Raw genomic sequence first — 71019 nt, forward strand, 5'->3', positions numbered from 1 at the left:
ATTGCCGACAGATCAGACAGAGAATCGGATGTATTATGCTAATTGTAGCCGTGATGAGCATGAGCTACAGAGGTCTGGTGAGATCACTTCTTTCTCCACACCACCAGACTTGATTCATTTTCAAACTTGCAGCCTTCAGGCCAAAATGACACTGACTCACTTAAGGCGACTTATAACTTAAAGCAACTCATCAGACGAAAGGCTTTCTATAACTTCTTTACCTATGCAGTATTACTCCCCAAGACCTGAAAACAAACCTCGATGTGCAAAATTGGTGGAAATCCTCTTAAAGTGGGCCAAAATATGGAGGGAAATACAGTACATCTCTGTGAAAAACACACATCCAATCACATTCATACATATACAAACCTGTGCCAAAATGCACATCCCAAATCTAATTTAACTCTCAGCAAAGAGGAAAATCACACGCTGTTTGGCTCGCAGCTTGAGTTCATTCAGGCTACAGTGGAAGCGACAGTTAGCCTATTTACTTTTATTCTGGACTTTTGCTAATTATCTTAACTACACAAGTAATTATCTTTCACATCAAAGGGCCTCGCTCTGAGCCCTGCTGGTCCCCCCAACCAACCAACCAACCACCCCCTGACACACACGCACACACACACACACACACACACACACACACACACACACACACACACACACACACACACACCACCACCACCACCACCACCACCACCACCACCACCACCATGTTTTCCGGAGCCAGCTGAATCATGACATTAAGAGATAATTAGACCAGCGCGTGGGTGCATTTGGGGGGGGGGGCACATGTGATGAGCAGCCGTCTACGAGTCGAGTTACTTGAGGAGAATCCACAGAGATATCACACACAGATTTAACTGTAGCTATTACATATCAGGTGATAAACTGCAGACTGAGTGAAAGCCTGTGTAGTTTGTCACAGATTAGCAGTAAACAAATGACACCCCAAGGGACCATTGATGAATTAACATTCTCTGACTCATCTGTGCTGAGCAGCTCTTTCATCTCATCCATCAGCGGCGCTCATTCTGATCACTCCCTTCAACAAGCGATGGAGATGACGGTTTGATTGCTGCCGAAAAGCTGCGACGTCATGGCTAGACCTCATGACTGCAAACGTACAGCACATACAGTATATGTGTGTATATGCTTTTGTTGCTTCATCTAATTCATTCAACAACACCTCCGGGCTCCTGTTTCTGTCGAAAGACAGTAATCAGGTCATCTGGCATCAGGCGTGAATCCTTCATTAACAATCTAACGATAATCTCTGCAGAAACATGTGACTGTAGGAGGAAATTTACATGTACTGCATTTAAATTCCTTTGAAGTTGTTTGTTTTGCTCACCTTGGAAACACACTATTTCTTCTTCTCCTCTGTGGTAAGAAGTAAACGCACCCCATAAATATGTATCTACCTAGGGCCCGTGCTATTCTGGCCCAGTGTTTTGAACATAGCCACTGGAGATTGGGCCTATCAGGGACCCGCCAAGAGAGAGAGAAGAGAGAGAGAGAGAGATAGGGAGGAAGAAGGTGGGAGGGCCAGAAGGATAATATTTTTGTGCATGTTCAAAAATGAAAAGTGGACGGCTTGTGTGATGTTTAATGCAGGAGGATCAGGGCAGGGTTCAGAGTGTTTCCTTTACGAGTCACCTCACACACCTCCGAACTTTCGGCTACAAATACGATGAGTCCCAGCTGCATTTTTAAGACTTTTTGTGCTTGTAGGCAACTTTTTTTGCCTTAACTTCAAGGTGAAAACATGTTTAACCTTTTCAACCCCGCTGATTCACAAGTAGGGCCGAACAAGCTCAATCTTTGCTTAAACTCGCAGAAGTTCATTTTATATTCTAGTCAACATCTCAGTTGTCTCAGTGTCTCCAAAGACACCAAATCTGTCAGGCTGCATTTGGAGGCACGCTGCATAAAATAACGCACAAGACATATAGAATATCACCAGCCAGAGAAAGCTCTTGGGTTTGAATATATTAGATTTGAACAACATATAGCTTCAATAAAGAGCTGAAAGAAGCTGATATTCAATATATATGTCAGAGAGATCAAATAAAATGATTTTTCCAACTTTAATGCTACTTGTGGAGAAACATAAAGGAAAACCGGATTTTAACTAACAAATATTCTCATTATTGATTCATCATCTACAAAATGTCCAAAAAATCATGAAAAATACTCAGCGTAGCTCCCCAGATTTCTAGGTGACATCTTAAAGTCTGACTGCAAGTCCCACAGCCGAGGATGTTCAGTTTACGATGATACTGCAAATCCTAAAGAAAGGCAGCAAATTCTCCCATTTCAGAACGTGTTTTTAATATTTTTCCTTCTTTGCTTCGGGTTTATTGCAAAGACTTTAAATAAAGATGGATGACGCACCTACGCTTCCTCCCACTGCACAAATATGAAGCCAAAATATCCCGTGCTGCCATCTGGCTCTGGTGACGCCATTTGTACTCGGAGTCTGCTCCGTAGTGATCAGGAGTCAGAGCTGCGGTATCGAGGTCCCGCCCATACACCCGCGCAACTCAATCGCAAGCACACACAAGCTGTCAATCATGTTACACTCCCTTTTTATAGCATCAAATTAAAAGCAAACTTATCAGAACACTTGAGCAAACATCAGCGTGAAAAGAAATACCTAAAATGTCATCTATGGGTCAAATGCATACTTTGATTTTTTTTTAGTTTGGCCCATGTCTCATCTGCTAACATGAAGGGTGCAGGGTTTATGACTTATACTGCGGCCAGCCACCAGGGGGCGATCAAGATGTTTTAGCTTTACTTTTGAAGAGCTGCCGCATCGTCCATCTTTGTATAGAGTCAAGGGTTTGTTGTCAGAAAACCAACTACGGCTCAGGCACAAAATATAAACAGCCTCATGACTCGAATTAATCTGGTGGGGAAAGTCAAAAATGCCAAGAAAATGCAAGAAAAGGAACATTTTTCCCCCCCTTCTTATCGCCAAAATCTCGCAGGCGGAGGAAAAGCTATGAGGAATTAGTTGCCAGGTCTGACACTCGTGTGCAACCCAGGCAATGCTCGCTGTCACCTCCCGACGTGGGAGCCGCCGAACCGCTGGTGGCTCAAGTTCTTAATAATCAGATGCATGAATATGGAACACGCGTGCACTTTAAAGCCGTGAACTTGTGTCGTTCCGTGTGCCTGCTGGTGAATACATGCAGGGGAGTGGATCTGTGTGGGAACGTGACATTTACTCCCCCGAACCCCAGTGACACCTCTGCGCAGGGCCGGGGAGGGGGTGGAGGATTATACATCCCATCTCTCTGTCTCGCACACACACACACACACACACACACACACACACACACACACACACACACACACACCTGTTAACTGGTGAGCTCTGCAGGCTTCCACAACTTCAGAGGCCTCCACCTGGATGTTATTGCAGCCCCCGGTGCCCCGCGCCACTACTCTAATGAGCCCGCCTCAACTCCGTCAAAGTCATCTGCTGACACTGATGTGGGGAGATTGATATTCACGCTTGACTCGCCGTCCTCTCCACTTGACTGCCGTGTTTACCTCCCCACACAATTAGTATCTGGAGAAGACAGACAGACAATGAGAGGAGAGAGGGATGGCGTCTGCGCTGTACATTAGCTCCAATTGTTTATAAAGATGGGAGATGTCTTTCAGCGTGGCTTGAAGGTGGCTTTCTATATCACAGGGCCATTACCAGCTCATTTAATCCCCATAACGCTGCCTCTACCTCTCTGAATGTCGGTAGCTTGAAATAACAGGAGCTGGATTGGCTTAAGTAAAATGCATATTTCAACAGCTTCCGTCCGCATTTGCATCTGAGACGTGCCCCGCGCTGGCCCGCGAAGATGCGCTCGTGAATGAGCCGGCGGGGGCAAACGCCACAAGTGTGACGGCGCAGGTTCAGCTCCCGCCCACACAGCGCCGTTCACATGGCTACCCTTCCATCTCCGTTAGCTAACTTTCATCTGAAGATTAGCATACAAACAAATAAAACACTTGGGAGACTTGTCTGCCCACTCTGTGAGAAGAAGAAGAAGAAAAAAGACAGACGCCAGAGGGGAAAGGAGGCGGTCAGTGTTTGGCGTTAGCACTGCTAGCTGGAGCTCGTGAAGGGACGAAAAGGGGGGGAAAGGCGCGAAAACCAGCCGCCATGTCTTCAAACTGATTCGGCTTTAATTGACGTTCTCTCTAATCGGCGCATTCACCATTTGAACGCGGTGATGAAAAGCGGTTTATATGCTGAATGTTGATGCCTACCTGAGGGGAGGGGGCGGCGAGTGGAGCCGAGCACAGCAGGTGGGCGCTCAGGTATGCTGTGTTTGTAAACGGCTTCCTGGTGAGGCGGAGGGAGGTTTTGTGTGGAGCCACAGCGCCTCTCTGTGGACAGACCGAGGACGACAGCCTCATAACAAACCTGTATCTCTGTGCTGCCTCTGTTTATTGAACTTTATACTTGTTTTCCACAGCATTTTAGGGGGAAATATTGTAAATACATTTTTTCTACTCCTTACTTCTCGATTTAGATTGTACATATTTACAGGTAGTAGTGGAAGAAGCACGCAAAACTTTTGCTTGAGTTAAAGTAAGAATACCACACTGTGCAAAATGTTTTCAAATTTTACTGGAGTAAGAGCACAAAAGCAAAAGCATCAAAGCAAAACTACTCATTATCCAGAATGACCCATTTAGGATTATATTTTATATTGCTGAATTATATATATAGATATATGTACCAAAAGTAAAAGTACTCATTGTGCAGTAAGTGTTTTACTATTATATCTGATGTTTTTGGATTAATTTTGCTGCTGCATTCATGTGTGTGTTCCTGCTGCAGATGTCGAATGTTGAGGTCATTCCAGCTACTTTATATGATGTTGGTTAGTTTAATCTACAGCAGTGCATCATTTTCTCTAAGATCAACATATGTTTGTAGCGTCAGCCTGTCCAGTGAGAACCCTGTATCTCTAAAAAAAAGTTTGACGAGCTTAGAAAAACAGCCTGTTTTCAGCTTTGTGACGGTGCATTTACTGTCTATTCCAGGAGGGTTTGACAGAGTTTATTTAGCTTGAGGAGGAGAATTTTCTGAGTCCACAAAAGCGCACTCACTCCTTCAGTTTATTTTTAAAGTTGGAGATACTGGGTTTTCACTGGATGGGAGGGGTACAAAAATTGTAATCTGAAAAGTATCAAGTAACCAAAGCAGTCAGACAAATGTAGTGGAGTAAAAAGTGCAGTATCTTCATGTGAAATATAGTGGACTACAAAGTATAAAGTTGCATGAAATGGAAATACTCAAGCACAGTACAAGCACCATGAATTTGTACTTGAGTAAATGTACTTAGTTACATATCACCACTGTTTTTAGATGTTTCTGGTTTTTCTGTATAATGACTGCTTTCACTTCTGATACTTTCACTACCTTTTCCTGATAATACTTGTGTACTCTAATGATAGGGGTTTGAATACAGGACTTCTATTTGTAATAGAGCATTTTCAGATAGTTGCAATTGTAGTTTTACTTTAGACCAGCGTCAGGTGGTCCTGATCTGCACAAGCTACAGGTTTATACAGTCAGTACTGAAAAGCACTAAAAGTCTGGCCTGGTAGCTGGAGAGGGGGAACTGTAATGGCTTCATTAATACAACTCCTGGGGCTGTATGAACCTCCCGACTCTAAAATCCTACCTTGTATGTTTACTGGTGCGCATTCATTTTTCATCTAGAGCCTAATTTGGAAATTCAGAATATTCTAAACAGAGGGAGCATCAAAAGTAACCAGAGAAGGCGTTCCTGAAGAAAATGTGAGCGCTGGTAGGCTGCGGCTGCCTGTGTCACTTTGAGAATATATCGCACGCGGCATCCACATTGTTAAGATGAAGAGAAGATCTATAAGTTTAGAACAAGGAGTTTATACAGCATAGTGATTGAGAGCTTGACATTGCTCTACCTATTGATTAAGGTATAGATCTCAAGAAGTGTAACTCCTGTGGGTTAGGTGTTTGCATGCTGAGAGAGGTGGAGCTTGTGTCTGTATTTGAAGGTATCATACATGCTTGTAGAGTTAAAACTGTGGGGTCTAGAAAAACCACTACTCCACACCCATTTTGACTTAAATTCCTCCTGTAGTGGTAATCAAGACGATTACAACTTCTTACAACTTACAAAGTTCAAAGTTGTCTACAGCTCTACTCACGTCAGATTCATTCCTGCATTATAGACTTCTATGATCTTCAAAGAGTCATATAAAATCGCTGAAATATGCTTGACATACCAAAAGTAGTAATAGCCCACATCTGGTCAATGAGCTGCACAATTTGATTTGTTGTTGTTGCACAAATGGTTTGGGAGTAATTAGAAGAAGTGATGGAACAAAGATAATAAACGAAAACGTTGGAAAATCCTGTTTTAAGACTTTTACTGTCCTGATCATTAATCAACAAAACGCACAGCAGCCTGTTTAGATCATGTCTGGTCCACGCCATGTACAGCAGCAACGTGTCCTGCCACAGTTCATGAGCTGACCCTCCTCTGCAGCCTGGACCATGTGCTGTAGCAGCCAAACTATAGGACCCAGCGTGCAATGCAGGTGGACAAACATCAGCTGAGTAGCCATATGGCAGGTGGGAGGTTGAATTAGTGTATGCAGTCTGCCAACCATGAAGGACATACAGTCCTTTTAAGAGACCTTTGGGAGAATTTCTGTTCCTCTTAAGCCCCAGATAAAGCTCAAAATGTGAATTTAAACAGCTGTTTTTGTGTTTGCTTGAAACACTTCAACATCATTGAATTAATACGTCACCATGTCACTGAGAGACACTACATAAGAAAACAACTCCTAAAAAAAAGGAGAGGGCTATGTGTTGATATTTGTATCTTTTATTTTTCCTTTGCTACAAAAAAAACAGTCCCAGCAATATTTCAGATGACCTGATTAAAAAAACTACTACAGTTAAGTACAAAATGAAATATACCAAAACTACCCAACGCTACCCAGAAAAAATAGGCAAGAGTATATAATGAAATGTCCCGAAGTCTACTACTACAAAACAAGTTAGAAAAGGTTACTTAAAAAGAAGGCAAGTATCCACCACAAAATGTGCCACTTTACCACAATCAGTTTGCATGTCTTTCCTCGAATATAAAGTAATGCAGATACTTTACAATAAGTTAACGCAGGCACGGCTCCCTACGACTACAGCGAAACCAAGTAACAGTCAAATGTTATCACATAAAAATACACTTTACTTTTTTTCTCTTTTTTTTTGGCAACAATTTCACACGTCACACGGAAAATGAATCAGCAAAAAACTTCTGGGTAGCGACATTTTTGGTTTCTTGAGAACAATATACGTTCCATGTCCACAACATCAGACTGCCAGTATCAGCTTCACAGACTTACATACTGTATCACCGTGTATTCAAATCATATAAATATATATGAACAAAAATATATGAAAACTATTTTTAATACAAAAAGGATTAATGCCAAATGGAAGCTTACGATTATAAACTTCAATAACTTAAAAAATGAGAGAGGGAATACTTTCATACTTTTAAGAAACATGATATTTTAGCCCTAATCTCCTCAATACTAAGGCTGTTGCACCTTTTTTTTTAGCCTTCTTGATCATACAGCACTGGCAAAATAGCACTCCCTCCTTTGCGCCAAGAATGCATCAAGTATAAATACTAAGAAAACTCCTGTACAGTACCCATTTATGTCAAAACTACAAAATAAGTTAGTGTCAGGCAGCTGTACAGATTATTTACAGTTTAAATACAAAGAAAGGTACTTGATGGAGATGACCGGTATGTAAATGTGACCTTGACATAAAACATAGGCTTTGGCTACTAAACATTTGACAGGAAATGTACGTTTTTGTCCACTTTAGCGAATTCATCAGCTACTACATCCTCCTTGTTTTAATAACTTGTGAGAGAAATGATGATTGGCTACCTGCCAAATAACGGAGCGAGTTGAGAAACGTCGCAGCCAAAATTTAAAATCTTGTCTTAACACGAAGTCCTGATTGGACGCAGTCAGACAGGTGACCAAACTGTATCAACGCTTTTGTATTTGTGTGTCTTGAAATGTTGAATGAAAATGATGGGGAGGGTGGGTACACAAAAAAAAAAGAGCAGTCTCTAAGCACAATAACAAGCCTGGAGGTGGAGAGGAGAAGATAGACACATTCAGTTCAGCAGCAGCCGTATCCCATCGGCACATGGTAGGAGTGTGTGTGAGTAGGAATGGACGAGGGAGAGACACCACCTGTTACAGCAGGTGCACAGTAAACATTTGAGTCTCCTGCAGAGACAAGAGAGGAGGGAGGAGGGTATTTGGTACAGGAGAGGTACACGTTTGTGTGTGTGTGTGTGTGTGTGTGTGAGGGGGGAGAAAGGCAGCGAGCGCCATCAGTCCACGTCACTGAGGTCGCTGACTGGCTCGTCCTGCACTATGCTCAGGTGGTTCATGGCGCGGCTGAAGGCGACCTGGACAGCCTTGCGAATGCTGGACGTGCGTCCTTCCATCATTTTGATTTTGTCTATGGTCTTGTCCATCCCCAGAGGGACCATCTTGGACCTAGGAAGCCACTGCCTGAGGGGGAAAAGACACCATCGATATTACAACACCTGCACAGCAGCTCGAGCTGATTTGAAAACTTGCACTTCCCAGGAATATATCAGTCTTCTCACAAGGGATAAATTAAGTTTGATTAAAAAAAAGAAGAAGAAAAAAGAGCTGCAGGTAATTAAAAAGGTGTGTATTCTCATGGGTTTTACACTCAGCCTTGTTTTTGCCACACAACCATTTTAGCACGAAACTGCAGCTGAAAAGTTGGTCCACTTATAAAATCACATTGGTTGAATCAACAAAATGTAAGAAAATAGTGAAAAACAGCCACCACAGAGCCCAAGGTGATGTCTTCCAATCACTTGTTCTATTTGAGCGACAGCTCAAAACCCAAATATATTCAATTTACAATAATATAAACCAGAGAAAAGCCCTAAATCCTCATATGAGAGGAGCTGGAACCAACAAATGAGTTTTTCCTAGACAAATGACTAACAGTTGCTCCATTTTTAATTACGCGATTAGTTGTTCCAACACTTATTTGGAGAAAGTCTTTGTGTTTGTACGTGAACACGCACAAGCATCCTAAAAGTCGCAGGTTTTCTGAAGGTATTTTTGCAGGAGAGTAGGAGAAAATTGCAGCACAGCTCTCATTAAATGCCACAACCTCAACCCTGACAGCAGCAGGAGCAGCAAAAGTAACAGCAGTCCTAAAACACGACTGTTGCTGCAGTGAAATGCAGTTACATTTGAGCCATCTGCAGTGTGCAGTGGTCTGTGGGATGGAAACTGTTTCTCAGGGAAAAGAGGGGAGATTAAATGTGAGTCAAGACAAAAAATACAATACAGGTGTATTTAACCCTTGAGCCTTATAATTCTTTTCACCCTATTTTAATTATTTACCTCACATCATTATTTATTGGTGTGTCCAGTTAAGTTTTTGACTTGTCTGAGCACATTTTGTTAGTTTCAGGTCCATCACTCTAAGATCTGGAACAGGCTTTCCAGGTAGCAAATAAAAAGCAGTTACCATCGTGACACAAAGCCTGCAGTACCATCATTACCATCAAAGAGAGCTATTTGTTTCGTCTTGACAATTAATGTCACGCAGGCACAAGAGAATGATGACCAGCTGACGGACATGTCCACAGGTTTACCCCTGCAGGAACCTGCAGCAGTTCGAATCATTCCCACAGATGGCGGCACTCACCAGCTGCGCTTGTTGTCGAAGAAGAGGACGAGGTAGAGTTTCTCTTCGGCTTTGTACTGCATCTGTTCTCCAATGCGGAGCACGTCCATGGGGGGCATGGGGATGGACACCCCGTTGTGCTGGCAGCCCACGCGCGGCATGTGGGGGTCGATGATCTACGCACAGCGGGAGAGGAGAGTTAAGACGTTCATGAATGCAAACGCAAGGTAAACATGCATTCATCCACGGAATCAATCGAGCATGTAGCAAAGATGTCTCGCTGTATACAAACACACATACAAATGCATGCACAAGAGACTCTTTTCCTCATTTGTCCTTTCAAGCAAAGGTCAAATTAAATTGGTTGACAGTGAAAGGCTGCCACCTAGAGGAAAAACAGGACATTTTAAAAAGTGGGCTTTTTTTCCCCACAAACGTCCACTGGACACCAAAAAGAACAGCTGCAGTAAAACTATTGCTTCGTCCTGTGGGACAAGAGTGTCACAGTTAGGTTCCAATGTGTTCCAATGTGAAGAGGTGACAAGGAAAACGACAGAATAAAAAGACTTTAGTCAGTGATTGTCATGCTTTCTCTCCCACAACACTCACCAAGGCAGGGTAGGAAGGGTATCCACTACATTTGGCCCAAACTAGCTTTAGGGGTTCCAATGCAACTGTTGCAGCACTAGCGGGCATCCAAATATTGCTGTTGCCAACCTCTATGGAAGCGGGAACAACACCAAACAAGTTACGTGTGGGTTTAAACACAGACAGAAACACATTTCCAAAGCCGTGCTGTAAGTGCAGGAGAACACAGCAAATCAGGACGGGAAATTAACTTTTCCCCTTCAGGAGCCGCAAGTGAACGACAGATATTAAAATGCACTGGCCGCTTTCAGCATTTCATCAGCCAAAGATGAATTTTAGACGGGAAGGGTCTCCAGATGCTGACTGGTTACACGCCACAATGGCAGGTAGAGTATAAAGACCCACCGGTCACTGCCAAAAGGCACAAGGAGTTGGCTGGCAGCTGCTGCTTTTTTCAAGTGTGTATGAACACCAGGTGTCTGCATGTTCTATCAAGTTCACCATTTAAACACCAAACTGATGCTGAAGCTAGAATGAAATGAGGCCAGTTCTCCCGTTCAAGGGGAAGGTTAAAGATCTCTGCACCCTCGATAGTTTTCATGACGTAATTTAAGACAAATATTTCAAGATGTGCTCCCGATGGCTCTGTTATCAGCGTATGAATGGGTGAATGTGACATGTGTTGTAAAGCGCTAAATGAATTTACCATCTGTGAGCTGTCATATCTCCTGCCAGGGTAAAAATCTTTGTCACAAGTTCTTGCAAAACATGACAAGTTGTCAAAATGCGTATTTAAATGTAGTATTTTGTATTTTAACTGGAGCCATTGCTGTGTATTTATATGAAACAGAAGAAAATGTCTGCATACATAGGATTCATACATGCATGCAGATTCTTTCCACAAGTAATGCAGCAAACTTACCAGCGGCGATTCGTGCAGCTTTTGCAAAATTTCCGGTTTCGATGCAGGCGATTAATTCGCTCTTATCATCCACAGTGTTTCTCCGGACCAAGGCAGGTTTCCCCTTCCCACATTTTGGAAGACTGAGAATAGTGCTGAAAAAAAAACAAAAAAACACAGACTCAGTAGAGTCAGCTTTAGAAACAAAACATCTGGTGCCAGTGTTGGTTTGCTCTGGACCAAAGTGTTTGGAGTCCAAACTAATAGAAGAAATCTAAATGTGCAGATAGCTCTTCAATCAGTCAAGTCAAATCAAACTAAAATCAGAAGATTCTCTTCTGTGTGGTGGACTACCTGGTGCTTCCTTGCAGACTGCTACATGAGGAGATGGAGGACTCAGAGGCGCAGCGTCTTCGTGGCTCCACCGGTCTACTGGATCTACTCGATTCTTGTAGCTCCTTCTCCTCTTCCACCTCCAGAAAACCATCGGACAGGCCTGAGAGGAGACACAACACCGAAGAAGGCAGAAAGACTTACAACCAATCACAAAACTAGATACAGCATTTTAAGCCTGAATCTGAACCCAAGCCACTCCTGTCAAATATGAATGTATCTGCATTGGATACAGGTTGTTCAATTTAAACTCGAAGCTTGTAAGTTGATACCGATCTTACTTTTTGTTTTGCTATATGGTTAAGCAGCACTATAGGTCAGCTTGACTGCTTTGTTACGTATTGGATCTCCAACAGGCAGCAGCGTAACCTTGGCTATAAGTGCTGTGTGATTTGTGCAGCGTGAAGTAAAGAACCAAAAAAAGTCAATGTTGTTGGCTTTTAACTCTGTCAACAACATGCTTTTAGTCCATTCAGTCAACAGAGCAGGACAAAGAACTCCCAAGGAGCAATGCAACAAGTAGCCTACAGCAAGTCTAGAAGGACAACTGAAGTACGCCATGTAATCTCTCTCCACCTCTTCTATGCCTGGCGCAGGCTGTCAGGAGGTCGCCGCTCGCCGCAGGAGTGGGAGCTCTGATGTAGTGAGGTATGAGCAAAACAAGAGGACCCACGGAGCACCTAAAGGCCCGATCAGTCTGGGCGTCCCTAGTAAACAGGTGTCGGCTGTGATAGCTTGTAAGCTGTGTAACAGCTCATTGCGATGTTTGCACTGCCGGTTTCAGGAGTTGGCAGCGGAGCTAAATATTACTTTGCTAATTTAATCAGAGCTTTGAAGAAATGTTGTGTTGTATATTGTAACATACGGTAACTCAAAGAAACATTCAGTCGTGCAGGGAAATATTGATGGCACATTAAAATGTTTTTTAAATCAGAGTCGGTGAGACACAGCTGTTGTATTTTTCTCTGTACGCTTCTTACCGGTGTCCCGTCGTTTAACAGGGGACTCTCCCTCCTCTTCATGCTCTCCTTCCTCCTCCTCGCTGTCTCTGCTGCTGCTGTGCTTCCTCTTCTTGCTGTGAAGTAGCGTCTCCAGCCTGGGTATGACCACAGACAGGAAGGATTTGGAGCCCAGCTGCGCGCCGTCTTCATCTTCCTCCTCCTCCCCACCCTTCTCACGTCCGTCCGCTCTCTCGGCCCCCTCGTCTCCGCCCCTCGGGGGCTTGTGTGGACTGGCGGCCTTCGACTTGCGGAAGAGCACGGCGGTGCGGCGGTTGACGGTGCCCGTGGGCTCGGCGAGCGTCGACGTGGCAACCACGCTCACGTCTCCGTCCAGCAGAGAGTTCTGGAGGCTGTCGTGGGAGTAGCCGTTGAGGCGCGGCGCAGCGGACAGCAGGTCTGGTATTTCTCCGTCAAACTTGACGCACTTGCTGTGAGCCTTGTCTTCACAGTCTGGGGCGGCATCGATTGGTTTGAGGGTGGGGGGCCCAGGGTCTGTGTCTGAGTGGATGAGGGGAGGGATGGAGTCTGAAAGCTCCAGTTTAGGAGGAAGAGACTTGTCTCCTGCAGAGGAGAAGACAGCAATTTTGACAATAAAGCCAACAATCATTCCAACTGTTTGTACAGTTATTGATAAGTTTTGTTACTGTGGTAAAGGATTAGCTATGCAAACGAACATAATGAAATCTTTGGCATGCTCCTTGGAGGAACCACAAAAACAAGCTATTCATAAAAAGTACAAACAGAAACAATAAAACTAAGTGACAGAGGCAAGAAGTATTACCTACAGTATAACACTATTACCAACAGCAATGTGCTGCAAAGCCTATGCTAGTTTGCAGAAATGCTGACACGGCACATTTTCATATGGCTTTTGGGTTTATCATAAAAGCAAAACAAGGCGCTGTTTGGCCCTTTTGTGAATAAAAAAGGAGAGCAAAATTACTTTTCCCTCTCTTTTCCCTCCCACCAGCTCATTATGACGCCATCTATTCAAGGATCAGCTCCACAGAGAGGCGTGAGAACGCTGTCTGGAGTCACCAGTAACACAGTTTTCTCTGCTGCTAGCAATCACAGCCATGTGATCCGAAACTTATTCCTGTCTGGCTCTGTCATCGCTGGAATGTAGAGTTCATGAAAGGTTTTGTGTGTCAGTCTTGTCGAAAAGAGACTGTGGAAATAATCTGGGGGGAGTTATGATTGTTCTTGTTAAAATCTGTCATATTTTTAGCACATTTCTCCTAAACAGGAGACAGGTGCTCACTTCAACACAAACAGGGCAAGGTTAATAATGATGACGTGTTAAAGTGGCCTGATAATTGGACTCAGTGGCAGTCTCGTTCTCCTCGAAATGCTTAAAACATCTGACATGTGGGAGGCAATTCAGAGGTCTGAAACCGGGTTAGTGGAGTAGTACTGAAAAGACACACAAGGCATGAGGCACAGCATGTGACTTTGCTCTGTGAGGCTGTGTTTTGCGTCGGGGGCTAATCTCTGGCCTCTGACCTGCGCTTCAGGATATTAAGGACATGTGATTCTCTTGACAGTGACAGAGGCAGTTTGCCGAGCATGGCGTCAAACAGAAAGCTTTCTACTAAAGCCAAAACAGATCCATACGTACCCTCATCATCTGGAAAATGCCCATTGGGCTTCAATCTCTCTTCTTTAGGTTTAGCGAGCTCTGGGTGGGAGGCAGCGGATGAAGATGACGCTGATGTGGAGGGAGCTGTGGAGGAAGAACTGTGGTGGTGGGAGGGTAGGACTCTCTTCAGGCTAATTTCATTGCGCACATCGTTGATGGTCTTTTTGAGCAGTTTCAGGCGCTTGCTGCGGGAGGGGCTGGACTTCATGGCACAGGTCAGGTCAAACTTCTCCAGGAGCTGCTGCAGCTGCTCGTCCTGGGAAAGACGGTCCCGATTGGCCGGCACCAGTAGGCGGTCCACTGAGGAGAGAATAAGTAGGAGTCTGAAACACGTTTTTTTGCTCAACACATTATTTCTCATTTGAATGATGTGAACACATCACAGAAGCATGTGTTTCTTTACTGCTGCCCTTACCGTCCTCCCAAGAAAAGGATGGTGGTGCTTTGATTTCAGGAGCTTCGGACAGGTGCATGCCGCTTTCCGCGTCAAAGCCAATTTTCTCCACGTCTCGCCGGGCCTTTCTAAGCAGGACCCCGCCCTGGTCTCGGAGCCGAACGGCAGCCCGGTAGAAATAAGTGTCCTTCGAGTTATATTTCATGCAATTATCAACAATGAGGTTGAAGTCATTCTCAAACTGCGCGAAGTTGTTGTAGCTCTGCGCATCGATGCGCTGCCGCATTGTGGAGAAGTCCATTGGGTGCTTGATGTGGTCGAGGTAGTCAGGCACCTACAGGAAACAGAAAACATGAGGAATTATTTTAAGTAAACCACTTTCAAAAATTAGCAGCACATGTCATTGTATGTTCTGTGTTAACCCAACATGCTTGAACAGATATGATTATTTTGGATATAGCATGTAAAGTCATCAATGCCACCATTGGCCAGGCAACATGACTTTAAAGTAGACCACATTACTCAGCGCAACAAAAACAACATTATTCCAGAGTATAATGTCTTAGACCTTAGAAGTGTAAATGCCAACACAATAGGCCTCGGCTACAAATGGTCTACTACTAATATTGGACTCCAGTCCTCCCAAGAAAAAGAAGCAATAATAACGCCCAATGTGGGGCTCGAACCCACAACCCTGAGATTAAGAGTCTCATGCTCTGCCGACTGAATTAGCCAGGCAAGCTAACCTTAGCACCCATGGCCGTTTACACGCGTCTGCCCGTGATCCTTACTCTCAGGTTGCACATTCATCCTACCAGGAAGTCACATTGCTCAACACTGTCTACACGGGGAGGGGGATGGGGGTGAGCTCCAACCTGAGTCACTATGATCAGAATGTGTCACATGGAGTCAGCAGTTTTGTGCTGGCTGTATTCTCTGTGGTGTGTTGGAGTGCAGCTTTTTAACAGGTGTGATACAAGTGAAAGCAGAGGCTGTGATTATTCTCCCTTTGCAAGTGTTCGTGCCATTATTTCACCATTTCTGAAACTGGCAATCAGGCAGAAAAGCAGGTTAAACAGACCTGCTGTGTTGCTGTTAGTGGGCTTTCACCCTGACAAGAGCGCAACAGCAAAAAACAAAGGGCTGTGTTGGAATACGAACCAGCAAGTCCAGTTTGAAGACTTATGAAACAAGAAGTGTCCATCAGTGTTTCTTTGGTGCAGCTTCCTGCTACACCACTACAATTTTCAACTGTTGTGCACAATGAAGAACAATACCATACACTGAAATAAAGTACATCCTCTTGGCAACAACAAAACAAAATCATCCCTTAAGAAATTCAACATTTGTTCCCAACAAATAAGGTCGATTTGAGCAAATTGTACATGGCATCCGAAGGAAAAGACAATACAAGATTCTGTGTGGATGAAGGCAACAACAGAACTTTAAAAAGTGTCTACTGAAGTTCACCTCGTTGACATCAACCGGCTGGGTGAAGATCCTGGCCTGATCTTTTGTCTGGAGCTGGTCCAAAAGGACTCTGAGCAAAATACTGAAGGGAGTCAGCTGCATCTCTAGGAGGGCCTCCTGCTGTTTAATCTTAGAACACAGCACAGATGGAAACCATTACAAGATCACATTGTTGTATTTATTATCAGAATTTCTCTGAACACAGGTTAAGACAGACGTTTGCCCATGTGCCCACTGATTCCTGCACTCCTACCTCTTCCCTCTTGAGCTTCTCCCTCTTGCGGATTAGCTCCAGCAGCAGTCGGGCCCTCTCCAGGTCGTGTCGGAGACGGTGCCACTCCTTCAGCTGGTCCTTCAGTGCCCTGCTCTCCTCCTCATTCTGCCTCTGGAAGAAATTTCAATAAAACCCGCACATTAAAGAACAGAAAAGATTTGAAAATGATCCAGCTTTCAGAGTTTTCTCTAGCGACTCTCTTTTTTCATACATCTTCAATAACAGCTACTATTTATGGCACACACATCCACATTTAGCAGTAAACTGCTACCTATACACACAGTATCGTCAAAAACCTTGTTCACAGCAGTAATAAAGTATTGAAAAGAATACTCTGCAAAACATTACATGGTTGAAAAATGACAAACACATATTTTATGTTCTAAAAGCTAGTGGTACTTTGGTAAAAGGCAAAATGAAGACTGAGAGCCTTCTGTGGTTGACTGACAGATGAACAAACCGGCTGTGCATTCTTCTGAGACTGCAGGCTTGTCTGAAGGCGTCTGATGAGCGGAAGCCCATTCCTCGATTGCCTCTTTAGTGTCCAGTAATTTAGGACCAGCTCCACAAATGCTTTCTTCTTCTGGACTGACACCTGGTTCAGAATGGTTTGTAACCTGAAGGAGGCGGGAAGACGGGTGTAAGAAGAGAAGAAGAGAACAACAACTAGCACATGTCAAAAGTCACTTGCTTCTTGCAGGATGACACAAGTCAACAGTGGCTGGTCACGTGCGGTTGTGACTTTCAGAGTACTATTAAAATTAACAGCAACAAACTTTAACCAGCACCTGGCAAGCAGATCACCTGAGCTTCTATTTGTGACACATTTGCCAATGTCCCATGCTCAAATCCTGCAGCAGAAAATGCTTGTATATCAACAACTGTGTGTCCCATCAGCGTCTTTGAGGAAGACAGAAAAGCCCTCCCCTTTACCACCACTCAGCACCAGGCATCAATGCAATAAAAGTAAATATAACTGAATTACCACCCTAACTAACCAAATACTACAACTCCCATTGTTAATACAACAAGTTTACCTGTGAGCAGGAAAAGTAGGCACAGTAGCGGGAGTTGCTTCTTCACTTTCAGGTTCAGGCTCAGGCTTCTTACTCTTGCTCTTCTTCTTCTGCTTCCCTTTGGACTGTCCTTTACCAGCGCCTCTCCCTTTGTCCACTTTCTTACACAGTCCGTTTTTGGGTTTGGCATCATCATAGATGGTAAGAGGCCTCCTTATGCAACCATTAGGTGTGTGAGCGCCACAGTAGGCCGTCTTTTTCACAGAGAATGTGGGCTCCCCTGTTTCCGTCACCTCTTTGATTGGCTCCATCTTCATAAAGAGGCCAGCCTTTTGGGCACAGCTAACATGGAAAGCGGTGTAACAGTTGGCTTTGTGGCACTGGATGCATGCTCCGACACCTTTCTGCTTGCAGAGGTAGCAGGTGAGCTTCCAGCGAGCTGGAGGAATGTGGCTGACACCGTCAATGGGTTCAATAAAGGTGGTGTTGGAGAAGCCGACCTCAGGCACCCAGAGGGCGCACACCACATGGCCCCAGCGGCCGTCGTCTGTCTTTTTCACGGCTCCACCCTTGTTAGGACAAAGTATGCAGTCTGCAGGCTGAGTGGATGACTGGATGCAGTGTCTGCAGAGCCACTGGCCCTCAGGAATGTAGGGCACACCGTAACATTCCTGGTGCACAGCCACATTGCACATGTCACAAAACAGGATAGCGTTGCTGTTGTGACACTCTCCATCCATGCAGATGCAGCAGACGGCATCCTCATCAATGGGAGCTTGTTTTTCACTGCTTTGATCCAGACTCTCTAGATACAACTCTTTCTCAAAGCGGTCGACGAGGAACTCAAAAACATTGTGAGAGACTTGACTGACCCCTTCACTTCTACGTTTTTCATTGACCAAGTCCAGCCAGGAATAATCTTCCTCATCCATGTCATACTCTGTTTCCTCATCCAGCTCCTCCTCTGTCTTCTCTGTGTATTTATAAAAGGCAGCTGTCCGCTTAGGAACCGCTGGAAGATTATACTCCACTGTACGAAATTTAGGCTCTGGAAGCTTTGGTCCAGCATTGACACCGGCGTGCTGTCCGCCTCCCTCTCCATGTCCAGTGATGCCCAGTGCTGCATTTCTCTTCTCCTGGTTGTTTTTTAGTCTCACTGACCTCAGGAGGACCTGCTGCTGGGGTTTCTCAGCATTCTCCTTATTACTGGTGCACTCCATCATCTCCTGCACCATGGGGTCATCATCCGAGATCACGTCCAGCTTGTCATATATGCTGATCCGATGGATGCGGCCATCGATATCGAACTCCACCATGCGCTGCGCCTGGGCGTAAGTCAAGATCTGCTTGTTGGGGGAGGGCTTGATGGGAGACGGCGGCCTCTGCGGCACCGCAGCCCGGTGCTGCCGAGCTTTCTTCTTCATCTTGACGCTCCGTGTTGCTGTGGAGACACGGAGTGGAGCAGTTAGAGATCTACATGCATTTCAGGCACGTTAAACCAAGAGGACAGAGGTAGGTGCATTTCAGGGGTCAAAAAACACGCCATGATAATTCTGTGTTATAATCCACAGTTATTTCTGACTGACATAGCATAAAACCTTAATTGCAATGTAAATGACAAAGCCTAAACTGTTTTCTTCAAAAGAATGAGATAAAGCTATAAAATTAATATGTACCCTGTAATGTGTATGTAATGTGCAACTAAGTGAGATAGACACATAGAAAAGATAAGTAATAACATGCCTTATGAAAGATTGCGATGCTAATCTACCTGTGTAACACAGAGAAATAAGGTATTCTAATGTATTCAAATATCCTCTGGAACAGAACACATATGAGGTTTAACGTTGTGTGATTTGAATGCATAACATTTAACATAACGCTGAAGTTAACCAACTCATTAAGAGGGCAAGAGGATGGTGCAACGTCCATTGCTGTTACTGCCTCAAACTACAGGAGTAACTTATCTATGTTGTGACCTGTGATGTAACGTTAGTAGCCAGCTGTACGTTACAGCTTTGTCAATGAGCGGAGACATTTAAATGCGGTGGGAGGCGGCCACACATTGCCCCTTTCAATATGACTGCACAGGACTTAGCAGTTGCCCATTTGGTGCAAGATGCAATTGCCTTCTCGCTAACGACAAACTGTCCAACTGGCCAAGTGGCTAACAATAACATTAGCCCCTGCCAGCTAACTAGCAAGAGGAGCTAGCCACCCCCTAAGCGGAGCAAATGGCGTCAAACAAAACATGAGCTCTTTAAAACAGCGTTTATTAATTCACGACCAGTGTGTAATATTAAACGTACATTTTGCACATGCACTGTACAGCTTCTCTTCGTCGTCGCATAAAACACGTAAAAGCATATAAAACCAAAGCACATACCTCCGATTCACGAACAGTTTTGCTAGTAGAAGGAGACGGTAGCTAGCCAGCAGCCTTACAAAGCAATGGCGATACGGCCTGCTAAGTGGCTCTAATTCCGCACACAATGTTCTCATCCAACGGGCGATACTGGGGTCTTTTCAGTAACTGATAAAAAGAGAAAGAGGCCTGCTTGGTGCCTGTGAAGTTTCGCTTTTCAGTTCCACAGAGAACACACAACTATTTGCTTTGTGGACCATTCATGGGCTACAGTCACTCGCTAGCCACAGTCGAGCAGGAGCAAAAAGCAGCAACAGCGGCAGCACTGCGAACGGCTCATCCCCCAACACAACAATGCGTTTCAGCAGACAACTCCCACCCGTACGCACTACTCTACGTGTGACGCTGGAGGTCATGTTGGTGGTGAGTCGTGCATTTCACACAAAAGCCCATCTGTCACACAATCAATGCATTGCCTTTTGTCAACCCTTACTAGCCAAAGACAGACAAAGCTCCGAACAAAGCGTGAATCGGGGCAGTAGCAGTGTCTGAGTGGGGCTGGGGACCTGTCTCTGTTACTGGCTCTCCGGACCGCTGTTATAAGTCACAACCATCGGATATGACTTTCAAACTGGTGTGTCTATCTGTCACGGTCTGGCCAATTGATTCAGCATTTCTCCTCCAGTCACAGAGGACAGTCAGGACACAGGCAGAACAACAAACCACTGCTAAATGCCCCACCCTGGTGACCACTTCGCCCCGGGCTCTGTCCCTAAGTTCAAGAAACCCCACCGGTTTAAAGCAGCAACGTGTTGTGGTGATAAAACCGCAGACATTGTTCTTATTCAAATATTCACGCTGTACAGCCCGAGACCGTGAATGCAACACACAGCAGAGGCCATGATTTCATTGGGCAGTAATTATTCCGTAGTTACAAGCTGCTTTATGTGTTATGTGCGATTTTATCCGTTTAATTAAACAAACAGTCGCTATTTGGGTTTTTACAAGTTACATTTCGAGCCGAAGTCAATTTAGTTCGGCCAATATGTGAAGATAATCCACCACTAACTATAATTTAGCGACCGTTTAAAAAATATGTATGTGGTTTTGAGTAAGAATAACCGCGTATTAGTGTTGTTGTTGTTGGTCAAAGTTACTTAAAGAGTGAAAATGTTCCCCAAGTTAACCGTTACTGTTAATATAACATGTTCTTCCTTGTAATATATAAAGCAACATATCTCAAAAGGCCACTCAACTGTCATTCTAATAGTTAGTCGCGCTTAACTGTTCTGAACAAGTGAAAAATCAAGGTAAAGCAGTGTTATGTGACATATACCCCCATCGCCATACTGAAGACCCTGCGCCCGGTGACATCATTAAAACATGTTCCTTCCGTCCGACGCTGTGTGGAGCTGCTTCGGCCGAACGCGAACTGCTAGCAAGCCAGGAGACAAAAGCAACAAAGTGAATCCCCCCTCCGGATCAATCAAATGTGTCATTTTTAACTGTTTAGGAGCCGAAACCCACTGATCACAACGCCGTACTTCACAGTAAGTATCCTGAGCACATGTACGCGTCTGAAGAGGGTTTAATGTGGTTAGGACGTCGTGGTGACTGCTGGTCTGATTCGGATCCCGTGTGGTTCGTGTGTTGCCACGGCTGGGTTCTGCCTCGCCAGGTTAGCTAGTAAGTCCTGTGTGTGGCCTAGCTGGCAGCTAACCAGCTAACAGTCGTGGTGTGGTCCGAAATTTACTTAACGCATTTCCCAGGCCAGTGCGACCTTAATGGGGTAGTTGTAGAAGTTACATTGTCTGCAATATTTGTGCTACAACCCCATGTGACGGAAGTGTTGTACCTGTGTGTTGTTTTTGTGTGTTCATTAGCCTTGCGGCTAACCCAGTTAGCACCAGGATAGCCACCGTGGTGTTTACTGATGATGTAGCGTAACTGCCAAGAATATTTCTTTCTAACGTTGAATATTTATTGGTATGTGGATCGCACGGGTTTCGGGATTTGTGGTAGCTGTTGTTCAGCGAGGATGAGCCGAAAGCCGGTGTAAATAACCTTTTACAAATTGGCGTGTTATGTGAAGATGAAAGCTAGTCAGCGTTGGCAATTTTCTACTGTCCTCTCACATCTTCCTGACTAGCACTTAAGCCAAACCCGGAAAAACTGTTTGACACTGCTCTCCTAGGAAATGGCTCAGCCTGTTGTTTTTTTTGTTTGTTTTTTTGGATGCCTGCTTAAATCAAACCATGCATTAATCTTCAGTGATACAGTTGGTTAAGCCGGTAACATTCATGCGGTTAGATTAAAATGAATGATCGACTCGTTTTTGAACGTTTATTAGAAACTGCTACCAGCTCGGCTACGTTTGGACACTTCTGTATTTAAGCGAATATTGTCAGAGCTTGAGGTTATGTGTCTTACATGTACACGGACTCTATCCGTGTTAACCCTCTTCAAGGTCTCATCTGGATTGTTTGCTCAAGTATTATAAAGATAAGATAAAAATACATTTTATTGTCAAGGAGTGTTGTCTCCATATTCTTCCCTGTTTGTTTTATGATGTATGTGCAACATTCCTGTTTTTTTTTTTTGTTTGTTTGTTTGTTTTTCTAGTATGTGTCCATAGTCACATAGTATTTAGTAACATAAGGAAAAAAATGGTACTTAGCACCCAGGGCAAAGCGAGGCAGGAGCTGTTCTTCACAGACCACATTTGACCTGACCCCTCAGCTGGGGGTTTTGAGAGGTTTAACAAAATGCACACTATATTCACCCATTTAACAGTTTATTATGTATTAGTCCAGTGCAACAACCCTGCTCTAAACACTAATTGCACAAAGATAATATAAAGTTCAGTTTTTTGTTAAAATTGTTTTTAAAAAAAGCTGTTTATTCAACTCAGCGGTCAGTTTGAGGGCTGGAGATCGTGTTACTGTTTAACTATTGCGTTATATTGAAATATAATTACATTGCAAATATTTTGTTGGATTAAATCTTTGAAGCACTTTTTTAAAACAGTTTTCTCAAAAACCGAATTAAGCTTCATTAAGGCAGTGTGCGTTGCCGGGCTCTTGTAGCTGAATGTACTGTATATTTTCACCATGTGTATTGATCAGTGTCACACTCATACATATAGACCTATCTGCATCATGACAATTTATGAGAGACTGCTGCTAGTTAGACTGCATTTGGGTGACACTTGTTTACTTAGGCAAATATTGTCAGAGCTTAACGTTTTGTGTCTTGCATGCACACATACTGTATCTGTTAATCCTCTTCTAGGTCTCGTCTGTATTGTTTGCTCATGTACTGTAAAGATAAAACTACAAGAGTTGAGTGTTGTCCTAGTATTTTACCATACCTATTTCATGTTGGATGTGCAACATGTTTTTTTTTTCCCTTTCTTTTGTATTGGTCAATAGTCACATACTATTTAATGACATGACATGTGTATTGATAAATGACATACTCATACATGTAGACCTGCCTTTATTATGACTGGATTATTTTGTCTCTGTGGTGCTGATAATGCATTGTTGTAGCAAAAATGGCTGACTGGGTCGACTGTTGGCTGTACACACATGAGTCACTTTTGGTTCATTTTCAACCAGAAACTACCCCTGAGCTGATCTGTGAAAAGAAATGTTTTAATCAGTGCTTACAGCTGCTGAAGTGTTGCACTATAATGAAAACATCTTTATACAAGGATCCACACTCACTATATTAAATATTTAAGCACAGTGTTTGTAGAGTTGTGCACATTTTCAGCAGTGCATTGATCTACTGTAACATGAGGCAGTTATAGGTAATCACATGTGATAAGAAAAAAGTTACTGGTGTTTCAAAGCATACCTTTGTCCCAAAACTGAAAATTCTAAATTGTGAATATTTCTTTGGTAAGCTTTATTATTTCAATAAATAGAAAAAAAATGTTTTAATGCAGACTTAAAAGGTGACAAAAAAGAGTATGTTGGGATGAGAACAGGGCCTAGTAATTCAGAAAAGTCACCGGATTGCGCAACAGATCAGCGGAAGAAGCTTGCAGAGGTGTTCCTGCCCTTGATGGATGATTACCATTTCCCAGGTGGCTGCTTGCATATGTAAACTGTGGGCCATGAATGCAGGTCCTCTAGAGGACCTGAAGGTCCAGCTGAACCTGCACATGTAAATGAGACAGTGTTGCCTCACAGAGAGCAAAATTGAGGGTGTTCAGGCAGTGCCTGTGAAGTTGCAAATCCTAACATTTCCATATTTATTACCGTGAAGTTGCTTTCAAATGAAAATCAAAGTACTGAATGTGCGCATAGTTTTGTATAATTTGATTTTACAACAGGAGTTGTGGCTTTTCAAGTCAACACACTATTGCTGTTGGTTAGTCAGTTTTAGAAAATCCAAATTAAATGAAAATGTCATGTACAAGACTTCTGTGTTATTGCAGAAAACCTGTATTACCTGTTGTTTTGGAGTCTTGTCATTTCTTAAGGATACACTTTGATCTACTTTCTCTCTCCCTCTCTAGGTTGTGTGCACAGAGGTGGAAATACTTTGGTCATAAATGGAGAGGGACAAGCAGGCACCCTGTGTCCCAGACAGCCACACTCTCATTACAACTCCTGCCTGAGAACTACAGTATCGATGACTACACCCGAAAAAACTGATCACATTTGACAACACAGACCTGACTATTCTACAGAAACCCTTGGGCTGCTGCCATGGATGGGGAGGAAGAGGTCTCTCACATGAGTGAGGATATGGTCAGTGAACCTAATGGCTCCACAGAGAGTAAAAAAAGAGAAGCAAAAGGGAGCTGCTTGAAAATTGAGGGCCAGGATGGCTATGTCTTCAAATCCTACAGCATTAACCCTCATGAGACTGCGGATGCAAAGTCACCTGCTTGCTCCTCAATAACACTGGATAAAGACTCTCCCCCTCCTTTTCATTTATCTCAGGATGACAAACAGTTGGAGTCAGACCAAGCAAGTGAGATTGACCCAGCTTCTCCTACCCTTTCAAACAAATGCCTAAACACTAATGCTGAGGGAAATACAGAGAGTGGAAAGTATGAAAATGGTAGTGAAGAAAGTCAACATATCAAAGAGGAGACTGGGGATGCAAATGGAATGGAGGAGGAAACCCAGGATGATGAAAGGCTAGCATTTGGTAGCTCATTTGGCCCCTTTGTAACTAGAGACGGTGATGAGTATAGTAATTTACTTAGTGGATACACTAGCACCCTTTATGATGTTGCCATGGATGCTGTCACTCAGAGCCTTTTGTCATCTATGAGGAGTAATACCAACCCGAGGAAAAAATCTCCTGCATGGAACCATTTCTGCATATCGCCACGAGACAGTACCAAAGCAATCTGTTTATACTGCATGAAAGAGTTCAGTCGGGGTAAGAATGAGAAAGACCTCAGCACAAGTTGTTTAATGAGGCACGTACGAAGGGCTCACCCCACTGTGCTTTTACAAGACGGAGCAGACGCATCCTCACATAATCTGAATAGCTCTCTTGCCTCACCTTTGATACCTCCCTCCCCAAACTCACCAAAAAATGGAGACTTGACAAATAGCATTACTTCTTCTGCCTCAAAGAACACTTCACCGTCCACTTCCTCAGCTGAAAATTCAGATCTGTCATCCAAAGAAGTGTTGCCCAAAGTTGAACCAAAACAAGAACAGCATGCCAACACTGACACTGTTTGCAGCACGCTCTCCTCACATTCCAATGAAAGCAACCTTGAAGATATGTTAGATGGAGGGGCCGAGCGCCTTCCTGGGACCCCTAAAAGCTCGAGTTCCCGTCGGAGATCAGCTGTATGGAAACACTTCTACCTGTCGCCTGCTGACAATTCCAAAGCAGTATGTATCCATTGCATGAATGAATTCAGTCGGGGTAAAAATGGGAAAGATCTAGGGACAAGTTGTCTTATTCGTCATATGTGGAGGGCCCACAAAGAGGTTGTCATTGAGGAGAATGGACAGGGCAATCACATTCCCCCACCCTACACAAACCCGCCCTCCCTTTTGTCCCGCACACAACTGCAGGATCCACTGGAATTAAAAAAAGAATCACCCCTTCCTCCATCCTCACCAGAAACCATATCAGATGAATTACCCCAAAGCATGGAGGAAAGCATGGATATTAAAGAGGAATCTGATGAGGTGATGCATCTCTCAGCGCAGGAATCCTCTCTCAATCTCTCCTTCAAAACTCAGGGGGAGGATACACCCTTAACTTCCTCACCATGTGACCTCTCTGAGGGCCCCAGCCTCAATCAGGAACATTCAGTTTTCCAGCAAAACAAGAAGATCATGAAACGGGTGAAATCTGAAGTCTGGCACCACTTCATAGTGTCACCAGTTGACCAGTTAAAAGCACTGTGCCGTTACTGTCCATGTGTCATCAGTCGGGGGAAACGGGGCGACTTTGGTACAAGCTGTCTGATGAGGCATCTCATGAGACGCCACCCAGACGTCCTCAAAAACCAAAAAAGCACAGATGAGAAGGAATCCTCCCCTCATCCTTACATCAATCTCACCGCAACAGATGCAGTTTCAACCAAAGAAACTGAGAGCCCTGTCCGTGAGAAAAAGCCACAAACCCTGCCTGTTTTCAGCAAAAAGACGTCAAAACTGTGGAACCATTTCTCCATTTCACCTGCTGACCCCACAAAGGTGGTTTGTTTGCACTGTAGCCGCACAATTAGCAGAGGCAAAAAGACTACAAACCTTGGCACAAGCTGCCTCTTCAGGCACATGCAGAGGTTTCATGGACATGTTCTTGAAAGTAACAATACTATCTCAGGTGATGTGCCGTCTGCTGAAATTCATGTTAAACAAGAGCTCATGGACACTTCTGTTTATGAAACGGAACAGAACCGTGAGAAGTTTGATGAACACCACCCGGTTGCCAAAAAAATCACCAAACTCATCGCAGAAATGCTCGCACTGGATCTTCAGCCATCAGCTATGGTGGAGAATGCTGGACTGAACAGACTACTAGAGTACCTCCAGCCTCAGTATTCTCTACCACCTTCTTCTTACTTTACCAGCACTGCCATACCAGATATGTACGAAAGGGTGAAGGATGTTGTGCTGACCCACCTGAAAGAGGCTGAAGGTGGTGTTGTCCACTTCACAACAAGCATTTGGGTGAGTAGCCAGACAAGGGAGTACCTGACCCTTAGTGCCCACTGGGCGACATACGAGTCAAGTGTCAGACCCCAGGGTCAGGACTTTCACTGCTCCGCTCTCCTAAGTGTCTCACAAATAGACTGTGATCACGATATGCATGACATCCCAAAGCAGCTTGAATATCTGTGGGATTCTTGGATCACCTCGTCAGGGCTGAAAAAGGGGTTCACTGTAACTGATAACAACACCATCAGAAACACCTTGGAGGACCATGGCCATGTCACCATGCAGTGTTTTGGACACACTATAGACCTCATTGTTAGCGAAGCCATAAAGAGCCAGAGAATGGTTCAGAACCTTCTGAGTATTGCACGAAAGATCTGTGAACGTGTGCATCGCTCAGCAAAGGCCAAGGAGAAGCTGGCTGAGCTCCAGAGGGCCCACCAGCTGCCAGAGAACCAGCTGATTCAGGATGTTCCTTCCAAATGGAGGACCTCCTTTTTCATGCTCGAGCGGCTGGTAGAACAGAAGAAAGCCATCGATGAGATGTCGATTGAGTGCAATTTCAGGGAAATGATCAGCTGCGACCAGTGGGAGGTGATGTTGTCGGTCTGCAATGCACTGAAACCTTTCGAAGTCGCCTACAGGGAGATGAGCAACCGCACTGCCACTCTGGGACAAGTCATACCACTCATTCACATTCTCAACAGAAAGATAGACCTGCTGTTCGATGAAACTGTGGGCATAGACAACATGCTCAAGTCTCTAAAGGAAGCCATGGTGAGCAGAATGTCCGCAACTCTGCACGACCCAAGGTACACCTGGGCGACCATGCTGGACCCACGATACAAGACTTCATTGTTCACGGAGGAAGAAGCAGAGCAATGTAAACAAGATCTAATCCGGGAGCTTGACTTGTCCTCTTCTACCTCAGTGGCAGTTAAGCCTCCGCTGCCCAATGGCTGCAGCGAGGCCCCCGTTTCATCCAACACCTCCAACTCCAACAAGGACAATCTCTGGTCCTTAATGGCTGACATCCGACAAAAAATAAAACACGAGGAGAAGCCAAAGTCCTCAGAGCTGGCAGTGCTGGAGTACCTTGAGGAGGACATACTTGATCAAAGCTGTGATCCCCTCGATTATTGGAACCTGAAAAAATTCCTGTGGCCCAATCTTGCCAAAGTAGCTGCCCGTTATGTGGGCTGCCCTCCCAGCATCGTCCCAGCAGAGACACTGTTCAGCACAGCTAGTGTCAACTGTACCCTTAATCAGCCCAGACCTTTACTGGAAAACATGGAGGGTCTGCTGTTCCTCAAGGTCAACCTCCCTTTGATTTATTTTCAGTACTGATTATTGTCGATCATTAACTTGAAAACCCTTTATTAAGGACCAAGTTGAATAGCTGTGAAATGGGGATTTTCTGTTGGGCAAAATGTAAAATATCGATTTATATACTGATTGATTCTCAATGCAAAGGCCAGATTTGGAGGTTTTATTGTATTCTGTGTACTACTGTTAAACACTTTGGAGCTGTTGTGATGAAAAGTCTCAGTCAGAAGTGTATCAGGGAGGGAGGGTTTTTCTAGCTGTAGGGGTTGGTGATAATGTGTTTGCTTGTAAATCGATGTTTTTGTTTTCCGTGTCTACTCTCTCCTTGTGCCTTATCCAAAACTACTTCAGGTCAAAATGCTGTAAATATTTTGTTAAATTGCGCAGATCACATCAGGATGCTTTCCGATTATGTATTAAAGATAGATGCAGAGTTGTTTTCTGAATGAAAACATGGCCCAAAAATAAATGCTGTGACTGAAAGATGTTTTAAGTTAATGTTATTTAATTTTCATTGTGAATTTGTGGCTCATGGTACTGTCATTTAGAAATAGACTTTTTTTTTTTTTTTACTTGCTGAAATGTTTTTAATAAGATCATGTATAATATTGCTGTATTTTCAGAATAAGCAGTTTGTTTGGAATATACAATTTGTCTCTTAAGCACAATTTAAGTTTATGTCCAGGGGATTAAATTATGGTTTTATTATTGAGTAAAACAATGTACTGTACATTTTTATATTAAATAACTTCTGAACCTAATTTGATAAATGTTTTAGCATTGAGACTGGAATCATGCAAATTTTGTGGTCATTTGTAAATAAAGGTTTTCCTTATGCAATATTGAAGAGGGTTATTTTTTGGGGGGGGCTGGGTGCTATCAATTAGTCAGTGTTTCAGTGATCAGACCATGGAGTTTACGGAGTTATTAGTCATGTGCAGGCTTGAAACATTAAAAGTCCAGTTTAGGAATGTTGTTGCTTCCACTCAGTTTCAGCTTTATTCATCTAGAAAATCAATCCACAGAACATAAAAATGCAGAGGTGCAGAATACAAAGCATTCTGTGGAAGAGAAAAACCGTCTCCTGGGCTGCCAGAAGACATTTCATTTTTCCTCACTCTTCATGGTAAACACAATGCATTACACATTAGCATGAGAATGCTGAACCATTTGAACTGGTATCATGTTTTAAACAGATGTATGACAGGTCAATGCAACATTTTTATGTGGTAGCACATGTCAGCAGTTGAATTGTGGTCAAATGTGACAGATGACAAGACATGTTATTCTTTTCACACCTGGAAAAATGCTTGTTACATTCCAATCTAACCTTTGAGAACACTTGTTTTGGTCACCCTTGGTCTTTTTTTGGTCACGCAGGTAACATGACCTATTCCAACACATCATTCCTATATTATAGTTTGTTGTCTGGTTGCTGTCTTTCTCTCCATCAGCACAGTTTTTCTCTCTAGTCGCACACTGACAGGAGGGAAGTGAGACATGTTGAAGGAAATATTGTTGTAACCTTCTATGAAGGCTAGAGGCTGATGAGTGTCCTGGAGAAGCTGTATCTTGGTGACATTTGCCTCCATCAGTAGGTGTGAATACATTTTGATATCAGGACTCGTGAGGCTCAGGTCCTCACGTTTGTCATATCTGTTAAAAAATGTAAGTGATAGCATTACAAAAATGACAATATTGGGTACATTGTTTTTGATGATTTAGTTCAAAACAATATGAAATGCACAAACCTCCAGTTTCTGTTCTCCTCCAAGAATCGAGAAACTCCGGTTTCAGCAGCGTAGGTGTCAATATGAACAAAGACATCTGAGAGGACAAAGGTATGCATCACAATGTGAGACGAGTGTCCTCAGAACAAACCTTTTATGCATGTTTTCAATGACTGATTATATTAGGTCACAGTGTTTTGTATGATTCCTGAAAAAGTAAAGATGATTTTTACAATTAATATAATCATACTAATATGGTTTGTGTACACGTGCAAATACAATTTTGATTAGTACCCCCAAATTTGCATACTACAAGCACATCTGATGACGTTTTTCCACATTTTCAATTATTAAATCTATTTCTCAATTCTTGTATAAGAAACAAAATGTGTTGAAATTGATTCCAACCTGCTGTGACTGGCAACAGCCTGTGTAGTTCCTGCAGCCCTCTGCCCCCTGGGTAGTTGTGGTGGGAAACGTAGAGACAAATACTAGAGTACGCTGCATTGGTCAACAGCTGGCCAACCACGACCACAGAGCCCAGTTTATACATCCAGGATTTCTGGTAGTTGCACAAACTAAAAGCACAAAGGAAAAACAAAGGGAGCAATAGCTTCTGCAGTGTCTCACACAAAAGAGCAGCTGAGCTTACATGCTTATGATGGCACTGATGTCAACATCTGGAAAATAGCTGCATTGCATCTATTTTAAGAGCAAGAAATCAGTATCCACCAGCCAAGTCCAATACACAGTATGTTGCTGCTGAATGAATGTCCAAACTGCCACTTTAGCAGGTCATCATGTCTGTACTCCATATGTCGTTCTTGGCTTATATAGCAATGAGAGTGTCTGGTTTGGGGTTACATGTTTCGACTTACATGAAAGAACAGCCTCGGGCAGCCACCAAGCTGAGCACAGGGAACGTGTAAATGATGAAGCGCATCTCCTTGTGGGGCAGCAACGAGTAGATAAGGATGAAGCCCACGGTGGGCAGCAGCAGCATCCTCGTCCGCTTGTCAAGGAGGCCGAGCGGGATGAAGAGCAGCGTGCAGCCGAGGGCACGGGGCACAGCCGAGTAAAAGTACCACAGAAAGGGAGAGGTTTACTGGGGAGATGAGAGTCAAGGAGAACTTGGAGGATTCTGGGGGGATGATAAGTGACAAGTGACAGCTAAACATAAGTGGCTATGTGTATTCAAGTAAACGAAAGGATATTCCCCAGTTGGAACTTTTGTTGAGAATAGTGTTGTACCACAAAACCTGACCTTCAGGCCACAACAGCTTCCTCCAAAAGACTGTGTCGATGGCCACCGTCAGAGCTGTACAAGAGGACGGAAATTAAACCTTGTTTGGACAATTAATTTTTTTTTTTTTTGAGTCTGCACAATTCAAACAGTGCGCATTCACTACTCACCCAATGAAAAGATCCCAGCAGGAACTGCATAGTAAAGCAGCTGCAGCAGTCCCAGCCTCCTGCTCAACAGCGACATCAGTAACATGAGACCCAAGAAGATGCAGAGCTCCGACCGGAACACAATGATGACTAAAGCAGAGAGGCCAATGAAGCGCCCGTGTTTCTGAGCCATCCAAGACGTGAATGCTACCAGAACTGGGGAGAAAAATGTGCTGCCATCATGTCACTGGTACATTCACTTGTGTGATGAATGAAAGCATAGTTGAGTCTCTGGATTATGATGATTGCTACCAATGTATCTTACCTATTGGAAGTGCAAGTACATTAGGGAGCGTCCTCGTGCTGTAGAACATTAGATGAAACTGAGAGGCACACGTCAGACAGAAGAGACCCGCAACTGTGGAGCCGAACTGCCTCCTCACCTCCCTCTGCATGTGCCACAGTGCACCGATAACACACACTCCGAGGGAAGCTCGGACTGCCCAGAACACATCAAGATTTGTTTAAAATGCTTAAAAACAAAGAGGCAACACTGTTTTTACACAACAGTGGATTGGAAAGTACCAAGTAGTGAGATACTAGTGCTTTACCTGTCAGCTGCGCGTAGAATTTTGGTGCATCCAGCAGAGAGGACAGCAACACAACAGGGGAGCAGAGCATGGAGAGAAACAGGGGGCCAAGGAAAGTCCGTGGCACCACACCAGGGAACTCATGATGGTCATACTGCAAGACATGACAGGTTGTGTTATCAACAACTCCAATACAGCCACAGCTTGATAAAGAAAATGCATTTTGGTTGCAAACTCCATCTTCTGATGATGATGATCATCATCATCAAAAGCTCCAAAACAGCTACTAAATTAATGAAATATGTATACAGAATGACAAAATAGTGCATACTGCATGTATGATTATATGTCTTACTATTAATGGTTCTGTAAAACCACTGAAGTGTACGATTTGGGCAATACAAATAATAGTAATACTATTCTTTTGTTTCTAATAGTAAATGTACCTAGTTTAGATAATGCAGTAATGACAAAGCATACTTCTTGAAAGCAACCAAGTTAAACAGGAATAATTCTGCATTAATTTCCCATGCTTCTAAAAACATTACAAGTTTCAACTCAATTTCACATTCAAACGCTTTCTTCTTTCGACAAATGATAAGCTGCTAACCTCTGAAGCTCTGAAATACATACTAACTGCGTTGAACTAAGTGTTGTCTTTAGGGTTTGTGTAACGTGTTCACAAATGTTCGATTGGAAAAATGCTAATTATTTCATTTACTTGTGCTGTTAGCTTGTTAGCACATCTATGACACCTGCTTACCTTGTCAAAGTTAAGTCTGTGATACAGAATGTCGTGCGTCGCTTGTAAATTAAAGCTCTCCTCAACTTTAGTGAACGGACAAATTAATAAATGCAGGAGAGCAACAGCTATTAGCAAAAACAGCAGTGGCAGCCCCAAAACATTCTTCTTTTCAGCCATGACAGCTGAAAGATTGTTATCACTTCCGGTCAAGACAGGAAGCGAACGAGACAGGATGTTTTCATATCGCTAAAAATTAACATTCGTTTTTCTTGTAGCGGGATTAAGATTTTGTTTAGAACTTGTATCAAATGCGTCGCCCCAAAAGGAAAAAACAAGGTATTTTAAATACTACTACTAGAAATCCTGAATTTTCCACGTGGGGAAGGACCTTTTTGTCCCGCGCGTGGCGGCTTGTGATTGGTTTTACACTTGAGTGACAAGCAATCCGAACAAATAAGCGCAAGCCACAATTCGATCCAAGAGGCTGACGCGGAAATCTAAAACTGTATCGTTTTTTTCTCTACCCGGCATGTAAATATTACTATGTTGCGCTTTGCATAGATAACGCTAACTTAGATTTAATGTTCAGAACAGCTCATTTAGATGTGGCCGAACCGTGCAGCACTTTAATATTAGCTGAAAGCTTGCTTTCGAGTGGCTAAAGCGTGTGTCCTGGTATGAAACTGTCTGGATTGATCGGCTGAGATGCTGTCCACCGGTCCAGACCTGCGGCTACTGCTGCTATTGTCTTGTGTAACTCTTGTTTTACTTTTTCAAGTCACCAACGCCAAAAGGGATTTAAAAAGCGCCTGTTCTACTTGTCAGCAAATAACTGATAACTTCAACAAGGTAAAAGGACATTTCTAGACCTCTCCTTTGTGATTGTTTTTTATTTTATTGATATCTTGCTATCATGTATTTGCAAGTGTTTCCTGCTATTTTAAATGCCACCAAAATGTCTTTAGCTTCCATCAGACCCTTGCCTGCTTCTTTCTGCATAAACAGTGACCGAATTGTGTTTTGTGTTTTTTTTCAGGGCTTTGACAGAACAGTGAAGCAGAACTTTGGCGGAGGCAACACAGCCTGGGAGGAGAGAAAACTGTCTAAGTATGAGACAAGGTGAGACGGTGCAGCCTGTCCTGACCAAGCTACAGGTCACCCTGACACAGGAGCCGGCCATCAGAGCTGTGTTTGCTTTGCACCAGAGCTACAGGCTGTTAAAAGCGTGTTACAGATGATTTAGATAAGCAGAATGCATTTGAATCTATAGTTGACTGTGTGCCCAAAACTGCAGCATTTTGCATGCGTAGGATGTAAATTTCCCGCAACTGTTTGTTTTCCGGCATTTACTCAAACACTTGCCATCTTGAACTAACTTCCCTGCAACACTTCCTTTTTTGTCATGCAGTTTGCGTGAGGACATACGCTCATTTCTACCTCCACCCCTTTAAAACTTCAGTCCATGCATCTCGTTTTTCCTTTACAGCGAGATCCGTCTGATGGAGATCGTGGAGGGGCTGTGTGACAGCAGCAGCTTTGAGTGCAACCGCATGGTAGAGGAGCACGAGGAGCATTTTGAAACTTGGTGGTTCAAGAGGTGGGTGTTGGCTAATGCAAATATTGTCAAAGTTGGTTGGATTTCACCTGTGGATTTAACAACACTAGGCTGTAACACAACTGGTGTAAAAGACGGGCAAACTGCATGATTGGGCACACTGACGGAGGAGGTGTCACCTGCAGTGATGTTTGCATATTAGAAGATAGTTTCAGTTTGTAAAATGTGGTAAACCTCATCTTTTCCTGTTTTGTTTCCTGTTGCAATGCAGGAAAACAAAACATCCTGATCTGCACAAATGGTTCTGCATTGAAACAATCAAAGTGTGCTGTCCAAAGGGAACATTTGGAAAGGATTGCAATGGTAAGAAAATAAACCACAGGACAGCACATTGGCTCTGTTTCTGCTATACTGTAGCTTAAAAAAAAAACAGAACCTGTGGCAGTGGCACTGACGTCAAGTATTATTAACAGTAATATTTCTGATTGTCTTCTTTGAAGCCTGTGTTGGGGGCTCTGACAGACCTTGTCATGGAAACGGAATGTGCGATGGCGACGGGACTCGCGGAGGGAACGGAAAGTGCAGCTGTAACCACGCTTATAAGGGGGAGTTCTGCCTAGACTGCACTGACGGCTACTTTAGCGAAGTGAGGAACGACACCTTCTCCCTGTGCACAGGTACGCCTCAACACACACAGACTGAACAAGCAGCGGCTGTTGCATCACTTACTATCATACTCACACGAGGACAGCAGCGACTAGATAACTATTGAATTCAACCTTCACCTCTTCCAACAGAATGCCACTCGTCCTGCAAAACCTGTGATGGAGCAACCAATCAGGACTGTGATGAGTGCAAAGAAGGATGGGAGGAGGATGACCAGGAGGCCTGTGTTGGTAAGAAGACCACTTAAAAGTCTCCATGTAGATTATGTGAACTTTCAAAAACCTAAAAATCAAACTGTCAATGAATTTAAGTAACACTAACTTCATGTTGTTTTGAGAAGCGTGCAGCAAATGCACAAAGCAAACTAATGAGAACTGATGTTTAAGCTGAAATAAACATTTCTGGAAGTGATAATAGATAATAGATCACCAGACAGCCACATTGGCATTTGTATGACAGAGCATACTGATACTGACTCATGTGTTACAGATGTAAATGAGTGCTCCAAAGACTCTTCTCCATGTAAAGAAGATCAATACTGCCTTAACACGGACGGCTCCTACTCCTGCAACGGTAATTGCTCTCCCTGGTTTGCACAACATTTTGATCTGTAAGAAGTGGACACAACAGTAGCTCCTGTCTAGTTAAAAGAATGCTAGTGTGATGTGTATTTCACAGCCTGTGACAGCGTGTGCTCCGGCTGCACTGGAGCCGGTGCCGACAAGTGCCAGGCTTGTGCCAGCGGGTACCAGGACGCAGAGGGCACCTGCACAGGTTTGATTTATTTACTATGTGGGTAAAAGGTTTCACTCCATTATGCTGTATATGAATTGTGGAAGAATTGTGAGCTAAAGGTCAGTATTTCAAAAACCAGCATACTGTCAATTCCTGTAAAACTTTTTTGTTTTTTTGTGGCTGGAGGACAGAAGATTCTTTCTTGCACTGGTGCACAGAATTCCTTGATCACAATTTAGAAAAATTCGATAGTAATTTAACTTTTGAAGAATGTACAGTCCAAAAGAGTAGCTGAAATCAGTCTTGTGTTTTTCAGATGTCGATGAGTGTTCCCAGGCAGAGGCCGTATGCACTGAGGAGCACCAGGAGTGCATCAACACTAAAGGAAGCTATGAGTGTATCTGCTCGAGTGGCTATGAGGAGCAAGACGGCAAGTGTGTCCAAATGCTGCAGCCAGGTGAGGATCAGTGCTGGTTCAAAGACTGGTTTCATATGATTTGTGCTCTACATACTCTAAATACAGGTTTCCGTTTATAGTGCGAGTAATATTGACTAATCACGTTTGAGTGGGCTTTGGCTGCATGCAGGTAAATCGTCTGTGTTGAGAGCAAAAGAGGCAGAAAGCATTGGCTGAAGTGCAATCTCAGAACCCGTCGGCTATCGCCTGATGACGATTTTGCTTTTTATTATCTTTTCTCTGCATTCGTATGCAGATATCTGTTCATAGAGATTAGGCAAAATGATGTGTTTGCATCTGAAGTTGCTAATCAGAATGTAAACAATGACCAACGCATGAAAGAGGAAGTCTGGGCTCTGAAGACGATGGACTCACATTATTCGTAGAGCTCGTTTGCTAACACAGGTGATCTTTTCAGAGCTATGTTACCTCACAGCAGAATAGTGGCCAAATTTAGTAACGGGGAAAGCAAATGTGCAGCCAACTTCAAATCAGGTGTCAGAGAGGCGTCCGGGCAGGCTGGTTAAGTAACGATGTTCGACAAAAGCCTGAAGCTCTCCAACTCAAATAGATGGACCTGCATGTCCAGATTTGGGATGGGAGGCAGGTGAAAACCCGGGATGCAGGCACAAAGAAAGACCCTTATTATTGTGCCCCATAAACTACTTGAATAAAGATATAGTGATGGGGTTAAATATTCTGGAATATTTTGAAAATTAACTGGTGAAAATGTGTGGGGTTGCCACAGTCATGGAAAACCTGGAAAAGTCATTGCATTTAAAAATCAAATTAATGGAATTAATGGAACTTTATTGGTTGCAATTGGTTGTAAGTGTTCCAGTAATCCTCTAAATGGCCTTTCACATTTTTCAATTAATGGGCAATGCCACAGTTCAGCTGACATCAACTTTTCAATCAATATTAAAAATCAATGTATTAAATTATTATTATTTTGAATTTTCTGCTTCTATTCTCATCAGAAAAAGAGGAGGAGTCAGAAGCATCTGAGACGACCACAAGTCCACACAAAGAGCTTTGATGTAAAAACTGTGGCCGAACTCTGGAAGATCAGTTTGAATTTCTGCACATCTGAAGCCGCTCATTTTAAAATTGTCAACAACATGCACTTAATGTACCAGCTGCCCTTAGGACAACAAAAGCTGCCCCAGCAGTGGATCATGGACTGAAGGACTAAGAAGAGAGATATTGTATGCTCTCAGTATGCTGAACATTGTTGCTTTTCTCTGGTGTGCTCAAGCTACCACTTGATGTCTTTATTTGTTGTATGGTTTTAAAAATCTGGTGTTTCAATAAAGATGAATCATGTTAAATTTAAGATAAGTCCACATTAACAAAGTGTGTATATTTCCTCTCAGAGGTTTTGTGTTTTTGGATTCTTGAGGAGCAAATGTCGTACAGTGGATTAAATCTGAGGTAGGAAGTTAGATCACAGGCTGCGTTCTGTTGCAGTGATCCCTGATGGCCACACGGTGGCAGTCTAATCATATCAAATATGGACTCACTCCTGTGTAAAGCTGAACACCTTACCTAAATTGATCTGGAAAGGACTAGTGTGTCTCACTGTCTGTAACTCATCTCTTGTCCTCATGTCTCATAGCCATTTTGATGTACGACCAGATTTGAGTGTGTTTTACCACAGGAAATCATACTGTATGTTCTATATCTTCAGATCTACATGTTCTATATCCTAAGTCTTTCCACACACAACATTAACCCACAGTTTTCCTATGTGCCCGGACTTCACAAAAGCCCTTCTATCACCGGCATCTTCTTTTGGTCCTTTGAAAGTCGGCAGCACCGTCGCCACTCAGGTGTTAGGATACATTTTGGGAGGACCTTTCTGTGGCCCCGTTCGGATCAAAGCATATTTTTCTAACCCAAGTCTCACCTCGCAATGAGGCTTCCCGGCTTCCTGCGGGATGATGTCAGCTGTTTTGACTCGACGGGCTTGCCAAGGTGGAGGAGCAGCCAGTTGAGACCTGTCTGAGCTGGGGGTGAGGCAGCAGAGATGCAACCATACCACAGATCCCACCCCCCTGCAGCTGCCCCTCCACCTTTCACTGGTGGACGGTAACTGCACTGCATGGAGGGACTCTTGTGCAGATTTATCAGTGTAAAACTGGGAGCAAATAGTAATCTTGACATATTCTTCCCCAACAAATCACATTTGCTCACAACCCCCATGTTTTGTATGAAATCTTTCATACAAAAGTCACTTTTTCATCACATAAACTCTTAGGTAATACTTATCCAGAATGGTAAATATGAAGCCAGCAGGTGCTTAGCCTATCTTAGCTTAGCAGAAAAAACTGGACAAGGCTAGCCTGGCTCTGTCCAAGGCCAACAAATCTGCATGCCAGCACCTCTAAAACTCACTAATGAACAACTCTTGTTTTTGTACAAATTAAACAAATCCAAGATATGCATGTTAATTTGTGAGCTCCGGAGATGCTGGTTAGTTTTCTTTGGAAAGAGCCAGTCTAGCGGTTTCCAGTCATTATGCTACGCTAACTGTCTGCCAGCATTAAGAGATAGACATGAGAGTGGTATCAATCTATATCTCAGCAAAATAGCAAAGTACTCCTTCAAAGCAATAAGGGAAAGAGACAGAACAGTAGTGTAAAGCAGCACAATAAACAAAAAAAGCTCTTAGGTCACCTGTAAAAGTCATGTATGATCAATAGCTAAAGGGAGAAAGTGTTTGTTTTTATGAGCCTGGTTATGATGGATGAGAACCAAGAGAGGGCATTAGCATGAGTCAGCGTTCTAACACATGACTCAATCTACCTACAACTGATGCTCCAACACCCATCGAGGTGAATCTGATCCTCTGTTAGAGCAGCGGCAGCGAGAAGAAACATTAAATATGATGCCTCATCGCTTGGAAACTAGAATCTCCACTTTCGCCACCTCAGCGATGGATGCAATCATGTCGCGGCAGGCTGATGCTGAGCGACCGGGCACCATGAGTAATCGCTTCGCATTCACCTGGCTTTTCCTTCGCTCAAGGGCTTTTCTCATTTGCCGCACACACACACACAACCAAGCGGCGCAGCAGAAGAGATTTGGTGATTCAAGCCGGAGTAAGATAACGTACTCCACCCGTCTTATCAGCCTAATCCACAAAGTGGGGCCGCTGTGGAGTGGTCTGTTTCGTCTGGAGATGCCCAGTTTAGGGACTTTCAGGGAGTTTAGCACCTTTGTGTGTATAATATATGTATTTAGTATATTTCTGCAGCCACAGACATGCTGCCTAGTGCCAGAGGATTTTAAACTTGATTCTGGGCAAACCAAACATTCTAAGCACTTACGAAATGAAGAAAGGTGAGGTGAGAGGTGCTCAGTGAGCGGGCAGGTAGATCCTCAGGATCTTGCTTGAATCCCTCAGCACTCTGAACTTGTGACCTTCCTGGGACAGCTCCTCTAACCGCTGGGCTCGCCTGCAGTTGAAATTAGAGCATTGTTTATTCCACATGCTGGCCTCCCCTTTAGTGCGGTATCGTGAATCCCTGGTCGGATTCCACAAAACGCGCACCGGGGAGCGGATGGCGCTCTTGTGTCTGCACATGCACGCCGTCGCCCGTGCATGTGTTTACGCACACTGGAGCAGCATGTGCACCAGTACTCTGCGGTCGGAGGGGCACCCTGCTCTTTTCTCTTGACTTTGTGGTGGTTTTCTCTGCCAGTAAACCTCAGCTGTGGAGCACATGGTCCAGCTGCAGCGGGGTGACTACGAGGACACTGACAAGGTTACCGAGGAAACCTGCAGAGCAAGAAAATGCATTGACACTGAGCTGATAGCTCTGTCCTTTCAGAAATGCTTTCTAATCTAGCAGGCCGGGACAACCTGCCCTCTACTCCCTGGAATCAAGCTGTGACTCTTATTCTTCTCCTCATCCTCATTCATCAGTGGTTAAATCTCAGTGCTGCTGTTTCCCAAAGCTATCCTTAGACAACAATCCTCTTTGTTCCATTGTAAGGCAGTTGGACAGATAATCACAGTGCTGAGGTACGCTGAGGGAAACTGCCTGCTAAACTAGAAGCCAGATGTGGCACCATGTGCCTTTGTTCGGCTGACAGAGGCCTTACTGCCTCTGATGTCGGGCTGTCCTTAAACTTGCTGCCCTCTCTGATGCGGTTGTGTCCGCCTTCCTTTCGCCCAGCTGGACTCTCAACCGCTAGCGATTAAGCCAGACAAATTGAAACCTCTGCAGAGCAGACCCAAGTGGAGCTCAAATATAGATTTTCAAGGTGCTGTTTGGGAACTGTTCTCTTTCAGGGCTCTGCGATGGAGGTGCAGACTGACACCAGCACTCCTGCTCCACGATGCTTTATAAAACGCAGACTTTGGCGGGCAGTAAAAGCACTAGATGAAGGACAGAGGAGCAGCATGTGTTGCAATAGCTGCCCGCCTGAGGTTAAGGAAGGGAAATTGGAAGTTTGTGTTGTGTGCGAGAGAGATATAACACAGTAACTTGCAGTCTGCGTGACCCCTGAAACACATGAACCCAAATGCTGAATCTCACCACAGAGGCGGCTTCTTTCTTATCTAGCATGTATCTGAGGGTACAGACATTATATTTTATAGCTGACCAAAGGCTGCAGACTACCTGAAGCGCAGGTGTGTGCCCACGAAAGTGTGTGTTCACCTCATTATGTGACACAGTGGCGTACTTCTTAAGGCCTGAATGTCTGTCCAGTCAGTGTATTTGAGCATCAATCTGGGTTGTGTTTCTGGCCAACCAACAAGTGTAAGTGTAATATCCACTCTCCTTTTAGCGCTGTTTCCATTTCCAGCATCTTCTGGGGGGAAATATGTGGCTCCTTAGCTGCTAAATGCTCCACTTTGCTCACCTACCAGCTTTGACTTCCTTTGCTAATTTTGTCTCTGGGTGCTGGGCAGGTAGCATAGAGCGCTGCAAACAGCTGCCTGCTGCAGCTGGATATGAGTTTAACATGGTCGAAGAGTATCATTATTATTATTATGGCATGAGAAGTCCTATAAGATGAAAAAAACGTTTAAAAAAATACAATTTATAGCTGCAATTTCCAAAAGCAGGTGTATTATTCATGCTGTTTGCTGTGACTATAGATCCTCTTGCTGTCAAGTGAATGTAAAAAATACGATTACAGCTGTTTCTCTTTACTAAATAATGACGCACTGCAGAGTCTGCATTTACTGAGCATGTTTTGGGATTGATGAACGTGTCCATCTGCAGGATTTTCAATTGACTTTTGATAGGATCAAACAGGGCAACATAACGCAAATCTGAATTATTTACGCCATGAGGCCGTGATACTTATTTTCACAAACAGGGTGGTCAAGGTGCGCCTGGGCCCGAGGCAGCAGAGATTATTATTAATCTCTGCCATTATTAATAATATATCAGCAAAACATTCCATAACACCAGTGGTTTCCTCTTGCGTGTAAAAATGCTATCTACCTGGAACTATTCTGCTCAATAAGAATGTGCAACCAATCCAAACATTTTTAATTATTCAGCATCTCATGCGGGCCTTGTTGTGCTGGAAATGAAAAGCTGGAGAGAAAATAGTCCTTCCTGCTTCAGTTTTTATTGTAACGGCGTGCTCGTGTTTTCTTGTGAGTAGATGTCACCATGAAAGGCTCATATTGTGTGTTTTTTTTTTAATATAAGTACTGTACACACATAAAATTGCTGCATATATGGGGGTCTTTCATCATCAGATCCACATTTGCGCTGCCTCCCATGGAACAATGTACAGAGTAAAGCAGCAGCAGCAGCAGGAGGAGGAGGAGGAGGAGACAGGGAGTGGCGTGGTGCTCACTGGCACACTCTCAGCTCTACAGAGATTTTGCAGACAGGTAGGATGGGTTGATGTGAACCACCTTTGTTTGATCTTAAAGCCAGCGCCCATGTCTACGCGTGTGTCTGTCTGCCCGTGAAGGCATCTGTGCGTATGTGTGCGCCTGCATGACAGTATGATGAGATTTGGCTTGTGCGTGTGTGTGTATGTGTGTGTGTGTGTGTGCAGCTCGGCAGTGGGACTGCATCGTCTGGCCTCTGGTATCTTACTCCCATCAGGAATGAGAGGAGACACAGAGGGCGGCTTTGATCTCCCTCTAAAGAGATGCAGCAGCCTTCCTTTCTCAAACCTTTGTTGTTTTTTGTACACGCGAAGATGGGAAGTCAACGGAGGAACAGCACTTAAATAAATCTCTTCCCTGCCATTTACATGACACACTTGTATTAGTGGCTCTTAAGTGCTGCTCTAAACCAGTTCAACTAACAGGTAGAGGGTTTATTGTCTTTCCTAGGCTGACTCAGTGAATTTACATGCACTTACAGTAAGTAACCACAGTTGGCTTTCTCAAGTAACCCAGTTACATTGTGTAAATGAAAAACACAGTTCGGTGGATTAAAGAAACCTGATTTTCGCTCAGGGGAAGGCCAATTGCCTCATCATCCAGATTAGGTGCCTTTAGATAAAGTCCGACACAAGCCGCGAAACAAAAGAAAAACACAACAACAGAGGGCAGCGACCTCGTTAAATGTCCGTTTCTAAAAGATTTGGGTGTTGCCATGCGCAGGTAGGTAACGGATAACCTTTGAACATTTTTGTGCTCAGTGTTTCAAGCAGTATTGTGAGTTCTTGTGAGTTCTTGTTGAGGCTGATCATGACCTGATTTGGATAGATTTTCATGTTGTTGTTTTGCTCAGAAACGATGATGCAGTCAAAGATGACGCCCAGGGCGGGACGCCAACAGCTTTGATTGTGAGAGAGGTGGACTCACTGCAGCTTCATGGTCAGTCCTTATTAAACAGGCTCTTGGGATGATAGGTTGGTCATCTTGTCTGCTGGTTGGTTGGTCATCCCCCTACTTTGGTCCAGAGTTAAATCTCTCAACAAACACTGAGCTGATTGTCATCAAATTCGATTCAGACATTCTTGGTGCCCAGAGGAAGAAACCAGCAGGTCGACATTTTTCCACTTATTCTGAATGATTTTTCAACATCTACTTGATGGACTGACACAAAATGTTTCATGATTCCCAGATGGGAATCTGGTGCCACCATGAGGTTCACAGTTGTGATTCTGAGTAAAATGCCCCAGCAGCAATTGGATGGATTGCTATGAAATTTTGTACAGATGTTCATGTCCCCCTCAGGATGAACTGTAATAACTTCAGTCATCCTCTGGCTTTTCATCCAGCACCGTCATCACGCCAAAATTTATATTAGTTCAGTACTTTGGTTCATGGCCAACATGAATGTGTAAAACAAGTGACATCTATCTGACTTGCACTGTGTTTTGTGCTGATTAGCAAATGTTAAACTAATATGGTTAATATACCCCCTAAACATCAGCATGTCAATTAACATTTTCATTGTGGGCCTATAAGAACATATAAAATTAGCATTTAGCTGATCAAAACACAGCTGTGCCTACATACAACATCACAGCGCTGGTAGAATGGCTGTTTATCACTTTCTGTAGCTTAAGTTAAGCAATATTCACACAGACCTTAATATGGGTTCATCATGTTTTTGCAGACTCTGGGTCTGTTTGTCAAATCATGTCCCCCCAAGATGAATGATCTTGTAAGTCACAAAGAAATGAATAAAAGGGACCCTATGTGCAGAAGATGCATGTACCTCAAAGCAAGTACTTACAGAGTTTTCTCTAGCACATTCATATGAAATTAAAAAAACAAATACACAGCGTGCAGCCAGTCACATGCCACTGATGAGAAGTTGCAGCAGCTGCAGTCGTGACTGGCCAGCTTCGACTCTTTTTGGTTTGCTATAAATTCACCATAGTTCCTTTGTGAACATGCCAGATTTGAATGAATCTGGAATACACTTCCAGCTGTAAGGACACACATTTGCTGCGTGGATCAAGCCTGTGGTCTTTCAGCTGCAAGACCATCTCCACCCTCGCACATCGTAACTAACCAGCCAGATGTTGACGCTCAACATGTTCTGTGATTGCAGGCAATAAAATCTGAAACTTGGATGCCAAGGCCCAGATGATTCGTCTTCGGGTGTCTCAGAAAACTGCTCACCTGAGTGAACTTAGAGTAACACTGACATGTCCATGCAGATGTTCAACACCTGGTTAGATAAACCCTGGTGTCAACACCCAAACATCATAACATGTAAACAACATTTTTTTTCATGGTCCTACATCTATTTTAAGGTCTAAATTAGGAGTTTTAACTTAAAAAAGGTGTATCAGTCATTGTGCAGGTGATAGTGTGACCTACTTTTCTCTGGGGTTGTAAAACTGGATTTTGTGGTATGAATAGGCACTATTTTGTATTGTTAACCCGTTTTAGCACCTGCAGTAACATAAAACGCTCGCCGACTCCCCACATCAAAGGCGCAGTCCTCTCTCCCCGTTTGACGCAACCTCAAAATATTTTCCGAACCTTTTCTCTAAAAGCAGTTGTAAAGCCCCCGGTGCAAGCAGAGGCCCCTGTTCGCTTCGCCTCATAGCGGTGTGTGTTGCCATGGCGCTGCGGCGGTGTTGACACTGGAGGGTGTAAACAGACGTGGAGGAGAGGGAACAAGGTGGTGGTGTGTAGGTGATAGAGGAGGTCACACACAGGCTCAGACAGACAACACAGTCTGGGCGGCAGGCGGGATTAGTGTTTGGTGAGACTGGAAGGTCACAGGTTTGATTCTGTGTGTGCCTTCACTGCAGTAATCCACACTCAAACACTGTGCTGAAACTTGAATTTGTCTGGTGCGTTTTCTGTATTCGACTGCTGAATTGACAAACACTGACACCTTGAACACTGTTATTTCTACCACAACTAGAGCTGGAGCTCAGGTTTTCAAAAACATTTCACAGATGTTCAATAATGAGAAGTCCAGGGTAGAAGAAGAGGAAGATTCATTGACCATAGGCCCTATTATCTCAACATCTGCCCATTGCCTTTTGGAAAAAAGAAACAAAAAGACTTACAAGCTAGGTCATTTGACATAAGCTTTTGTTTCATATTTTAAGATCCTTTAGTTGATTTTCAGGGCCACTTTGGAAAAAAAGCAACAATTTAGCACAGCATCCACAAATTCACCCTATGGCCAACATGTTAACAAACCTTTTTACACATCCAGCAGACAGGTCAACATTACCATTCATTTGGAGCTATGATCATGGCCATCTAACACATCCAAATCCAACATTCACACTCCTTTTTGCTCTGTTTTTGGTCTCCCTAGACAAAACATGTGGCTCTTTAGCAGCTAAATGCTTCGCTATGTTCACCAGCTAATTGCTAAGAAAAGGTAGCGCACATTGGGTTTAAAGCTGAAAGTGATGGCTGGAAGCTAGGCTGATGACAGTGGTGATACTGAATCAAATCATACATTGTATCCAGTGTGAATATAAATGATTTGATTATGCAGCTTTAATATGGTGATTAATCTTCACCATTGTTCCTTTTGAGTGGATTTTCAAAATGTAATGTTTTAAATCCACCAAAAAATACAGAGTGGCGTCCAAACTGTTGTAATGCAACATAACTGCTTGGCATAGTGATAATATGAAATGGGTCCAAAAATGGAAGCAACTGCACACAAACACTTGTTGATTATATAAAGTGTTAAAGCATTTGTAGAGGCCGGATGTGTGTGAGACTGCAACCCAGCAACCTTGTTGGAGACGGTGACAGACACACATGCTGCTCTGGGGGCTGAACTGGAAGACTGGCTCTTGGCTGATGAGTAGGTTGCAAATAACTACATATGTATATATAGCTTCACTCTCAAAGTCTAACATGTGGTATTTTTTTCCGTTGTTTCAAGCGTGCTCAATTTGCAACATAGTCTAGTCTTAAATGGCAGCCGCGGTATTTTTTCATTCTCAGTTTTGTCGGACGCACAGACAAAATACAGCCTACTACTGCTGGGTCATCACTGTTTGGTTCAGCCTCCTAAACGTGACTCGGTCTGATCCGCGTTTTATTGGGTAGTTTAGTGGATGTGTTTCATTGCAACGTAATAAGAGAGGACATGAGTCTCTTATGAAGCTTCAAAGCCACATGGCCACATGAAAGCAACAACAACAACAGGCATCAATTCCATTTTCCCCTTATTATAATCGAGTGGATATGAAACAGGCCTGGGCTGCCGTGTCATTCTCAGTGGAACTCATTTCCTGGCTGCTATCAGTTCATATGGCTTTGTTTTTTCTGGACGGGAACCCTAAAAAAAAGAGAGAGCCGCGATCACAGGAGGGCTCAGCAGCTTAGCCATGCTGACCACCCCACTGATGACAGTTACGCAACTGACAAGGCTACTTTCGGTCAGAGCAAGGGGTGATTCACGTTCAGTTCAACAACCTCAGGGTAAAAACAAAACCCTTCCTCCGTGATGGCAGCTCTCGTGACGGCAGATTTTGAAATCCTTTCATAATAAGGCTTGAAGCTTTTTTTTTTTTTTTTAATTGCAAAGTGTGGATGGGACGGTCAGGTTTCCGGGGAAAGAGAGTGCTTTTTGTATTGAAGGCTGTGCTGATGAGTCTGCAGTCGGACAGAGTGAGGGGGAGAGAGAGAGAGCAGCACTGCTGGGTCAGCTAAGCCTTGCCTGTCACCTCTCTGTCAGCTCAGCACTTTTGGACATATATCTGCCATGTAGAGCTGCTGGGTCTGTGACATGCCACTCATTCCCCGCTGAAGCCTGCTCTACTACAGCCTCCTACATCCCCACTACAGCCTTTCACAGTCACACAGCACGGCACGCTCAAAATGTGTCCGATTAAACAAGCTCTGTATTATTTTAGACATAATACATGAACTAAACCTAGAAATACACTTAAATGAATATTACAGTAAGTAAGAGTATAGTTTGAACAATGCACTTGCAGTCTGGCCACAAGTGATTCTGCTCTTTTGGAGTTTAAAAACTCTGAATCAAATGTGTGTTGACTGATAGATTAAAGAGGCAGATAAAAAACGAAAACTACAAAAAAACAAAGGTTAAAATTGGAGCAGTAGAGGCTGAGATATCCTGACTTTTAGTCCCTAGTGTGGGTGAAGCTCCAGAAACTCTGGACCCTACATTTCCCATAATGCAATTGGATAGCATCTTTCATTACACCTTCATTGCCTCCACGTCTCCAGTTGGCAACACAAACTTTCTGTTTAAAATTTTCAGGCATCTAGCTGAACACAAACTGCCCCCGGTGACATCATCATGACATCATCAGGGGTTACTTCCTCAGACTTCGGAAAGCTCTCTCTCCAGACCACAGGAAACGCTAAGCAACTGTTTTCACAGGATGAGCAGCGCTTCAAATCATGAGTGAACTGAACTTTGTGTGTAAAGTTGGCGGAGTGCACCTTTAATAGCTGTGAAAAATTGGCACTTAAAGCTGTTGTTACAGAGAAACACACACGATCCAGTTGTGGATACCCTTTAGTTAATGTAGTGATCCTGCAATGCAAAAATACATTAAAAACCCTGCACTTAAAATCTTACTTATGACAAGGCACATAAGTATTATAAGGACAATGTACTTAAAATATCAAGTCAAGTGAAAGTGCTGAGAATGCAGAACATTTGGTCACATGAGTGCTATTGTTTATTACTGTGTTAAGTACAGCAATTTAATGTTACTCTATAGCACTGGTAGCACTGGCAGAGTTTATCTGACCCTCCCCTTTTCTTCACACCTCTGGCCATTAGGTGGCGACCTTGGTGTGAGAGGCGACCATTCAGTGGTCCCACCGTGGCCCACACATGCACTGAGTTAATAGCCAGAAACATCTGGACACACGGGCAATTCAAAGGCTGGACACAGCTGTAGACAGAAACCATCCAGCAGAGCGTTCGCCTCCAGGCAGCCTTGTCTTTGTTTTACTGTTCGGAGCTGGTGCCTGCATGAGCCTCGTTGCCCGAGGACCTGAGTCTTTCGGTTTACGACAGGCCAATAAACGACACCGCTCCTCACTGTAGTTACGTAAACAACACTGTACCTCCATGTTATGTTCTTCTCTGGTAGAACATACCCTCGGGTGATCTCTAGTCAGATCAGTCGCATTTGTGTCAAATAACACACACGCGCTGCAGGAAACTGATCCACAATCACGGTTGGCGGTGAACTCTTACTGCAGGTCAGTCGAGCAGGCCTCACCGTGCAGGCCCCTGCTGCAAACGCTTGCATGCTAATACCTACATGTGGCGTCGTTGTTCCACAGGTTTATTCTCATTACTCATTTACGCTCCTCACCATTACATTCCTCCTTCCAACCAGTGCTCTCCGGCCTCTTTTCTTTTCCCTCATCCCGGATGGAGGGTATTGTGGCAGGCTATTCTGGCCTGAAAGCTGACCAGTGAGAGGTTTTTCATGCTGACATAACACACCAAGAGAAGAGAAGAGAAGAAAAGAGAGGAAGGAGAGAAGAAGGGCTTCCGGTGTTTCATTCCATCACTGAAAATGTAAATTAAGCGTGTGACCAAATGACTACACAGCTTGATCTGGCAGGCTTACATAATGCTGGAACCGAGTCGGTTACCCGTGGCCAGGGAATAGCAGCTCCGGCTTGGCCTACATCCTGTTTCTGGGAGTCTTTAGCGATGGCTGTGAATGGCTCTGGTAGAAAACGGCGTGGAAGTGTCTCTGATTGTAGAGAGAATGGAAGGCAGTGAGCGGCCCACTCACCAGCCTGCCGCTGCCCCCGCACACAGACACACACACACACACACATGCACGCAAATACACCGGCGTGCACAGGAGCGCTGGCACAGCGGCGACGAAGACGGCTGCGGCGCGCTGTCGCTCCGTTGGAATAATCAGGTGTAAAAAATAGACGCGACAAAATTAAATTCTGAAATGAATTTGACTGAATCGATCGCATTAAAGGCAGATGAGGCCGATACACCCACAATGCTCGCTCACACACGTATACACACTCACTCACTTGACTCTTTCCATCTTGCTCTCGCCCACTCACTGACACACTCTCACACGTTTGTACATGCCAGTAGAGTACTCCCAGATGGACTACTACCAGAGCAGGAATTACGTAACAAAGGACTGTTTCAAACTACAAACTTTAAACTTAAACAGCGAGGCACACAGAGATTTTGTTCCATGTGGATGCATGTTTGCCAGCTTTTCATAGTACCTCCCAAGGCTGAAAAATTACCACCATTACAATGACTCCTTAACAGTGAGGCTGATGTTATTGCAATTGCAATTTATTACAACTTGAACTTTATATGAGAAGCTTTGTTCCCACTAAAATAACTGCTGCTAACATGGCTAAAACGTCTGTTTCACTCGATTATCTAAACCACTTTTATGGAAAGCCAAAATCTTTGTAATCATCGCTCGTTGCACAGGAAAACAAGTGTGTGCACACAGTACAGCAGCCTTAAAAAGGTTAAAGTTGAAATGGGACATTGGTTTGTAAACCATGAGAGACTCTCGCTAGCGAGCTAGTTAGCTAAGTCACGTGAGCTGGCCGAGCTACCTCTAACTGTGAGAAAATCTGTTAGCGTGTTTACTGCTTGTCGTTGTTATTATTATTACAATGCTATCTAACAGACCACACTGACTGGGTTTGATGTTATTTTTTGCAGTTTTTATAAAAAAATGTTTCAGGAATTGATTATTATCGGTTGAGTTTTTGCTAACACAACACAGCTGCACTGAGCTAGCCATTTGGACATGGTTTATACATCTGAAATTTTTTTGCAGATGGGGGCTGCTTTATCATTAAATCCATTGCTTTAGAGAATTTTTCAACAGCAGTTGTGTTATATGTTTCTTCACTAATTACTTCCTTATAGCTACAAGCTAGCTGTTAGACGACTGAAGTTAGCTAACACCTTACACGGTGACCCTGGCTTTGTAGGTCTTTCCCAAACTGTGATGGACGTTTACAACATACCGTTGGGGTTGTGATTTTACTTTGACTATGTTGTCTTTTCCAAAAACAATTTAGCTAACCAAGGGATACTGAAGTTTCTTGCTAGGTTGTTTTAGCAATGTTGCGTTAGAGCTAAGCAATTATGAACATCGTTTCTGTTCCAGGTTACAATAATAGCCATTTAATTTATTATTAATCTTAATGCTAATACAACTGTACCCACCCCTCTTCATACTAACAAACCCACTACCATTTATTTCTCAGCACTCTTCTCAAAAAGGAGAAAAAAAAAGCTTTGATTGATGATGACATCATTAAAACTTCCTTAGCAAATCAGCACCGGTCTCCACTTTGAATGCCACGAGCGCCGTTTGTAATGATGACGAACTCTCACCCTGTCAAGGAGGTGGTTACACAATGAGAGGTTGCGAGGGAACAAGATTTGACTGTTAATCGAGTGCATCTCGCCTCATCTCCCGCCAAGCAGCGGAGCCCCCTGCCCCTCGCAGCGCCACATGGCTGGCAGAATGCTACCATTTACAAGCTGGGGAGGAAAAGGGGGCTGGAGGTGAGGGGGAGGTGGTAACTGGGAACAGATGTAACTTCTGCCACGTACACACACACACACACGCCTCTTAATCCTGCTCTATCGCTCCCTCACTCATGTCCTCCCCTCAGACCATGTTTTCAATATTTCCTCCCCCCTTTTCCTCTTTTTTTTCTTTTATCCCCCGACTGCCATACATTTCTCTCGGAACATGTCTTACCCCCCTGACCCCTCTTCCTACCCGCTACCCCCCGCTCTTACCGTGCAGGATTTAACAACAGGCTCAGTGTGGCCCACTGGCGTCACCTTGCTCCTCCGCCGGACACAGGCCACTCTGTCTGGGCGCAGGAGGGCCGACGCGGGGTGGAGGGTGCAGGGACTCACCCGTTGCCGCCCCGACCTGGGAGACACAGGCAGAGACAGCAACTATGTGGGAGGGATGGAGCCTTGAATGCTATTTCTGTCCTGTCTTTCTGTCCTACTCTTCCTCTGTCCTCACTCACACCTGTCTGTGGGTTAAACAGTGTGTGTGTTGTCACACTGTTAGGCGTTGTTTTAAGTGGATTTTCCCTCCCCATCTCCGTTTCTCCCTCCGAACTTCCCCACCTGGCCACATCACACAAAGAACAACACAATAGCCTCGTTGTGTTGGCTCTATTGCTCAGGAGGGAAATACAAGGTCCATGCTGTCATACCCTCCCCCCTTCTCCTTGTCTCTGCCCCCTCCACTCCCCGAGTGTTTTACGATCAACTCTGATGCAAACTGCGATCTGAACAATCGTTCCTTTATAAAACCTATAATTCCCTGCAGCCCCGAGTTGGATGGTAAGAGTCAGACCCCTGGATGCTGGGCATGGGGGTTACATTTGGCCTCCCTGGATTAAATTAAATGTATCCTGCATGTGAGGAGCTGCAGGGTTAGCAGCTCTGCATCTAGCACATGTTGCATTTCAACTGAAAACGATTATTTAGAGTCAGCGGTGGAACATAACTGCAGCTGCTACCACATTTTCTCAAGTACTGGACCGAAGGACGCATGTTAAGTACTTGTGCTTTATTTGTGCAGTATTTCCATTTCATGCTAATTTATACTTCTTCCCTAAATTCTGAGGAACGTACTGCACTCTTTACTCTGTTTGATAACTTTAGGTACTAGTTACTTCATACATTTATATTTTTGCATTGAAAACATTCAAAGAGCTTATAAAATAAGACGTTAAAAATGAAACTTCCCAGAAGTAGATACAAGTGCAGCTGAAATAACTAGTTGATTAATTCATTAGTTGAGTGGCAGAAAATTAAATGGCAACTATTTTGATAATTTAAGTCATTTTTCTTGAAATTATGACAGTTTTCTGCTTTTCCTTTTAATTATGCCAAATTGTATTAATTTTCTGTTCACGGTTTTGAGGTTCGGACTCTTGGCTGGGCAAAACGAGCACTGTGAGGCTCTCGCCATTCGCTGATTTGTTCACACACAAGACAATCATCCATTAATTAAGAAAATTATGATCTAATGAAAATAAGAATTAGCTGCAGTCCCATACAAAATAGTTAAAATGAGCTTCACCTCAGCCAAATACAGCAGTAAAATGCTGCTCACACGTCAACTCTTGAGTAATAATAATCTATTAATAACATATAATAGTATGACCCACACAGGGGCCGTTTTTCTGCATTGAGTGGTTTTGCTTTTAATATACATTTTCCCAATTGTACTTACTAACTTTCACATGTAATAGAGTATTTGAGGTGTGATATTAATTCTTTTACTTAAGTAATGGCTTTGAACACCTCTTCCACCTCTGAGAGAGTTGCTGTGTTCATGAGAGATGAGATGTTATGATCCTTTCTACTGTTCCAAAGATAAGACACCAAAGACAGCTGGACTTCACGTTTGGTCTCTGAGACTTTTTTGTCACCCTGATGACTCTCACATGAGTGCCATTTGACCTGAGCAATTCACATCCCATCTCGACTCCCATGTGACATCAAAGCGTTGATGGCGCGCTGACGGCGAAATGCCCGGGAAATCCCTAAGAGCGTCCAGTTGTCTTTGACCTGTCATTATCCCCTATTGATTTCCATTACATTTATGTTAATCCCAAATGAAGAGATGCAAATGAAGAGAGAGGCAGATTAGTCACAGGAGGATTTGTAAAATGAGACCGGCCATGTGATTTGTGCAAAAGGGGCTGTGAAAGGTTAAATCACCTTTCTTTTCCACCATGCTTTTACATGTTTAAGCTCCTGAACGACACATTTTATTTATTCTACTTCCCAGGCAGCCATTGGTTTCTATTGATAGCTGGGAAGCCGTTACAGCAAACACTGTGCTTTTATTCTGGGTCATTTTATATTTTTTCGTGTCATAGTTGTGGCCTACAGATGAAGGGAGCTCTCAAAGAGCCCGAGCAGCAACGAGGATTCTGCTGCATTCAATCTTTGTGAAATTCAACAATGTCAAAAATCAACAATACTAAAAATATGATTCAATTTCAGAGATTACTTGAATGCATCCAACTCTTTCCTGTCCAGAGAAGTCTTTTTGAGCTGATTTTCACAGTGAGGTCAGTGAGGTGGCAGCCTGGACGACACATTCTCACTCCCACCTCGTCACATACGGGCATTTTGGTCAGGAGCCCTTGGCGTCACTTTTAAGGCACCGGGTTCCCCTTGTTCACTGAGCACGGCTCCGAAGTGAAGTCAGCATTAATAAATATGCAACATCTGGCTACACTTTCAAAGTGAAGCTTGCTGAGAACAATAATAAACACGTGGTCAACGGCGTGAAGCTGTTCCACTTCGGTTAGGTTTAGGCACAAAGCTACTTCGTTGAGTTTAGAATAATAATAAGTTTAGAAAAATCGTTGAAATAGATTTGTTGGTTATGTAGGATTTTTACATAGGCTACCTTACATAGGTTAAGTTATGTATGTTGAAATAGTTCATTTACAAAGAAGAAGACGAAGAAGACAGCCTTTACTTTTGCCTTCGCATGGGACACAAACTGCTGTCTCCTGGATGAAGGTCCTGTGCTTGACCCACTAAACCACCACATCCTCCTCCACACTCTTTATACTATTGTTAGTGAGAACAGCCTGTCTATAGAAGTCTATCAAACTACCCTGCACATTGAAAAATTAGGTTAAAGAGGTATCCAGTGCATTAAAAAGTGATGCCAAGGGGTCCTGACCAGGCATCCGTATGTGGCAAGTAAAAAATCAAACCTGGAAAATAGCTAAAATAAAAATAACTCTAAAATAAAAGTTATTTTTATTACTAATAACTCTAAAAAGCACCAAACATGAGTTGAAGTGCAAATGAGGTTAGTTTATAATATTAATAAAATAAAAACATTCTACTGAAGTGAAATGCTGGAAATATTAATGGTGAGTTGGCATTTGTTCATCAGCCCACCAGTGTTTTAACACTGTTAACTTGGAAACGTGTTGTATTTCCCTCTCAGATGGAGCATGGAGGTCTGTGGCAGTGACAGATGAGGGCTCTCTCCTCCATCTTCTCCCTGTTCTCTCTGGTATTATATGGGATGACAATGCTGCCATGTTACAGGAATGCATCCTGTACCGCTGTTGAAAGGAGCAGGATGTTGCTGATGCTCATAGGTTCTTTCAGCCAGCAGGCCCCGCCCTGCGCCCCAGCCAATAACAAAAGATCCCGCTGCCTGCTCAGACTGATTAACCAAACAAATGCCACCGGTGGCACAAAACATGTCTGTAAATGCACGTGGGCATTCCTTACATGCCTGCCTGTTTATATGGCAGGGGGTTCAGGGGGGTTCATGCATTTGTGTGTGTGTGACTGGGGGCAAACGGGCTGTATGGACGCTACCAGCGAATGGCCTGAGTGAACTCTGCGACTGAATTCTGCTTTTCACACAAGTTGCGCCGCTACCCGCCGTATGTGCGGCAGCTCCATGGAGAGTCCTGTGATGCGTCTGTGATTGGTCAGCTTCGACTGCTTTGTCTCTTCTCCCACACGTTTCGGCGTCCGGCAGTCGGAGCGACGCGGTGCGGGTCGAACAACCCTCAAATCTCTTGCAAGCCTTCAACTGGTTTGATATTTGGTGATTGTGAGGGCTGCAGCAAGTGATTCACATCATTTTTTACACACGACAGACAAAATTAGTGACCCCTCGTGCCCTGTGTGGAAGCATTTCTGATGTTTCTTGACTAATTTAATCAGGTTTTTTTCTTTTATGTGTCACCAATCTGTGTTTCTCAAAACCATCGACTAGGCAAACCTTCTTACAGACAGTCCAACAATCAACACACTTTTGTTACCGTTGCATTCACAAGATACAGTTTTGAGCCACTTTAAACTGACAGGAAACATCTGATAGCAGCACTGATGCACCCAACCAGTGTCTTTCAGTCAAACGGCCTCAGTATGCTTCAATCAAACAGCTTCTTAAACCCTCTTTTTGACGGCGCAGTTGAGGGGGCCGCGTCCGTAACTTTTCTAATAATCTGACAACCACTCAATGCAACATACGCAGTGATTGACGGGGAGCGAGGAGGTGGAGCAGTTAGACAAGTTTCTGTCTTGAACTCTCTCACTTTTGTGTCTCTTTGTGTGCATAACCAAGAGATAGCTTTGTCCCCATTCACGCGGATTCTTGTCTCAAGACTAAAAAGAAACACAAAGTTCTTGGAGAGAGATCAAGGAGGACGTCGGATGCAGTTAGGTTTGATGACAGGTTTTCACGCTGCCTTTGATTGTGGCCATTTGGTACAGTATAAACACTTTTGCCTAAAGACGCGGTCAGACGACACGTCAGACAAACCAGTTTGTCTGAAGCATACTGAAGCCTCAAACAACCGTTATTAACATCTCTTGTTAACCATGTATCATCGGTCACACACCTGCTTACAGTCATACACACACACACCCCTGGCTGGCTGCAAAAACAACATGGTCGGAACATTTGTTTCTCAGCACAAAAGCGAGGGAATTGAAATGTGAAAGGGTGATGATGTGTTAATCAGCCCTGAGAGAAATCTATTTATCGGTTTAGTACACCGATATAATTCTGATGATGGAAACTACATCATTATAAAATGATAAATTGGTCCCGTAGGCCCATAAATTGGACTGGATGGAATAGAGAGGGAAAAAGGGTCGACAAGAAAGCGAGCGCGCAGTGACGGAGGAAGTGTTTGACTTACAAGAGGTGACAGCCGGGGAACAGAAGGTGTTGCGGAGGGGGTGGACGTGATGCACAGCTGCACACACGAACATAAACACACACACACACACAATCGTCACTTCAGACAATGACCTGTCACCTCGGTGCCTGTCACAGATGAAGAGGGAGGGCGGGTGACATCAAGTGCCGTCGTTCAAGGCTCTTCGGTATTCTCCTTGTCAGACTGCACGCAGTGAGTGACGCTGTTTCTTTATACAACTGTGAGATGCTTGCACACAATGGTTTATTAATTTATTTTTTCTATCGTCAAGCGATTCCATGAAAAGATCCGAACTAACAATGCATCAGTCCGTGTCTCAGAAATTCATGAATTCCCTGACTTGTCTGTGACACTCAGCTCAAGCATGTTTCCTACGGGAGATGGCAATCTTTGAAAATGGGTCCCAAATGTAGACTTTCATTTTAAAAAAGGCTAAATAACTGCATAAAATTTGTTGTGGACTATTGTCAGATGCGGATAGATTCACATTTGGTATGCGAGTGGGTATCTATGGCATGAGGACTGTGAGGGATGGGGCTGTTACTGAACGAGAGCTAACAAACTGTTTCAAACTCAACCCAATGAGGTTAATTCCAAATTCCATCTACAGTGTTGAATCCAAAATGCTTCCACGCATTACTGGTGCTGTCGTGCTTTGGTGTCATGAATCCTCTTTGACGCGGCTCTCTGGTTCCCTCCATTTTGCATTCACAGAAACTGCAAACTTCTAGTTTACTGAGGGGACAACAGAGCAGATTAGGTCAAATCTCGAATCAAAAGTGGCAGCCAAACGTGGGATTGACTCAAATTAAACTACGGTTGGAAGCATGGAAGCGGTTGTGTGGCTAATTTGAGTTATTAATCATTTTTGGAGAGTAACTGAGCTTTGGCTACACATGAAGCTCGCTAATTGTGTAAATATATAGTTAATTTTTGTCTTCTAATTGGATTTGTTGGAAATAAATAAAATCCAGAATACTGCCAGCCTCATATTCTATTTGGAAATCAGGCACAGTGGGATATGAATCAGTGCCTAGAAACAAGACCACCATCCTCTCCAGAAACCCCCCCAAAAAATCTTTTATTACCAGGAGCTTCCAGCTAGGATCAGAAATGTGATTGCTCGGGGAAGAGCAAGAGTCAAGTGTTTGATAGCGTACGTTGTGTGTGTTTCTGTGAGCGAGCATGTGACTTGTGCGCCTCCCACTCCTGTGACGTCAGATGTTATTCACGGACAGTGTGAACGCGGAAGCACACGCACGGGAAAAGCCTGGGAGATATTATTATCATCCAGCGGCCGGGTGAATGACACAGTGACACGCACTCAGCGGTGACGCGGGGGCTTTCATCCATCTTCCACTTCGTGTCCTGGAAACGAAACATAGCAAGCAGGGGAGAGAGAGAGAGTGGGGGAGAGTGAGGGGGATGGCAGTCCTCAGCCTTTTCCAGGTCTTAAATAATTAAGCAGTGCTGAGCAGTTCACTGAGCAGATAACTAAAACTCTAATTTTAGTCAGCATGAGCAGCACTCGCTGGTCATGACTCATTCAAACGCAAGAGGCGGAGCTCACGCAAGCGCGCAGACAAACATGCTTACGTATGGATGCTCGCTTCCAAGCGTATACGTACACACATGGGAACCTAATCCTGCTTTCAGCCCTTAAAAACACACTCGTTCCCTCTTCTGCATCACATCTGCGTGCACAAACACACACACACACACAAACACAGTCACATGACAGCAGCTCTGTGCCTCCGACCAAAACAATGAGCCAATGTCATGAATCATCCTGGATGACTTTCTCAAAAACATCTCGAGTTTTATTCCAGTGACACTGCCAGAGTCATGAGGGTCATCACTTTGTTCCAAAATTAGCTTCAGCAAAGCAACAAATCACCAGATGACTGATGACACAGAAATAAAGGCTTGCTTCACCCAATTGGAGAAAAAAGAAACATTTGCTTGCCTCCACCCCGTTGCAGTGGAGGTAAATCTAATTTCATTTGTGGCGTTCATTTAAGAAATGAGAGCGCAGCATTTCTGTCCAACAGCCGTGCCCCCGTGACTCAATTATCCACAGGAAAAGCTGTCAACAGTTTCCAAAGGCACGGTGTAACGGAAAGAGAGGTCACACTTCAACTGTCGTTAGCACACTCAGCGAGCGAATACCTGATCCAGGAAATCAGTTACGCCTCTGCTGTGTTTAAATTTCCAGCCTGTGTAATTCAGCCATCAGTAAATGAGTAGTTCGACATTTTGGGAAATATGTATGTTTGCTTTCTTGCCAAGAGTTAGATGAGAAGATCAATACTATGTCTCTGTGGTAAGTATGTAGCTGGAGCTAGCAGCTGGCTAGCTTAGCCTAGCGTAAACAGTGGAAACAAGGGGAAACAGCTAGCCTAGCTCTGTCTAAAGGTGATAAAACGAGCCAGCATCCCTTAAGATCATTAATGAACACATTATGTCTTGTTTGTTTAATTGATATATAACCTGACTTTTTTTTTTATTGGGACAAGTTGCCAGGCAACCAGCAAGACTCCAGGAAATTACTAGTCCCAGCCAAGAAATAGATTGACACTTTTACTGCCACGTAGAAAGCGAACCTCTTTGGTTGTAGTATGGATTAAACAAACAAGGTATAATATGTTGGTTAGACTGTTAGCTTTAGAGGTGCTTAAAGGTGGGTTTTGTTCATGGTCTTCATATAGAACTGTGATGAAAAGATTTAAAAGATAAATAGTCCTGCCAATCACAGCACAACAGTGTGGCACCACACAAATATATTATAAAGCTTCCATACCTTATTATTTAAGTCCTCAATGAGACAGTATACCTCTAAAATACTAGGCTACATGTAAAGAAAGCAATGCTCATTCAAAAATACAGATAAAATATCAGATTTCAGGGATGGGCACCCCTGGCCACCCCACCAGACGCCCCTGGTGACATGGAAATATGTCTTCTGTAAAAATGGCCTATTAAAAAAATGCAAAATGCATTTGCAAATGTAAATTACCTTTTTTTTTTTTTTGCTCTAATGCAGAATTTTTGACTTTTTGCAAGGTGCTGCCCATGTTTGAAGGTCTGAGATGCAATTTTCTGAACCTCAATCGTCAAAACAATTACACGCAGAACATATGACACATACCTTGACACGAAAGATAAATTTGATGCAATTTCTGTGCCTCATTGAGGAGAAGTGCACATGTGTCCTACCAGATGAAGGCCACAAAATGGTCACGGCACAAGATCATTGAATCAGAAGCTTTGTCCATTTCCCATATTCACTGAATACACCTCAACCTAAATATGCACTCAAAATCCTCTCTTCTGAAAAATATTTAACTATATCATAGGGCTTAACCCAGGCCCGGGTGCATAATGTTCAAAGAAACACATTGAACTTAACAGGCTATAAATCCCTATCTCATGCATATGCATGTACGTATGTAGGACTGTGCATACAGCATATGATCAGCATAGATATCCTTTTCCTTCAAGCTTCCTGTGACCTGCAATTGAGCTCTGGCCTAGCACTGAACCCCAAAAGCCTGCTGGGTAAGCATCCTTCCCAGCTGCCAGGCCGGCTGGGATTGGCTGACTTCACAGCATACATAGATGTATATATAGGTTTTAAATACATAGAGACTTCTTAGCCAGTTCCTGCTCAATGTGATGAAGTTGCTGACCAGAATTTTTTTTTCTCCTTCTATTCAACCATGCCTTGCATTTGTCCTCTCCGCTTCACTAACCAGCACGATCCATGCTGTCATATCATGTCTTATCATCCTGCTGTGGAGGCTTTTTTCAAGAGTTCATGTGGAATATCACATTGAGGAGAGACGAAGGATAAAAGAGAGAGGCGCACACAGCGAGGGAGAAGGAGCGCGCACGTGCGTCCGGACGTGTGTGCGTGTTCGGTACGCGCATGTTGCGTGGGTGGTTGAAAGTGCGTGTGTGTGTATGTGCTTAAGGGTGACAAGGGAATGTAGGAAAATGCAGTAGGGAATGTTGACACGCTCAAACGTCTTAAACACACACGCCTTCAAAATTTGCCTCTCCATGACGTCACCAGGTCGATCCGTGACTCCAGGTCTGACAGCTGGCTATTTGCATACCAAAGTCGCCAACGGTTGACCAGGAATGATGTCAGTCGCTTGGAGCTGCACCACAAAGCAAATAAAAGGACTGAAAGCTGGTCTGAGATAACGACCTGTCACCACGTTCTCTCTCATGATACAGTTTTCTATAAGATTCATCAGCTGCAGCTTTTATTCCCAACCTGTTTGCACTGTCTTCTTTGTTTTAGCTGCAGCACACAGCGTCAGACTTCTTAATAATGTCTGAAATAACAAACAGGTTGATAACACGTTATCAAGTTCACCAGCTGCACTGTTATCTCGCCCCTTGGTAATCATATTTGATCAGGAAAATAATTGCTGCCTTGATCCATGACATCAAGACAATAAAACTAATCATTGCCATGCACCATGATGACCAGAACAGTAAAAGTCATGTTTGCTTTTCCTAATACAGATAGATCAATACCACTGTCAGGTCTGTGGCTTATCTTAAAGGATAACTTTCGTTTTTTACAACCTGGACCTTATTTCTAGCTTTAAATACGACCATTTGCTCACCCAGACAACTTTGGTGGCATATGGAGTCGTTTTGAAGAAATTAGCCCCAGAGGAGCAGCGCGTATATCCGTATAATGGGAGTACTCGGTACATCCATGCGCAGCCTCTATATAACGCATAATCTGCGGCGAAATTCGTTCATATTCCAATATTTTGTTATGATATGCTGGTGCTATTCCCCTCTGAGCCGGCGGTCGGCCAGTTTAGCTGTAGTTTGGCACAGCTATGATTCGTTATTGCGTATTCGTAGCCGACCGCCGCAGAGTTAGTCGTGTTGTGGCTGGCCGCTCGCAGCGCGCGGCGTTCGGTAATGACATCATCCACGTCAGAGGTAGTTGTCTAGAGACGCCGGATGTTGATAACATGCCACCACAGGCTTTAAGCATAGATCTAGAACCTGGAGTCTTCTCATTCTTTTCAACCAAGAAATAGTCCAATAACCACAGCTTGTCATTTCTGGGTGGCAGATGTTTGAGCATTGGAGAGAGTCAGGTTAGCTGTTTCCCCCAGTCGCCCGTCTTAATGCTAAGCTAAGCTAATTGCCTCCTGGCTCTCGCTCCAAACATGCAGACAAAGTGGCGTCGATTTTCTCATCGAACTCTTTGCAAGAATGCAAACATGAAACAATTCCTTTAAAAGAAGATGTCGGTTTTAAAATGTTCTGCTTTTTTGCATCCACACATCACCACACACTGGGAGCCTTCTTCTTCGCTGCCTCTGTCGGCTCACTGTCACGATTTTGGCACACTGCGATCAGCAGCAGGATGTGAGCGGCAATGTCCGTGATCTTGTACCCGTGCATGTGCGTCCTCGTGCGCAATACAAACAAAAAGGGGATCCACGTATAAAGACATTGCTCCATAAGGCTACTTAACAGTTAAGTGCAATTACAGTCCAGCAGGTGTGACTCCATTCAGGTACACAGAACAGCATGTGCACACAGTCGGTAAAAGTAAGATGCAAAATCCCTACGATCTCCAAAGTAAAGATGCCAAGAGATCTACAGCTACTGTATTTAATCTGAACTGGAGATTTACTTGACTTGGGTCAGCTTTTCCATTAAATTTTATTCTTTTCCGCTGCACTGATAACAGTCATAAAAGAGATATTAATGTGCACATGGCCACAAAAAGTCTATTTTGGTCAAGTACCTCCTGGATCTGTGAGGTGATGTACGTCATGGAGAGAGTTTTTGTCTGTCAATTTCACTTGTATCACGTGTCTCTGTCAACATGGATTTATGCAAGTCCAGTTTAACTACATTGTTTATGCACGGTGGAAAGCTCTAAAAATAGATCCGATACAAGACAGATGGGATACTTGATACTCATAACCTTTTATATCGACAGGCTGGGCTTGTGAGCCGCGTTGGCTGGTGACATCAGTGGCCTCAGCGATAATAAGGAGCAAACAGAGAGAACGCAAACATGTGCATGAATGAACCGACATCACAGAGAGTGCGTGGCTGTGAAAAAAAAGCGCCATTTACATCCACCGTGCTTGCAGTAGACTGGGTTTTATGGAAGCTTAACTTCCATCCTTCTGAGCGGCGACGTGTTCGTGATGCCGGACTCTCAAGTTTAAATCTAGCATGACAGCCAGTGGAGCGGAAGCGATCCTCCGCCGTTAGCTTCCTGCCGCTTGCTTAAAGCACTCTTTTAGCCACTGAGCTAATGGCCTGTTTGCCTCCTCGCCTCCTTAAAAAGATTTGAAAAAGTTCTGGAAGTGTCCACAGCCCTGGCAGCATCAGCGCTTGTTGAGTAACAAAGTGTCCTGGGACCTTTGCCATCCACCTGAACGCCCACATTAGTATCTCTTGCTGGTTGACTTCCACAGTTTTCCTGTGTTGCTCTGGCTCATTTTGTTCCTCTGTGTGTGTGTGTTTCTTTCTCTCTTTCTGCTGTTTGGCAGCAAACAGGAGAGCAAGGTGGTTTGTAGAAAGTTATTTTGAGTTTATGCGCCCTCGCTCGACCTCCAAGCGGAACACAAGTATCACAGGAAAAAAGAAAACCATCCCTGTGTTTGAGGAGGCTATATTGATCCGCTGACCCCTCTGTTTTTCATCGTGCACTTCAAATGTTCTGGATTTAAGAGGAGAATCCTTTCTAAATAACCATTTTATGAAAGAAAGACGAATTAGATGCTTGTAAAATATAATGCCCTGCTCTTTAAATGTGTGTTTTGAGTGAGGAATTTGTTAAAAGCCGACATTTTAACACATCGACTGGGATTGTTCAGAATAGAGTTGGACTGTGTTTACTGTGTCAAACCTCTTTTGTGTGCCATATAACTTTCCAAAACAGCAAGGTTGCAGAAAGAGGCAGAAAGTAGGCTGCAATCAGTGGCCTTGCTGCCATATTTCCACTCTGCTGTTGTGTGTTATGACGCTGGATGTGACCTAGTTCTGTACGGCCAGCATCTGAGCTCCCTGCTGCAGGTTATGCTGCGCCGCTCTCGCTCGCTTCCCGCAGAACTAAAGCGTTTGCTGCCCAGCTCGGCTTCCTGTGGCACGCTGGGTTGCAGGGGAAAAAAGAAAAAAGCCTGTGGGGACTCGTGCTCAGCTGCAGCGGAGCCGGAGGAAAAGCAGCGAGTGAAAATCCTCGCCGGCGACCTCAGCTTTGTCTTTTCCTTTCCCTTTGCTTTAAATGACACTTAAGCCCTCCCTCTACCTTTACTCATTTAAACATACACACATTCACGTGATAACACGCGGTACGCTGCAGAGTGGCAGCACACTTCCTTGTCTGTAATAAGTCGAGCATTTGCATTCACTGGCCTAAACTTTAAATGTCAGCTGGGCCCTTGCTCCAGAAGACGCTCTGTATGCAGACTGGCATTTACGCCATGTCGACAATAAAACCTCGCGCTAATTTTTGGGATTGCTGATGAGCCCGTAGAATGAGTTGTATAATGCCTCCCATGGCACTGGTGAAGCTTTTTAAAGTCTGAGAAAATAGAGACAAAAGGCATTAAATGTCTTCTCCAAACCTCTGAATGTCTTCCCACGTCTCTGATTTGTTCAGTGGTTTAAATAGATCTGGTGCTGTGCCCACTGCAGGCTGTTGGAGAAACAATCAAACGGTAGCTTTGGCAGGTTGGATTAAGAATGGGGCATCGTCTTCGTCTAGAGCTAACGAGCTAGCTGCATTCATTAAAAAAAAAAGGAACAGAAAAATGGCGACAGCTCTTAAAATCTGTGTGAGAAAATCGTCGTCGTTAGCGGACTCTTCATAAGAGACATTGGGACAAAAGCGATGCTGAATGCATGGCGTTAATTAAATTCTGTCACTGGTGTTAAAGTCTTGCTCGAGTCGAGTTTAAAGTCAATGTTTATCTTCCGTCGAGGCACTGCGTGCGTACACTCTTTGCAGCAAACAGTACGAGCCTGTTTGTGCGTTCGCTGGTGTGTGTACAGGTTTGTGCCTTCATGTACGAGTGTGTATCTGGTGTCCTTTTCCGAGTGTATCCGCGTGTTCTCGTGTGTGTGTGTGTGTGTGTGTGTGTGTGTGTGTGTGTGTGTGTGTGTTATGGGAGTGGAGCAGCGCTGAGGGAGACAGCCTTTTGGGAACAATAGTGGCATATTATTGGGAATCCCTTGTTTCCCCTTCTCAGAACTGGCTGTCCTAGTTGTAACATGATCACTGTGACAACCGTGGCCGTCACCGTGGCTACTGAGCTACAGGTAAACAAGGGGGAGGAGGGGGTGGAGGGGAGTCGAGGAAGGGCAGGTAGAGGCGAGGAAGAGGACGACGAGGAGGAGCGGAGGAGATTGAAAGTAGGACGGAGCTGCGAGACGAGAAGAAACCTGAGCAGGAAAAGTGGAATTAGGGAGGAAATGATGTTGCAGGAGGGAGAAAGAAAAGGAAAGGAAGGCAAGAAAGATGAGCAGAGGAGGGAAAGGACATAGAGGGAAGGCTTGACCCACAGCCACAGAGGTGTGCAGTCAGGTAAACAGGATATAGGTGGAGGATTTATCCGTGACACATTGGCACTGCATCAGGGTCACACTGTTCCAGAGCTGTTCCATGACGAGCTGCTTTTTTTTTTTAATATGAGGAAGTGACGAGGGCTGATGTTAGAGTCCCTTCTTGAGCTTCTGTGCTCCCATGAACTCAGTTACCTTGAACAGAGCAGGAGGCAGAAATGATCAACGTGTTGATGGCAACAGAGTGATAAAAGTATCAGGGGATAAAACTGAATCTTAATATACTTGTTAAAATGCTAAAATTGCACACTACGTTTGGTTGGTTTGAGATTTTGCGTTTTGAAACAGATGTGAATCTTCCTGTTAACAGGTTGACAGGTTCACGTGATTTAACACTTTCCCAGTTATCCAGTGCATTACTGAGTGTTATATCAGAGAGAGAGAGACTCCCTGAAGCACAGGCCAGTAGTGCAGCACCGACACAACCATCTGGAAACATGGGCCTTGGCTAACTGGGTCACACACACACACACACACACAGCTACCATGAGTCTTCTCTTCCTCTGATCCCACAGAAGGAGTAATATTCTGTCTGCGTGTTTTTGCTATCATTTGTCTGCACTTGCTGCACTCATCTACATGATGTCTTCAGTACATATCTGAAGAGTTCATTTGCTGTTATGATACAATATGATATGCCTATGTGCAGGGTCATGTTGTTGGGTGTCAATCCAGCGAGGGACACTTTGCAAGTCTACACCAAGAAGGTCATGGGTTCAAACCCCAAGAGTCCAGCTTGTATGTTTGCATGGTTTCCCTGTGCTGTGGGTTTGGTATTTGGCGAGGAGATACCAAATTACAAATGACTTGCATGTAATAGCCTCAGTGCGCTTCCAAAAAAGTGCTTGTTGGATGGTCAGTGAGTATCTGAACTCCCACACCTCTCTGATGGGGGAACTCGGGGGAGCGTGGGAGGGCTGCGTCTGACACTTTTAGTCGCTTTCTGAAACCTAATTGGCCAGATGCCTGGAGGTGAGAAAGTATGAGTACAAGTATAAGTATAAGTACAAGTGCAACCCCATGAATACCATCAAGGAGAGACCTTTTGAACAGTTGCATTCCTTGAGTTCAGTCATTTGAACCTACCTTCTTTTGACGCATACTGAACCCTTTAAATATCTGAGGCCAGTGCGCCGAAACAAGGCCCTTGCCGGAGTTGGTTGGAAGGATCATACGAGGTGGAAGAGCTATGGAAAAATGACCTGCATCAACACAATACTCCAACAAGAATCCATGTAATTATGTGTGCACAGCAACAAAGTGGAGTTCCTCTTAGAAAACTGTGCTACCAGTCATATTGAAAGAACGCCTTTTTAAAATGATGTCATCAAAACATTTTATGCTTTGATAGTACCGGCACCACATGAGGCCTTTCACATTGAGGGCAGCCGCAATCGCTTTTGCCTTTTGATGCCTTTTGGACAAACCTTTTTATGAACTTCTTCGTTTGAAGCATACTGAGGCCTTTAAGTATCTGAGGCCGGTGCCCATTCCACTACTTCCATGTGGGCAGTTGCTGGAATTGGTGGAATGAATCATACAAAGTTGTCTTAACAAACACTCGAACAGGAATCTAGGTGATTTTGTCAACAAAACAACAACAAAAAAAAGCGTAGCTCAATGTGGAGAACGTCTTTTTTAAATGTTCAGTGTTTCTGCAGTCATTAAAACTATCTGTTCTCAGTTCTTAGAGGCATCATCAGAAGCTCTCAGTTTCATTTCTCAGCACGTTCACTTCTTAGAAAGCAAAACAACGCCCATCATTCTCTCCTCTCCGTTCCCACTGATTCCCAGGGTCATATATTCTCAGGCCGAACGGGCGGTGAAAGTGCAGCCCGGTGGTGCACCTACTGTATGCGGTTGAAGCGAGGAGCCTGGAGGAGGGGCGGCGCTTTCCCCACACAGTGGTAGTTTTCTCTCCTCTCCGAGCAGCTCCCATACATTCCTGGTAGCGCGAGGGGAGCTCGGCTGAGCCTGAAGTGGTCGTTACATACCTGCGGCAAACGCGCGCCCTTTAATCACTGTGATCGAGGAGACGCGCCAGCTTTCGTGACAGTCCTGAAGGGGAGGCTGAATGCCCTGCCATTCTCACAGCTTCTAATCGGAGCCCGGCTTGTGTAAACTGTGTCCGTCTACCACGCAGTGATATTTACTCAGTTGAAATAAAAGGGAAGTGGATTTGCTTTTACAGCTCTGATATAACCCTTTTAGTGTGCCACTCTTCTCCTTGTTTGTCTTTAAAGAGACAGTCTGGGCCCAGAAAAGTGGGTCATGGAAGAATAAGTCTTGAAATTATTTTTGAAGGAATTGGAAATGTGAAATTACTGTCTTGTCTCGCCCAAGCTTTTGTTGAGGTGGTGCAGGAGAAAAAAAACCCACCAGCTTGAGGGTTAGTTACCCTGCAGAACGATCAATTTGGCTTGATTGCTGTATATAAGTGCTTGTTGAGATGTAGGTCTCCACACACAGGACATGTGTCTTTCTGATGTCTCACTCTGATGTCTCACACCTCTCCATTTTCATCCAAAATATTGTTTTTCCTAAGTCTTGTCTGTACTTGTCACACAGTGCTTTTCTCCTTGCCTGCCTCTTTCCGCTCATGATGAGTCTTTTCAGTGTATTTGACTCTTTGACAGTGAAGCTGCACTAATCAGTATTTCTATATGAACAATGGATCAAACAATTACATGTGGCGTGCAAAGGCTCACTCATGTGGACGAACCCACAGAGCCCCCAGCATCTCTCAGCTCATTGTTTTGGTTTGGCTCACAACTAACTGTTTGCCAACATGTCAAATTTAACAAAAACTCTTTTAATATGCAGCGATCAAAGCCGGTTATGCTGCTTTTTTACTTGTGTTCGGGCTGTATGTCTTTCCTGTACTGTCCTCTCTAGCTCTGCCCAGGTGTGCTACACCTGATTGCTCAACAAGAAGCACCTGACAGAGGAGAGAGGGTTCTGGTGGTGGGACTGCTGCTCTGGCTGCCTCTCAGCCTGGGATTTTGTGTTCAGTCCTGACTTTGTCTTTCATTAGCCTTAATTTACTGCCTTGGTTGTATGTCTTTATGTGAATAAATCCCATGGATTTGGTGGGTTTAAAGGTTTTTTTTGGTTGAGTTGGGTGGTGGAGTGTTACAGCTGCCTAAGGATGCAGTCTACTCTTGAATGCAGTAGTCCTCGTGGTGCCACTTCAAGCCTTGTACCAGTTTATTAAAGTTAAAGAGCTTTTTTTCATAGCGACAATAAAAAACATCAAGTTCTATTGCAACATAATGGAAGTGTTTGTAAGGTTTTTCCAAAAGGCAACTGGACTTGTTTGAGGTTCTAGACATTTCACCTCTCATCCAAAAGGCTTCTTCAGTTCAAACTGACTGGTAGTCTGAAAGTCTCAGGCATTTATCCTCATACAGGGTCATAGACCATGTGAGTCATTAAGGTCACATGGGCCAAGGTGTTAATGGGTCAATATACTACAATAGGTGTGTCCTGGTGTGAAGGGGTGGGGTTTTTCTGGCTCTTGTTGTGAATGGCTGTTGAGCTGCCTGGGGAGGGGTCTGTGTGCAGCATCGTAGGTGCCTGCATTGTAAATTTTAAATACATTTAAACTGACTTCCCACCGGTCAGTTTGAACCGGAGAAGCGTTTCGGATGAGAGGCGAAGCGTTTTCTAGAACCTCAAACAAGTCCAGTTGCCTTTTGGAAAACCTTAGAAGCACCATGACCTGGATGAATGAGAATCTCCTCAGACATATAATGCAAGCGGTTTACATCCAAACAATAAAGATGTGTCCAAACCTGCTTAATTTTCCTCATCAAATTGTATGTTTCCACAGCACTGGCTCCACACAGACAATCAGGCACATTTGATCCATTGTTAATATGAAAATAAGGATTATAGCTGTTTTAAACAAAGCTTAGCATTGCTGCATTGCAGTTTTCCCACTTCTGTTGATCCCTCCTGAACTCTGACACCCTGCATGTCCTCAGCGCCCTGAGCTGAGAAAGCATACCACGAGTAGCTGACACGAGAGATCCACAAAGGAGCAAAAAGGCACCTCGGTGCAGAGGCATCAGTGAAAGAATGCAGCCGCTCATCCGTTTTTTACACTTCTGCAGACACCGTATACAAGATCCGCTCTCTCTCTGCCAATGAATTTTTGATATCCGCAGGGGCTGTGTTTGTCTTGAGTTCACGAGAACGCTTGAGAGCCAAGGTCCTGTAACAAAACCTGACTGACAGGGAGTCCTGCAGCGCTCTCAGCCATGAGAACGTTCACTCATTCACTCTCTTCACCTGTTTGTTATGAGGGCGCAGGGGGTTGGAGCCTATCCCACCATGCATTGCGCCAAAAGGAAACAGTCTGGTCTGGTTGCCGTCCATCACTGGGCTCACTCTGACTTGACGTGGACGTCTTTGGGTTGCTGGATCGCAACCTGAGCGTCAAGTGAGAAGCTGAAAAACTTTTCACAGAGTGGACCGAGCCAAGAGACTGGAAACATCTTGCTGTGTGTCCACGGTGTTGAGCACTGAGTCACTGCAGCCTTACTAGGACAACATATGTGCGTCACTGTGTGAAAACTGAGCAATTCCACTGACTTACCTAACTGAATTTTATGCTTGAATATTTTTTGCTCGTTTATCACACCCATTGTTAAACTAGTAAAACCATCTCAGGCCTCCTCTACTTACAAAGTAAGAGTGTGCAGCCATGCTAACATGTTAATGTTTAGCAATGTTTAACATGTTAGCAACCATTTGCTAATTAACACTAAACGGCACAGTGCAGGCTCATCAGGCATGCCTTTGTGTTTGCAGGTAAGTTTTGGACAGATTGAAATGTTAACCTGACGCTGTGTGGAGACTTAAAAGTTATTGGCGTTCATCCTGAGAGTCACATGAATGTTTTTACTTTTTAAAATGTTTTTTTCCAAAGCTTCTTATGTTCAGGTCATGAATGGAAACGAACTGTCAATAAACAGGGAACAGCAACAGAAAGATCTGTTGACAGGCTTCATAAAAGGAGGACATATTGGTATTTTGTCAGTATTGGGGGGACAACACAGCACGCTGATGTACACCGAGAAAGGTTGTTGGATGATTATTTCCAGGAACTTTGTCCCACTTCATCAACAGAAGGGCCTCTTCTCGTCGTGCTGGAGAAGCAGATCACAGCCACGGGGCAAAATGAGCAGCAGGTCAACAATTTCTTTTATCATGATACAAAACAAAAAGACTGTAACGATTAAGATCTATTTCTCTCTTCGTTTCCCTCTCCTCTCACACAAACACACACACACACACACGCTCATTCCCTGTAATCCCTCCTTTCTTCTCACCTTCCTCTCACTTTATGCTTTCCCTCTCATGTTTTGCCCCCATCCCTCCCTCTGACCACGTTTCTGTCTCTCACACTCACAGTTAGACATGATGGACACACTGTTCTGCCTTGGGAATATTAAACTGCTGCAGTTCACCTGCTGAGATCTGCAGTTGTTGATGTTGTTGCTTAGGGAGCTTGGCAACAGCGTTGCAGTGTGCAGGACGGGCCGAGGCTTTATAGCCCTGCTTCTATTTAATCTCGGGGATCTGCGTGTGCTTGTGTACGTCTCATGTCCTTATACAACTCTGTGTTTGCCTGTCTGTGCGTTTGTCTGATGTCTCTGCATGTGTTTCTTTCTGCATCCCGACCCTTATGTTTACAGTGTGTCCTGTCGACCCAGAACAATGAGTTCCTTCACGGTCCTCGGTGACGGCAGCAGGTTCCCACCAGCCAGGTACTCCTCTCTGGCAGTCACGTAGCGTTTAATGAACACGGAGACAGACCAGTGGAAAGTCCCTGTGGAGGCTCTGCTCTGTGTACCAGAGAGCAGGAGGCCTCCAGAGAAGGCAGTCAGGCCTCCTGCAACCCTGAGGGTTAGCAGTAAAGGCGTATACACAAGTGCACAAACATGGTTCAAGACAAAGGACGCATACAGTATAAAATAAGTATGCCTTAAGGACAGGCTAGATTTATTTCCTTACTGCATCTTTACATTTGTTGTTTGGCCACATCAAAAAAACAGGCGTTGCATCATGTTTTCAAACATCAAAATGAAGAAAAAAAGACATAAACTTCAAAATCGCCACCTTAAAACCCTGTTATATATGCAGTTATGCCATGCTCGGACTGGCTCTCGCGGTGGTGCAACAATCTTCCCAGTGCCCAAGTTTTTCAGGTACACAGAGGTCAGTCACAGCGACTGTCAGAGGAAGATTTAAAGATCCATCACTGTGAGTAGACAGACGCGACCCGACCCGAGGCGGCCACGAGAACAAAATCAGACTGGACCATGAAAGCTATCTGATTTATGGCTTTTTGCGGATGGGGGCAGCTAGACGTCCCGCTGTGTGACTGCAGGGAAATCGCGTCAGATGATGCTGTGTTAATGATGACAGTATCTCAGGACGAATCACGCATTTTTAGCCAGTGAAGATGTCAAACACTTTAAGAAAATAAATGAAGGAAATGAAAAACAGGATCAATGCATGATCGTGTCACGTGTGCATGTTTTTGACCTTGAAAACCAAAACTTTGAGT

At 44.0% G+C, this 71019-nt stretch overlaps 4 protein-coding genes and 1 non-coding gene across 6 annotated transcripts; 2 read left to right on the forward strand and 3 right to left on the reverse strand.

The window, feature by feature from the left end:
• Window positions 1-6883: 6883 nt before the first annotated feature.
• brd1a (bromodomain containing 1a) lies at window positions 6884-20161 on the reverse strand. Of its 2 annotated transcripts, none has more exons than XM_041963917.1 (13): window positions 19850-20161; window positions 17485-18904; window positions 16908-17064; window positions 16427-16558; window positions 16174-16302; window positions 14725-15037; window positions 14289-14609; window positions 12650-13231; window positions 11631-11772; window positions 11298-11431; window positions 10397-10506; window positions 9809-9963; window positions 6884-8622 (listed from the first exon to the last, which is right to left on the reverse strand). In XM_041963917.1, exons 2-13 carry the CDS (start codon window positions 18885-18887, stop codon window positions 8439-8441), a joined length of 3762 nt encoding a protein of 1253 aa, XP_041819851.1. In that variant the 5' UTR covers window positions 18888-18904; window positions 19850-20161; the 3' UTR covers window positions 6884-8438. The 2 variants fall into 2 exon arrangements, with proteins under 2 accessions (XP_041819851.1, XP_041819847.1); XM_041963913.1 differs by having other exon boundaries at window positions 16896-17064.
• trnak-cuu lies at window positions 15369-15441 on the reverse strand. Its single transcript has one exon. It is a non-coding gene; the product is annotated as a tRNA-Lys (tRNA).
• Window positions 20162-21252: 1091 nt separating the features above from the next.
• Window positions 21253-29147, forward strand: zbed4 (zinc finger, BED-type containing 4). The gene is made up of 2 exons (XM_041964470.1): window positions 21253-21378; window positions 24357-29147. Exon 2 carries the CDS (start codon window positions 24550-24552, stop codon window positions 28324-28326), a length of 3777 nt encoding a protein of 1258 aa, XP_041820404.1. The 5' UTR covers window positions 21253-21378; window positions 24357-24549; the 3' UTR covers window positions 28327-29147.
• Window positions 29148-29282: 135 nt separating this feature from the next.
• Window positions 29283-32939, reverse strand: alg12 (ALG12 alpha-1,6-mannosyltransferase). The gene is made up of 9 exons (XM_041964213.1): window positions 32781-32939; window positions 32039-32171; window positions 31753-31926; window positions 31449-31643; window positions 31250-31353; window positions 30914-31137; window positions 30444-30613; window positions 30057-30132; window positions 29283-29961 (listed from the first exon to the last, which is right to left on the reverse strand). Exons 1-9 carry the CDS (start codon window positions 32937-32939, stop codon window positions 29715-29717), a joined length of 1482 nt encoding a protein of 493 aa, XP_041820147.1. The 3' UTR covers window positions 29283-29714.
• Window positions 32940-33263: 324 nt separating this feature from the next.
• creld2 (cysteine-rich with EGF-like domains 2) lies at window positions 33264-37506 on the forward strand. Its single transcript, XM_041964133.1, has 10 exons — window positions 33264-33611; window positions 33799-33881; window positions 34249-34359; window positions 34589-34680; window positions 34818-34994; window positions 35115-35213; window positions 35473-35556; window positions 35662-35757; window positions 36035-36175; window positions 37156-37506. Exons 1-10 carry the CDS (start codon window positions 33468-33470, stop codon window positions 37212-37214), a joined length of 1086 nt encoding a protein of 361 aa, XP_041820067.1. The 5' UTR covers window positions 33264-33467; the 3' UTR covers window positions 37215-37506.
• Window positions 37507-71019: the final 33513 nt, after the last annotated feature.

The sequence above is a fragment of the Chelmon rostratus genome, chromosome 22, assembly GCF_017976325.1.
Source record: "Chelmon rostratus isolate fCheRos1 chromosome 22, fCheRos1.pri, whole genome shotgun sequence".
In the NCBI taxonomy this organism is placed as follows: domain Eukaryota; kingdom Metazoa; phylum Chordata; class Actinopteri; order Chaetodontiformes; family Chaetodontidae; genus Chelmon; species Chelmon rostratus.

Excerpts from the sequence above, each read along its gene's own strand:
- brd1a (XM_041963913.1), bottom strand. The coding sequence starts at position 18,887 with ATGAAGAAGAAAGCTCGGCAGCACCGGGCTGCGGTGCCGCAGAGGCCG. Across the intron at positions 16,559-16,895 it reads CACAGCCGGTTTGTTCATCT|AGGCAGAATGAGGAGGAGAG; the intron begins GTCAGTCAACCA and ends AATTTCTTCCAG. Across the intron at positions 11,432-11,630 it reads AGTCTGCAAGGAAGCACCAG|CACTATTCTCAGTCTTCCAA; the intron begins GTAGTCCACCAC and ends TTTTTTTTTCAG.
- zbed4 (XM_041964470.1), top strand. The coding sequence starts at position 24,550 with ATGGATGGGGAGGAAGAGGTCTCTCACATGAGTGAGGATATGGTCAGT.
- alg12 (XM_041964213.1), bottom strand. The coding sequence starts at position 32,939 with ATGGCTGAAAAGAAGAATGTTTTGGGGCTGCCACTGCTGTTTTTGCTA. Across the intron at positions 31,927-32,038 it reads ATTCTACGCGCAGCTGACAG|TCCGAGCTTCCCTCGGAGTG; the intron begins GTAAAGCACTAG and ends TGTTCTGGGCAG. Across the intron at positions 31,354-31,448 it reads TGCTGGGATCTTTTCATTGG|CTCTGACGGTGGCCATCGAC; the intron begins GTGAGTAGTGAA and ends CCTCTTGTACAG.
- creld2 (XM_041964133.1), top strand. The coding sequence starts at position 33,468 with ATGCTGTCCACCGGTCCAGACCTGCGGCTACTGCTGCTATTGTCTTGT. Across the intron at positions 33,612-33,798 it reads TAACTGATAACTTCAACAAG|GGCTTTGACAGAACAGTGAA; the intron begins GTAAAAGGACAT and ends GTTTTTTTTCAG. Across the intron at positions 35,214-35,472 it reads TGACCAGGAGGCCTGTGTTG|ATGTAAATGAGTGCTCCAAA; the intron begins GTAAGAAGACCA and ends CATGTGTTACAG.